General features: G+C 37.4%; 2 protein-coding genes across 2 annotated transcripts in view; both read left to right on the plus strand.

The window, feature by feature from the left end:
• The window catches only part of LOC145785339 (peptidyl-prolyl cis-trans isomerase FKBP1A-like), a 19,847-nt gene extending 2,133 nt beyond the window's left edge, over positions 1–17,714 (plus strand). Inside the window, exons 2-5 of the mRNA XM_082597000.1 lie at positions 8,501–8,589; positions 12,083–12,127; positions 12,502–12,614; positions 17,209–17,714. Of these exons, the coding sequence (XP_082453126.1) occupies positions 8,553–8,589; positions 12,083–12,127; positions 12,502–12,614; positions 17,209–17,337 (324 nt within the window). The 5' untranslated portion in view covers positions 8,501–8,552 and the 3' untranslated portion in view covers positions 17,338–17,714. The remainder of the gene's footprint in view (positions 1–8,500; positions 8,590–12,082; positions 12,128–12,501; positions 12,615–17,208) is intronic.
• A 31,219-nt stretch (positions 17,715–48,933) lies between these two features.
• LOC145785034 (hydroxysteroid 11-beta-dehydrogenase 1-like protein B) lies at positions 48,934–57,936 on the plus strand. The gene is made up of 8 exons (XM_082596738.1): positions 48,934–49,070; positions 49,978–50,108; positions 50,416–50,527; positions 50,940–51,033; positions 52,724–52,827; positions 53,214–53,382; positions 54,300–54,361; positions 56,327–57,936. The coding sequence occupies exons 1-8, from the start codon at positions 48,986–48,988 to the stop codon at positions 56,446–56,448; spliced, it is 879 nt and encodes a 292-aa protein (XP_082452864.1). The 5' UTR covers positions 48,934–48,985; the 3' UTR covers positions 56,449–57,936.
• Positions 57,937–70,483: the final 12,547 nt, after the last annotated feature.

Genomic DNA, 70,483 nt, shown 5'->3' on the forward strand with positions numbered 1-70,483 from the left:
CAGTCATACATGCCTTCAGAAGAAACACAAGTTGCTCAAATGGGCATTTAAACTCGGCAGTGGCTAGTTGACTGGCGCCGGTCTTTGAATCTGAAACACTATTTGACCGGTCGTGACGTCACTATATAGTCACTTTTTTTCTTTTTCTCTTTCAAAGCAAAAGACGAGAAGCACGTATATAATTTCTAAATTTGACTAATTTGTTTAACTTGATCCATGGCGCGTGCAATACTTTGTCGGCTCCTATTCTAGAGGGAATGAGTTCGATACTACCCGGAAGCGTTCTTTTTTTTTTAATAAATTTTAACCCAAATTTCAAGCCTTAAAACTCAGGTTTTTTTCCGGCAGCCATCGTGGCCTACCAAGAGCTCCTTCTCGGCGGCCAAATCTGCGTGCTTGGAGGCCAAAATACAATAACGATAGCACAAGTAAATAGCATTAAACTTGCAACAATGTTAAGATGATCACTTAGCGTTGTTGAAGTCTGGGCAGCGTCCTGCAATAGATAAATGCTTTATCGGGATTGTAATCCGGTATTGCGGGACCATCTAACGACCCTAAATTGTTTTAACTGCTTGCAGCTCAGTAAATTGTTTCAACTGCATACCGCCTTTCATAAAACCTGATCATTTATTCCGTTATGATGTCACCATTGAGGGTGTGAAGTCACTAACCCACAGTGTTTTTAACTATGAAGACACGTGTTTTACCCACAAATGTCAACTAACCTAGTTATTCTTTTTAACAACATTCTACATGGTTTTATACCCCACCTGGTGGCGCACCCCCCTGGTATGGACCTTCTTCGGCCAACTTGGGTCAAGCTCAACAGAATCCGAACCCGAGTTGGTCGCTTCCACTCCAACATGCACAAGTGGGGTCTGGCTCCCTCATCGGCCTGCGAAAGCGGCGCGGAGGAACAAACTGCTGACCATGTCGTTCTCGAATGTCCCATCTACAAGGCACCAAATGGAACGCATGGTATAGCAATGCTGGACCATGTACTTCTATACTACCTGTACTGGACACAGGTGACGTATTCATCACGTGACCATACCACAGTGGACCCAAACGAATTGCGCTTTTTCAAATCAGTTTTTCAAAAGCCAGACAGAACGAAGACAGAGAATTCAGTTCGTTTAAGATTTCTTATGAAAAAAATATATAGTTCAGTTTTAAACTTTGAAGGAAATTGTGTGCTTTGCAGAATGGTAGGCTACGGTACCTTTTTTTAATGTTTGGTGTGCCTGAATGTGATGTTAGCACAGCAGTAGATATGGAAAAGCTTACAGTGAGAATGGAACCTATGGTTGGCTACTGCTCAGTACAAAAGTAGCCTAAGTACAACATTACAAAGCATAAAACATTATCAAGAAATAGCACGTTTTTGATTGTTGACAGTGAATACAAGAAGGCTTGCATTGAGTAACATTGATAGCCTAACAGCACAGCACTAAGGTACCGTATGCAAGAAGTCAAGTTTTGGAAATAGCCTAGGCTACATAATAGTAGTAGGCTGCTGTAAGCAGTTAGCTATGGTATTTTGTAATTTCCGTAAAACTAAAGCATACAGAGTTGAAATCAGTTAGAAAGTGATGTTTCCAATTCATCTCTCTTATCACAGCAGTTACATGTTAGACTAATTTAGTCATTCAATTTACAAATAAAGACACCTGATGAATTGTTGCAGGTTGTGTAGCTTAGTAAAAATTTCGAAGTATGGGACGTTGCTCTGCTTATGGCTGTAAAAGTGGCTATGATAGCCAGGCATAAAACACCAAAAGGTGTGTCAATGCACAGTTTTCCTTTTCAAAATGATGAACTGTTAGAAAAATGGATCTGCAAACTTTCTCGAAAAGATTTTGTTTCAAGCAAAAGTTCTAAGGTGTGTTCTTTGCATTTTACTGATGATTGCTTTGTGAGTTTATCGGAAGATTCTAATGCAAGTCGAATTAAGAAGAAAGGAACTTCGGATCTCAAAAGAAAGTGAGCCTCAGATTGTATGGATACAGAAAAAAGCTAATGGTCTTTTTGTACTTTGAGATGTCTGTATTGAACATGGACGGCTTAAAGTACACAAGACCCAAAGCTTAGTTCAGTTCTGTTTATTGGTTTTGTTGATGAGAGAGAGGAAAAAAAACAAAACATAATTATTCAAAACACAAATAAATTCGAACAAATAAATAAATTCTAGTTAATTGTCTTTTAAGATTTATGTTGCTGTGCTACTTCATATCTTATTTCCTCCATATAGGCCTAGTAGGCTGTTAAAAGTAGTGTTAATCATGTTGGGCCTACCAATTATATGCAGCCCTAGGCTTATTGATTATGAAATTGAGACCTTCCATTGAATGTTTTGACTCGTAGAGTACCGGTATGTGTTGTTTATCATGAAACTCTAATCTTAAAAGAGATGCATAGCTTTTGTATTGTCACTTTTACAGAAAACTAAGGAATGATGCATTGCCAACACTATTTCCCAACTGCCCAACTTACATGTCCAGTGAGCCACCACCCAAACGATCCAAAACTACTTTTGCCAGTGCCAGACACAAACAAGATACTGAAAATGTAGAGAAAATGAGCAAATTATTTTTAGAAAAAGACCAGGTGAGATCAGTTGAAGACATATATGAGCGAATACAGACAGAACAAGCCATGCCATCTGAAATTACTGCGTTGTTGAAAGATGACATTTTATTTCTTTGTATTGTTGACATGACTGCTGAAATTCCATCTTTAAGCATGGGGTTGCAGATTTTTGTTGATTTGTCATACGAGTCCTTTTTGAGTAGTAAAAAAAGAAAGAACAATGTTAATATTGCAAATCGCACAATAACTCGTTTCAGTGAAGTTACAAACCTGCTTGCTGACCTAAAATGTCAATTACCGTCTTGTCACACAACTAGCTTTGATGATGTTCTTGATGATACGAATGAAATTAATCGAGGTGGATTTATTCCACGTAATGATATATCGTTTTCTTTGTGTCAACATTGCTACTGTATCTTCAATTCAATTCGCTCTGAACCTTTCCTGGAGCAAAAATTCTTAGCAATTGAAGAAAAAAAACATTTTTTTGTGGGACTTGTCACAGTTTCATTGACTGATCTTTGGCAAAATTATAAAGATATTTCAAAGTGCACCATGGGCCATGATATCATCAACAATATGATCTGCAAGTTTTATAATTGTTTTATGTCCAATTATGTTCGTGATCTATCACAAAGCGGTAGATCAACGTCGTGCCGTAAAATTACGAAGTTGCGTGGTGGATACTAACAACCGGAGATGTGACTTTATATTTTCGCTTAACTGCTTACAAATGTGCTATTGAATTGGTTCAATATTGGTAGTCTATGTCTATTATCTTTCACGTGCTCCTCTGCTATATCTAGGTAAATCTGAAATTGTGTTCAGACTCTGTAAAATATCTGGGTGTATTTATTGAGAGTTCTCTCTCAGATGAAAATGATATTTCAAGGCAAGTACGCTCTCAGGACTGTGCTGCAAACAATGCAAAATTTTATTTTGCTAAATGCTCACCCACCTAAAAAACAATTTATTTCGCTCTTACTGTATGTCGTTTTACGCATCCCAGTTGTGGAACAAGTTTAGATCTTCTAGAATAAAACGATTACGTGTTGCTTACAATGATTCTTTCAGAATATTGCACAATTTGCCTCGTTATGTCAGTGTCCGTGAATATCAAGTAATGAATAATATAACAACGTTTGATGCTTTATTGAGGAAAAACATGTTTTCGTTTATCAACCGTTGCATACACTCCTCAAATCGCTTTATATCAGACCTGATGTCATCTGATTGTTTTTATCGTTCTGAATACTTTCAACGCACCATGGCCGATCTTCATAGCAACTGTCCATACAAATCTTCAATATATCAGCTAAAGTTATGTAGGCTAATAAAGTTATAGCCTATAGGCTATATGTTTATTTGTTTTGTAACATTTTTTATTTTTTTAATTTTCCCTTTATATCTTAAATTTTTCTGAAGGTGTTGCGACCGTGCCAAATTTTTTTCAACTCAATAACTTACTTCGATCACAAGCACGTTTTAACGTTCGCGTTTTGTCGCTTCTACCTTTTTCTTGACCTTTGCTATGTTGATGTGTATTGTGTTGATATGATGGTCAGAAATAAAAAAACAACTGAACTGAACTCTTCCAACGCTCATTGTAGCCTATGTAAATTTGTAATAGTAGATATTTAGTGAACTCTTAAACTGACGACATCCAAAGTGGCTCTCTGTGACCTTTGCAGTGTGTGTATTATCTCGTTATTTTGGATATGGACAGCTTTGTCTGACGCAAATAAATAATAATAATTAATGGACAACCGATATTTTGGCGTCGTCGTCAGTGGAATCGTACCTCAAACATTGAGAAATTAATTAAAGCTATAGCCTACCAGCACAAAGTTTCAGCCAAGAATGCGATGAAAATAATTCAGTGATAACTTTCTTGGACATTGTTCCGCGTAGCCTACCTTGTTGTTTGTGTTGCATCAATGTCACACCTCTCCTTAAATTCACGTTGCATTACAACTTTCTGTGCTGCTTAATGTACTAGAATTAATAAACAAACATTTGCAGCTAACTCTTTGCTATATTCCACATAACTCACACCTAAAACAGTACTGCGGTGTTGTTTGTTCGGTAATTACGGTTTTCGTCGCATGGGGCCACTAGCGTATTCAATAAAAACCTGTGTCCAGTACAGGTAGTCTAGAAGTACATGGCTGGACGAAGCTACACTCACCTGGCTCTCCACTACCTGCCCTGAAATTTGATCTAGTCTCAAACGAAAGAAGAAGAACGATTCAATGTCTGACAACATTGAATCGATATAAAAACGACAATATTGCCAGCCGATGTAAATTAGCACTTTGGATTAACACTTTGTTAAAATAAACATCGGGAATTGCAAACAAGACGTACAGCGCTGGTGATCGCAGCTGGATATAATCAATACAACAGTAGTGACTATGATGCGCTGACCTAATTCTGTGTCACTCTTTGATACTACATATTTTTGACATTTAATCCATGATCATTGTATTGCGAAATTAAATAATTGGCTAGAAGAAACCGGCGGCCAAACTTGGCCGACGGAGGAGATAGCACAGGCGGTCAATCAAGCACTACTTAGCGGCCATGGCCATCGGCTGCTTTAAGGCTTGAATTTTTAATTTGAGTTGCATTACATTTACATACCATTACCATTTTTTTAAAAGAAGCATTGTATATATCGTAACTAACTTGTTGAGAGCAAAAATGTAATGCTTCGTTCGGCAAACACGGTCACATCAATCAATCATTTTATTTTTCGTCATTAACGCGTCCGGGACGAAAAAGATACTAACTACAAAAATCGATATAGACCTACCAGCACGTTAATGAACGGGAATAGGTGGCAAAACCTTGAAAGGTTTAAAACGTGCCCGAATGAAAAGTTATGTAGTAGGCTATATATCAGTAGTTAGCACGGCCACAAACGGAAAATTACCTAGAGAAATTCTCAAATTCCAGCAAATTAAAAAAACTCTAACTTTATTACTCACATTTGAAAAGACATAAAAAATTGGGTTGTAGGCAACTCAAATTAAAAATTGACTACAAAAATGCACTTTGGGTCAAAATTTAGTTAAAAAGAAAAAGAACGCTTCCGGGTGGTATCGAACTCATTCCCTCTAGAATAAGCCGACGAAGTATCGCACGCGCCACGGATCGAGTTAAACATAATTGTCGAATTTAGAACTTATATACGCGCTTCTCGTCTTTTGCTTTGAAAGAGAAAAAGAAAAAAGTGACTGTATAGTGACGTCATGACCAGTCAAATAGTGTTTCAGATTCAAAGACCGGCGCCGGTCAAATTGCCACTGCCTTTAAACTCTCATTTTAATTACGTGCAAGCGGCTGCACACAAACAATTTTTGCACGCAGCAGCACGTAGGTATGCTTTTAAATATCTTGTTTTGTGCATGTTGCCAAACAAACAATCGCACTTTGAAGTTTTGGTGCAAATCGGTGTTGCGATTGATCGGTGAAACTAACCATTGCATTTACAAGCTCGTCGCGCCAGTCAGCAAAGCAGTTCTTTTTTACATAGAATCAACCTATTTAGACATGAAATCAATGTAAATAAAAACAATAGGCCAACTGGATGATTCAATGTAGACTATTCAGACGTTGAATCAATGTAAAAATGAACTGTTAGGCTAATGGGTTCTTGGAACAAATCAAAGGGCTTCTGTGAATGTTTCTCAGTTTCAACGTATCCTAGTCAGCAAAAGTTCCCTTTTCTACACAATTTCAACGTTTAGCGACGATGGAAAAGTGGCAATTTCTGCTGGTCGGGATAACTAGGCTATGCTACCTGCTGATCCTAAACGACCACTAGCCTACAATCCCTACATCTAACGTCGCTAAACGTTGAAATAAGACCCTAAAACGGCAATGATAATTAGGCTACGGTACCCAATAATTTTAAAAAAATTTCAAAACATTGCCGAATAGGGAACTCGCCTAAGGGGGCTCTCGCCGAAACGGGCCATTCCGTAACAATACACCCTATTAAAATTTCAAGGCAGTTACCTTCCTCGGCTTTGCAGTTGCAAAGTCATAAAAAATAATGTAGTCTATACGCGCCGACTTCCGGGGGGCGGCGCCCCCCATAAATTTATGGATGAGGGGCAACAAAAATGGTGATGACAAGTGGTGTTTCAAAGACAAAACACTTCGCGAAAGAGATTTAGATAATTTAAACGGACTTAAAGAATGCCGAAAGCAAGAAAAGCCTACGTTGCTCTTGCCCGCAAAACAGCAGCTGATTGCATGGCTATCTCATACGGTATGGAAATTTCAAAGTAGATGGTAGAGTACTGCTGGAATAGTCACATAACTATTCACTGCAATATTAAGTAAACCAGCTAAATTAGACGCGCTATTTTCAACGAGGTCTTCCCGCTGTGAGACAATTATGATTCAACAGAACGCATTGTTTTCTTTGTAATGTGTGAGAATTAAATCGAAAAACGATAAAACAAAAGGTGTTTAATGGTCTTGGTCGCAGATATTGCCTGCATTAACGACGTCTCTTACCGCTATTATCAACTAGCTAACCTGACATCATTGTTTTATGCGGCCGCTAAGGTTTGACATCGACTTTAACAATCATGGAATGTTACGTAATAATAAGAACGATTATATCCTACACGCAAAAATAAAAAAATAATCTCCTCTTTCTGTTTTGTCTCGTGAGCTTTGCATATTGCTCAACAAGTGCATAAAGTTTAGAATTGACAAGAAATCATTGAATTTTAAAATTAAGTTGGAATCACTGCAAATAAACGTATTCAAAACTTTTACTTAGGCCAACACGATTTCACACTTCGTAATCTACGTCGACAATGATTTTTAGTGCGTTCATTTTGAAAATTGCTGAGCTGGAGACAACAGCTTGTCCCGTGTTAGTTGAACTTGTCTTTTTGAGGTGAAAATCACTTGCGAACATCTCGACCTTTACTCGAGTATAGCCTACTGTATTCAATAAAAGACTATAAAGACTTTCGATAAAAAGAAGAAGAGAAAACACTTCGCCGTTGTCAACGCTTTGAAAGTAAGTAATTAGCGAAACGAGGTTGATAAAACTGATACCGGGTTTTCACTCTGCTTGAGATCATGATTTTTTGCGTTTTATTTCGATAACTTCACTGTCTTGATCGTTGTTGTTCACTCGCACGAAAAGGAAATGAATCGGCTTGTTTTCCAACAGTTCCAATTATGAGCTAACAATATCAAAATTTTTACGACTAGGCGTACTGCATGCGCAAAACTAATCGTTTCAAGCAGCGATTCTAATAAATTCGGTTTGCGACCTATTTGTTAATATAAACAAGACACTAAGCTTAATCAAAGACTATTTTAATTGAGTAAAATAGCGCTATGGTTATGACGTCATCACCTTTCTCGCCCCCAAGGTTTTTTGAAAAGTCGGCGCCTATGATGTAGTCAACTTTTTTTCCTTTTTTTTTTTGGTTGGTCGAATTTTTGTGGGCCTAAAAATGCAGTTTTATGGATATTGCAACCCTGAATATACAACAAATTAGTACGGTATAAGTCGTGGTACAACATGTATCAAGGTTATAGGGGTGTATGACTTTCTAGGTCTGCTACTATTCGGTGAGTCTTATTCGGTGAGTTCCTAACCTCTAAACCCTAACCCTAAAACGGCAATGATAATTAGGCTACGGTACCCAATAATGTAAAAAAAAAAATTGAAAAAATCCCCCGTTAAGGGATCGCACTCACCGAAACGGGCCATTCCGGACTTTCTAGCATATACATGGCAGATTCATCGTCAAAATGATTAACTTGTCTGTGATTCTTCTTCATGGAAAGGGGCAAATACCTTCTTTAGTTACATCTGGGTGTTTACATTAGCCATGGTTATAACAAAAATGTTTTTTTGTCTTCATAGTGTGAAAACCTTGTTTTTGTTAACTACAAATTTCAAGAAGCTAAATTGGAAAATGGGTGTGGATATTGAGATCATTAAGGATGCAAATGGTAAGTGAATTTGTGCTGCAAGTAAATTTGTGAAGAAATAATTTAGTTATTTCCTTGTTTCAATGTGTTTATTCTGGTGTTTCTAAATGCCTATTGTCAGTGTTGCAGGATATTTTCAAGTAAAAATAGTAGTTATTTTATTGCAGTTTGTTCGAAATGGAAAGAAAGGTAAAGGAATCAACAATGCCACAACTGGCAAAAATTTCCCGCAACTGCGACTCAAAGCAAGTCCAGTAATTGCGGCAAAGAGTTAGCCCCCCCTAGAAAATTGTCAGGCCCTGTTGGCACTTTTAGGGATTGGCAAACATTTAATAAGTTATCGGATCATAATCTTTACCCTCACTCTGATCAAAACCAGAATTGGCAAAACTAGTCAGATGAGAACTGGCAGCTGAGCTGGTGTATTAGTCTCCAGCCGGGTGAAAATAGTATCACTCATCAATTGAAATCAATACAGTACAGTACCTTATGTTGTGAAGGTGCCATTCACACACTTCACCCTTTTTGTGCCCCATGGTGTCTTCTGCTTGAATGTAATCTTGTGTTGATGGCAGAATCAAGGGTGAACCTTGAGTACAATACAAAAAGAGGCAAAATTCCCTGAATGAATACATATGGTTTAAAAATATATAGTCTTGAGAAGGTGGTATACATAAACATTAGGGTGGTTCAAAAAAAATCAATTTTTGAAAATGATATGGGCTACCCTGCCAAAAGTTTCCATTTCCAGAAAAAATAACTTGTGTAAAATATTTTTGGAAAATATTAATGTTTAGGGGTGCCCCAAGCCCCCTAAAGTTTTGGCGATTTTGTCATAAAAGCCTAAACTTAAAATGGCTGTGCTTCGAAAACGGTTCATGCTAACATACAAGTGTTTGGGTTCATTTTAATCAGCAAAGTGAGCTCTATGATTTGGCAAAGAGTAATAGTACTATAAAGTGAATTTTCAAAATTCCGATTTTCATGTTAAATTTTGTTATGTGTTCTAAAGTTGTGTTATTGCTGTACAATAGTAAGCATATAAGTCTATTGGTTATTACCAAAGTCCACACAAGGTCTTAGGTCATATTGGGTCCCCCCACTATGACAAAATGGGTGTTAGCTGTTTAAAACAAGGATTTTATGGCGACCAACCACTCACTGTTGCCCAATTAAGGTGTTCTTTGATGCTTGAGGAAAGCGTTTGCGATGCTGATACACAAGCTGCAAAAGGAACTGCAACTGGTCTTCACCTTTGGTCAAATGTCCAGAAAATGTTTTTACAAGGGCAACATTTCTTTCAGCATAGTCATTAGTGACAATCAGTCATCTAAAGAAATCTTTGGTCATCTGATAATCACTGTTTCCATCCCATTCTGCAACTGGAAGGTGGAGAAAGGCATATGGGATTTTCAGTTTCTTGAACAGCAGTTGTGTGTTGGTTGTAGCGAATGTTGCCGATGTTTTGGTGTGTATGTTATCAAACAACACAGTAGCTCTTTTTTCTGGAGTTCTCGGTTTCCTCAGCGACCATTATTATCTAAGGAGACAGACCCACCTGTTTTCTGTTGCGACTTTGGAGATTGACTCATTGATGGTTGCATACTCCTTCAAGCTTTTCAGAAACTGCTGTTCAAGAAACTGAAAATCCCATATGCCTTTCTCCACCTTCCAGTTGCAGAATGGGATGGAAACAGTGATTACCAAATGGCCAAAGATTTCTTTAGATGACTGATTGTCACTAATGACTATGCTAAAAGAAGTGTTGCCCTTGTAAAAACATTTTCTGGACATTTGACCAAAGGTGAAGACCAGTTGCAGCTTGTGTCTCAGGCTCTCAGCATCGCAAACGCTTTCCTCAAGCATCAAAGAACACCTTAATTGGGCAACAGTGAGTGGTTGGTCGCCATAAAATCCTTGTTTTAAACAGCTAACACCCATTTTGTCATAGTGGGGGGACCCAATATGACCTAAGACCTTGTGTGGACTTTGGTAATAACCAATAGACTTATAGGCTTACTATTGTACAGCAATAATACAACTTTAGAACACATAACAAAATTTAACATGAAAATCGGAAATTTGAAAATTCACTTTATAGTACTATTACTCTTTGCCAAATCATAGAGCTCACTTTGCTGATCAAAATGAACCCAAACACTTGTATGTTAGCATGAACCGTTTTCGAAACACAGCCATTTTAAGTTTAGGCTTTTATAACGAAATCGCCAAAACTTCTGGGGGCTTGGGGCACCCCTAAACATTAATATTTTTCAAAAATAAGTTATTTTTTCTGGAAATGGAAACTTTTGGCAGGGTAGCCCATATCATTTTCAAAAATTGATTTTTTTTGAACCACCCTAATAAACATATGCGTCGATATTTATTGAAGTAAGCTAATTCTAGCAGAGTGACAATTCCTCATTAATTGTGAAAGGTATTACTTAAAGTTGCTAATTTTCAGCCTACATGCCGTATTTGCATGTCAGTCTGTCAATTTGTTAAGTCAACCAAGTGACAATACCACCACAAGAAAATAAAGAGAGCAAAAAGAGTGCGCAATTGCTTTTACTTGGTCTACAAGTGTATCATAAGCAAAAATGATAAACCTAGGTACTTTGAGAGTACAGTTAGCATGTCAAAATATTTTAAACCAAAAGTTGCATCTAAAGAATGCTTTGACCAAGAAGGAAATATTGAATGAGATATCGTTTAACAAGCATGTGCTACTAAAAACAAAAAGGACTGACATACTAGGCAGTGCTTTATTAATCCCTACAATTTAGCAATCAATCAGCATTATAAATGTAAACAAAAGGCAAAACAGAAGTTGGAAGTTAATAGATGAAGATGTTACGATAGATGGCTAAAGGTACGAGTTTCAATCATCATCATCATAATCCATCGTCGGTTTGTTCCCCACTAGTGGGGGTGGCCGATTGTTTCCGCGCAGCAATTGTCTTAATCCCTTTTCTCCATTTCACCCTGTCCCTTGCATCTTCCTCCTTCAGTCCGACTTTTTTAAAGTCATCCTTCACTTGTTGTTTCGACGTTCTTCTTGGACGACCACGTTTCCTCTTCCCATCCACCTTTAGATCTAGTGCCTTTCTAAGAAAACTTCCTTCCTCCCTCCTTATCGATAAAAGTGAAAAATGAAAAGAACTCTTAAAATAGTAGGAATGAACAGTGGTATTGTCCAGAGCAGGTATTGGTGGTTTGGGCAAGTTTTAAGAAAGAATAATGGTCACTTAAACGTAATAATACGAATCCCAGGTTGCTTAAATAACCAAACAAACTGGCATGTCATCGAAAGAGTTGGTACTCGACATTGCTACAGCTAAGCTGGAAGGAATAAGCTCACAAAAAAACAATAATAATCAAAATAGCACTTATGTAATTGCATAAAATGCGACAAAAACAATTCTCATAAAAAGTGAGAAATTTGAATTGCTAAATTAATGTTCATCCAGTTTCTGTAGTTTGTATTAATTTCAAGTGTTTTTTTTTCATTTAGGTGAAATCCCAAAGAAAGGACAAACTGTCTCTGTTCATTATACAGGTATATCTGCTGTCAATGTCATTAGGAAGCTTGACGTAGTAGACTATGTACTATTGTACTATGCTTTTTCTTAATAAGGTGTATGATAATACTTTTATAGGCTAGTTTTCCCTTGGGCTGTCTTAAATATGGTTAGTTGACCTTGAAATGTTTTGTTATTAAATGAGCTGATGAAATTTTTTCTGAAAAACACAATGCAAGTTTTAAGTTAAGCAAAAATAATTGCGATATAGCCTACACACAATTTAACAATAATTCATTCACAAGCAAAATATTCATCTACATGGTTAAGTGTAACGCAGTTGTTTATGTACGATTGTACGTGTATCTACATTTCAGTCTGTACATCAAGATAGTATCTCTGCTTCAATTAGGTACCCTCACTGATGGGAAAAAGTTTGATTCGTCACGTGATAGAGGAAAGCTGTTCCAATTCAGGCTGGGCCATGGTGAAGTTATCAAAGGTTGGGATGAAGGAGTTGCTCAGGTAGTTCAAATCGTTTTCTACTTTTATTCTGACTTTTGTCCAGGGGAAGCAAAGGGGGCAAGTTTATCAACAGAATATACATTTTTTTTGGATCAAATTTATGCAGCATTTAGCCATGCAACACTTTCTCTGCTAACAGTAGTCAGAGGCGGTGATATGCAATTTTGTTGTTTAACGTTTTGCTTGCTGGTAGTCGGTAGCTTGTGTCTGTTTACGACGTACACCTCAGATCTAATACGAACATTACATAACAACCGCAGGCCTTAACACTCGTGTTTTTTCCCGGCAGCCATCGTGGCCTACCGAGAGCTCCTTCTCTGCGGCCAAATCTGCGTGCTTGAAGGCCGCAGGCCTTAACACTCGTGTTTTTTTCCGGCAGCCATCGTGGCCTACCGGGAGCTCCTTGTCGGCGGCCAAATTTGCGCGCTTGGAGGCCAAAATACAAATAACGATAGCACAAGTAAATAGAATTAAACTTGCAACAATGCTAAAATGATCACTTTGCGTTGTTAAAGTTTGGGCGATGTTTTGCAATAGAATCGTTGTACCACGCAATAACTACTTTATCGGGATTGTAATCCAGTATTGCGGGACCATCTAACGACACTAAAATTGTTTCAACTGCACACCACCTTGAGTCATTCCATTATAATTCAACAAATTTTAAAGAAATTTTACACTACCACCTCTTAGATTTTCTTCATTTTTACATATTTAGTACATATTTTAGAATAATATTCATAACTGTTGGAATTTTTTTGATACCTTGTATCGTTTTCAAGTTATCGCAATTTAAAATTTCACATTTTTGCCACTAGTGGCGCCATTGTGCATGGGAACATTTTGGGAAAACGCTCTAAAGTCACCATTTCTTGTCCAATTATGATAAACAAAGTGTCTATTCCCATGTTCTCATGGGTGAGGAATTCAATGATGCTATTAAAATATCAAAAAAACAATTGCTTGATATGAAAATCTTCATGTTAATTTTAAAAAGTTCCTCAAACTTTAAGGCCCCCCCACTCCCCCATGATTGCATAATTTTTTTTCTGATTGGCTCCATTTTGTAAAGTGATTGTTTAGTTACCAAGAAACGGAAAATCTTTCACTGAACTTTTCTCTAAGTGCTTTTATCACATTAACTGTTAGCATACCCATTGCAAGCTAATAATTGTATTTAAGCTATTGTGAAGTTAAGGATAACGATTATGACCTCAGAGCAGAGCCATTATGACTTCACAAAGACATAAAAATGATGTGGTTAACCTCAATTTAAAATAAACAATATCACCCCACATCATAAAAATCAATTTATTAAAATATAGAGCTTTTGCCACACAAGTTTGGCTTCTTCAGTATAATCTTATTCAAATAGAAACTATTGAAAATATTCAAATATAATTCTATTTGAATAAGATTGAAGCGATTGAAAATATTCAAATATAATTCTATTTGAATAAGATTATACTGAAGAAGCCACACATGTGTGGCAAAAGCTCTATATTTTAATAAATTGATTTTTATGATGTTGTGTGATATTGTTTATTTTAAATTGAGGGTTTTTTTTCTTTCATTAATATTACTGAACATCAGCCTATCTTGTTTCAACGTAATTTGCCGATGCTTGACATTTGTCACATTAAGAACTGGGAAGCAGCTGACTCGATGACTGATATAGTCTTTCGCTGCTTCCTGTCTGTTGTGGTATTTAGATAGCTATGGTACTATTTTATTCGTATTGTTTATAATTGTACCGTACTATTGTCGCAACAGACGAAATAAAAGGTTTCTCTCTCTCTCTCTCTCTCTCTCTCTCTCTCTCTCTCTCTCTCTAACCACATCATTTTTATGTCTTTGTGAAGTCATAATGGCTCTGAAGTCATAATTGTTATCCTTAACTTCACAATAGCTTAAATACAATCATTAGCTTTCAATGGGTATGCTAACAGTCAATGTGATAAAAGCACTTAGAGAAAAGTTCAGTGAAAGATTTTCAGTTTCTTGGTAACTAAACAATCACTTTACAAAATGGAGCCAATCAGAAAAAAAATTATGCAATCATGGGGGAGTGGGGGGGCCTTAAAGTTTGAGGAACTTTTTAAAATTAACATGAAGATTTTCATATCAAGCAATTGTTATTTTGATATTTTAATAGCATCATTGAATTCCTCACTCATGAGAACATGGGAATAGACACTTTGTTCATCATAATTGGACAAGAAATGGTGACTTTAGAGCATTTTCCCAAAATGTTCCCACGCACAATGGCGCCACTAGTGGCAAAAATGTGAAATTTTAAATCGCGATAACTTGAAAACGATACAAGGTATCAAAAAAATTCCAACAGTTATGAATATTATTCTAAAATATGTACTAAATATGTAAAAATGAAGAAAATCTAAGAGGTGGTAGTGTTCACCATTTGTTGAATTATAATGGAATGACTCCCTTTCATAAAACCTGACCATTTATACCGATATGATGTCACCATTGAGGGTGTGAAGTCACTAGCCCATAGCGTGAACATTTCTCAACTATGAAGACACGTGTTTTCCCTTTCGATGTCAACTAACCTAGTTCCAGGGTTGGAAGTAACGACTCGTTGTCACTATTCGATAGCGTTATTCGTTGCTTTCTGAATATCGAATGCTTATACCCATTCCTTTTAAAAATAAATATCGAATGCGCGTTATTCAATGCTTTTTTATGCAAGCAACGAAATCATTATTCGTTTTTCACTAATCGATATTTAGGAGAACTGCTGAATCATTTTTTGTTGTTTACTTACTTTGTCGTCAAAACGAATTTACGAGATTTGGTTTTCGGATTACTATCCGACCTAGTCCCCTTCCGGTTTTCGAACTTTAAAGGATTAAGGAAAATTTTTCGACAACACAGTTCAGAAAAACCATGCCAGTGAGAGCCGTTAACAGTGTTGCAAACCTTGCGGTTTTCCCGCAAGTTTGGGATTGTTTTTTTTTTTTAGTTTTGGTACCTTTTTTGAGTTTGCGAGTTGCTTGTTTTTGGGCTTTTTTTGGCCAGTCAATTTTTAGTAATTGCTATTCGTTGCTTTTTTTAAGTATCGATAGCGGAAAGTCATTGCTTTTTTGGGCACTATCGAATAGTGAAATAGTCATTGCTTTTTGACTAACGACTTCCAACCCTGCCTAGTTCTCCTTTTTACCAACGATTCAATGTCCGACAACATTGAATCGACATAAAAACGACATATTGCCAGCCGATGTAAATTAGCACTTCGGATTAAGACTTTGTTAAAATAAACGTCGGAAATTACAAATAAGACGTACAGCGCTGGTGATCACAGCTGGATATTTCATACAATAGCAAATGTTCCCGCACAATACAACAGTGGTGATTACGACGTGCTGACCTAATTCTGCCTCACTCTTTGATACTACATATTTTCGACAGTTAATCCACGATCATTCTATTGCGAAATTAAATAATTGGCTAGAAGAAACCGGCGGCCAACATTGGCCGACCGAGGAGGTAGTACCGGCGGTCATTCAAGCACTACTTAGCGGCCATGGCCGCGATGGCCGCCGGCTGCTTTAAGGCTTGCAACTGTTAATCAACTGGTCAAGTTGTAACCGTGAAGCTTCAGCTTGATAAACATTTAAAATTAGGACGTGGTTCAATCGCTATTGCGTCATGGTAGATCGCAAGTAGGTTTTCCTGCACCTGAGTGCACTAAACGATCGCTTCGCCTCGCAGGTGGTGGAAAGCAACGGTAAGTATATTTTCACAATGCAGACCACGTTTAGAACCCCGTAACTCGGCGCCAGTGCTTTCAAGTAGCTGATACAAACCAAAATTTGTACTTCCTGACTAGAGCTACAACATTATGTTTCGCTGAGAAATGTTGTTTTTTCAAACATTTTGACCGAATTGACTATATTTTTTTCGAACATTTTTCTAAAAAATCGGTCAATGACCGCAAAAAAAAACCCAGCTCAGTACACCTCAGCTATCTTTTAGTCCTCCAGTGTTCTCCAGGAACATGGTGAATCTGAGGTGATTTAGGGTTGGACCCTCGGTCCAAAAGACTCACACGATAAAGAAGTATCTTTAAATAGAAAAAAACTTGACAAACTTTCTGTTAAAGGGCGGGGAAACCCAAATTAACTTTTTATGAGTTTTTTGTTGCATCATATATTGGTTCAGTTGCATCATCTTATATCTGATGCAGTATTTTGAAGTAATGCAAAAATCGTTATAAAACAAGTGTGGTCTTAAACTTTTGGACACAACTATATGTACCTTGTGACGTCACAGCGAACAGCATCACAGCTTGATGCGCAACGAGACCTCGCAAACGGGTATCAAACAAAAGCGGCCTTAGCGAGACGAGGGCAACAAAATTTGGATTTTTTTTTTGCTAAAACGCATGTTGCACACAATGACATCACGCTGAAACAAAAAACTCGCAAAGTTAATTTGGGTTTCCCCGCCCTTTAAGAGTAATGCAGAAGCCACGTTTATAGTGGTGATAGGTTTATTCATAAAAGTTTCCGAATCTAGATTCATTTTTTAATCATTGAAGAGAAAATATTGGATATGTTTAATTTTGCAGATGCGCAAAGGACAACGAGCAAAGTTAACCATTTCGTCTGACTATGCATATGGACCTGCGGGTATTTCAGGAGTTATTCCACCAAATGCAACACTCATTTTCGATGTGGAGCTTATTAGCTTTACATAAATAGTCCACCAAGACTCATGTGAAGTTTTCCATGGCAGCTGATCTGAACACAATCTTATGTAGCATCAGTTCATAATCTTTAATTTGCTGCAAGAAGCAAAATCAAGGACAGTTTTATGGTGAAAACCTCCCTTGGTTTTTTATGTTTTCATTTACTATATGCTGAAGATGTGTAAAACTAATTTTTTGGATTAGTCTGAATATTACCAAAGATCTTTTGTGTTTTTTCAGTTGCAAAATTTGATTGTGTGTTTTAGCACTATCGACAACAGCACATAAAATGATGTACTATCTTTAACAAAGAAAAACTTTTATCCAATAAATTTTGAACTGTGGAATACAACTGCCGTTGTATGAAACAGTAAAGTGAAGATAAAGGCGCATTTGAAGTTTCTCTTTAAAGTAGCCTACAGTGGAATTCGCCCATATCAACACCTCACGAGGATGGAGAAAAAAATGTCGGTAGACTTTAACCAGTGTTTCTTGATGCTTAAGCGTCCGGTTCGCCACCACAGTTTTACAACGCGTCCTGAAGTAAAAAAAAAATCATTCAAGAAAGAAGGTAGGTCAAGCAAGCAAAATTTCACATCAATTTTCCGAGCTGCAGGTGCTTCATTAGATTCTTGAGGGTTGCGATACATTGTCAGTCAAGATAACGGTACCCGGACATTTTGCTGCATGGGCATTTTGCCGAAACTCATTTTTGTGTTATATGTATCGATATTCTCCGCAATGTGTTTCAGTCTATCGTTCATAACCTTAGTCCTTTCGGCAATTTGTCCATTCGACAAATATCTTTCGGCAAAATGTCCGCGCACGAAGATAACGTGGGAAACTTGCACTTTAATGTTGCAATTGTTTTCTGGTGTAGTAGAAAAGCTACTTTTTAGTAAGCCACTTTATTTGGTTGCCCCAAATCATGCTTGACTTAAACTTTTATGTTTGGTCTTGAAATGGCCAGGTAAGTGGTAAGTACTGGCATAGCCGTACGAGCCAGGGAGGGCAGCTGCCCCCCCTGTTGTTTCAAAACGTCGCGAATTTTGGCAAAATCTTGCAATTGTTAGGGCAAAAATTGCTAGATATGAAAAGCTACAAAATTGCATGAATTAAGAAAAACTATAAATTAATATTTTTTACCTATCAAACTAAGTAGCCTACAGCCTCTTATTTACACATGAAATGTGTCACAAAATTTTCATTTGGCACACCCGTATTGATGCATTGTGTTGCATGGTGATAAAACTGTAGTACAAAATGCATTTAACCAACTGCATCATGCCAATTTGGCCAGCCACCAAAATATGTCTCTAATACTTTTGTGAAACTGCCCAAATCAAAACGCAACATTTGCAACCTATAGCTAATTTTATTAAATTTCACAAATGCATCGTATTGATTTGGGCAGCTGAAAAGATGAAATTATCTGATGAAACTGATTAGTCTGTTTATGCAACTGCCCAAATTAGCGTGAGGCAGTTTTCCCAAAAGGAACAAATTCATTAATTTTTCCCACTTACATAACTGTATCGTTTAGATTTGGTCAACAAAAAATATGAAATTATCTGATCATAGTCTATTTATAAAACTGCATAAATTGGCATGATGCAGTTGCCTCGGCATCAAAATGCACCGCATACATTACATTTGGGCAATTTGTATAAAAGCGTGCAAATTTACGTTTTGCCTCCCCCCCCCCAAAATGGTTTGGTCTCGTACGGCTATGAGTACTGGTGACCTAAAAGGTGCGTCTACACAACGACTGTTTTCCTGCTTAAGCTAGCTAAACTTCTTGTTTGCTTAAGATAATCGCATTTTGTGCCGCTTACTTTTAAAAAAATGAGCGAGTGCCCGAGAAAAAATACGCTCCAGAGCGAAAAACCGAGCGCTTAAAAACCTCAGGTCTACACTCAGTAGTCTGGCTGCTAGTCAAGCAACTCAAACTGGGAAGTTTGTGCTTGTTGTTTTGTATTTGATGCACCCAGTGTTCTCTTGCCACGCCTGTTTCTAACTTTTTAACTTAACTAAGGGAACGTAACGCTTTTTTTCCGAATTTTTGACCCCCCCCCCTCCCCCATGTAACGCCAACGTAACGCTTTTTTCAATCTCCCCCTTCCCCATGTAACGCTTTTTCAGTACGAATTCAGCACAAAAAACTCATTCCGTACTCGAAAGCGTTACGTAACGTTTTGCTTGAACCCCCTCCCCCCCGATGTGACGCTAACGTAACGCTTTGCATAACCCCCCCCCTCCCCCTCGAAGGTGTTACGTAATATTTGAACGTTCCCTAAGGTGTCTGAACACTTCTTTCTGAAGTAAATTGCGTGTTTGCAACCTTATCTTTTTGCAGCATTTTTTACACAAGTTGAGTTCAGTTGCTTTTATTTCTGACCATGGCCATCATAACAAAAATAACACACGTTAACATTTGAAAGCCATCATTGAATGACTGCAACAACTCAAAGTGCCAGCTCACTCCGACTAGTTATTAAAGAACAGTTGGTTTACTTCTTGGTTTTTCGCGAGCTTTTTGAAACGTGGCGTCATTGCGGTTGAAATACTCACGTGACCGCGCTTCAAGCAAGCAAAATCTTTTTTCGAGATTGTGAGTGTAGTAGACGAAACGAGCCACTAGCTTAAGCAAGAACACTTTCTCGTGTAGACAGACGCACCTTAATGCCTAACACCTGGCTGACCGAAGTCCAGGTCAGCAACAAGAAAATGCACACCGGCAGAATAGTTAAATATTTTAAATTTTGATGTTCTATAAAGTCGTACGAAGATTAGGCCTACAGTACACTGGTCCTCTTCCATGTTGACCCAACGTGCATCGACGTTGAATTAACGTAACAAGTGAGAGTAACTGTCTTGCTCTATAACGGGGTTCTTAAACTTTTTTTTAACGCGGACCCCTTAAAAAAAAATTTGGTTTGCGTGGACCCCCTTAGTGGCCTAGTCAGAGAAACTTTTTTGATCAGCATGAATTGGACATGACGCATTAAAATGGATTGGTAACAAAATAGCGAATGCAGATTGTTTTTCAATATCTTCGAATTATTTCATTAATGTGAACTATGATGTGAAGGATTCTGCTGTTTGTCTACAACAAGAACATGAAATTGTGACTTCGTCTTTGACAGGACAACACGCATGTCATCCTTTGCATCCAACCGGTTTCGACTCTTTGTTTTGATAGTTACCAAGGATGAAAATCCTGACTCACATAAATATGTACCGTAGTTGCAAAAAGGATTGAACCAGCCATTTTTCTTTACAAAAAGAGGATATGCTTGCGTCAACGAACTCCAAAATTCGCCAATAATTTTCGAATTAAAAGACATTCTCAATGATTTCACTGCCCTTAGTTTAATGAACTCTTCTTTTGCAAGACACTGATAGATTCCAGTTCAACGAGGAAAGGGCAGGGATGGAGGAACCATTTTAAAAGTAGGTGGGCCCAAAGGCGTAGCAGTCAAAGTTAATCAAACTTCTGGAGGGCTTCGCCCCCCAGACCCCCCATAACATTGCTGCATACTTAATACTTCAGATCGTTTATACATTGTGTTTTCATGTTGGCCTTTTGTGCCAACCAGCGAAAAATTTCAGTTTTTGAGCCCGATTTGGCCAAACAAATTACAAAATTGTTAAATTGCTCTATAGCTCGGTACAAAATATGGCGATTTACACACAAATAAAAAGGCAAAAATACACACAAAGTTATAATACCAACCTGGGAGAAGTAATCTGCAGCATTATACAGTAGGCCTACATGCACTGCATAATATGTAATGATATCATTGTTTTAACATTAGAGAGCAATTAGATTGATTTATACTTTATAGCTTACTCCACCAACCACACGCAGCCACACCCGCACGTGCTGCCCATCAACAGTGGGCTCAACCGAAAAGTTTGAAGATTAGATTTCATCATTGAGCTATCAAAGATAACACAGGCAAACAAAATTTTAGGGTATTTCGATTTATTTTAGGGCATTTCGAGGCCCTGATTCCGAAAATGCACTTGTTTTTTCGAATTGGCTCTAATTTTTGAGATACAGCAAAAACATTTTTTTGCAATTTTGAGCCCCTATAGAATAGATTTAACGTCATGTCGTTTATTACATAGACAAAACTGAAAGTAATCCCAGGCACATTTTTGAGTTGTATAAACGCTTTAGGGAACCAATCACGTTGATTACAACCCAAACAAACGGCTATTTAACGTTTACTGGCCTAGTAACAGTCAAAATACGACGTGAAGCAAGCCTAAGGATACAAGATGTAGAATAAACAACTTGTGCTTTGCCTTAATGTATTTGTTGACTTCAACAATATCAGACTTACTAACTAAGCTAAGTACAAATAAAATACCGTACATACATTATTGTTTTGCTTAACAAACTAGACGAATAAGCAAAACAAAGCCATCGATGAATAAACGCAACTCTTTATTATGGACGGTAAGCTTACTATACTGAGCAACACCCATCAAGGCACGAAGGCCATTTATACGTATAATTACAGAATACAACGTTGTATTCTTCAATTAAGTAGCTGCTTAAAATTTTATCCTTGTTACGCAAGAACGTAATCTTGTAGTCCAGTCGTTGAAGGGTTTTACCTTGACTTAATTGGTGTAAAGCTGAAATTTTGCACATTGGTTCTGTTCATTGTGTACAATGACCAAAAAAAAATCCCCGTGAAAATTTTTTGGTGAAAAAAAGTTATCCGCTATTTTCGAAATTTCGCCATTTTTTTCAAAATGACGGATGTACAAATACTGAAATATTCAATTTTTATGAAATTATTGTTAGTGTTGGTGCTCATTTAAAAGTAAATTTCATACTGCAATTATTTCACATTGGCAAAGTTTTGGTCCACCGTGATTGCCGGAGGAAGTTTACGGATACACGGAAAAGGGTTCAGGGAAAATGCCTGCAAAGAAATTACGATCTGTGACAAGGAATTTCAAGCTTCTGAAGCCTACAGTATACTGTGTCAAAAGGGTGCTGATGGGATTAATGCTGCCAGTACTAATAGAGGGGACAACACTATTGCGACAGCTGGTCGATAAGTACACATAGACTGTCGTAGGCCTAAACGTTACACTAACCCTATCGATATACAGCTTAAGAAGAACAGAGAGGAAAGTGGGTCCTGCGTCACGAGCAAACGAAGTGTTCGAATTCTGGATGGCAATTTCGGCAGTAAGACTCATTGTTTTTTTTGTGGCCATGTGGGACTCGAGTTCTCACGGACAGACCTGGCTTTAGTTTTGTTAAAACAGATGTTTTTGCAAGGACTATATTAGAGTGTTGTGAGAGACGTTCTGTCGATTGGTCATTCGCCACGAAAGGTCGTATTGAATAATACGGTGGCGATTTGCATGCTGCACTGTGTTTATACCATCATTCTTGTAGTGTTAATTTTATATATGGATTTAACGTAACCTTGTAATGCGGCAGAGTATTGAGGCAAAACGTCGAAAATCTGGGCGACCGAAGGATGAGGAACAGGATCAGGCATCTCTAAAGATGTGTTCACATCTTGAACAGAATGATGAAGAACAGTTAACGATATCAGACCTCAGATCTAAAATGAAGAAGTTTTTAGCAAATGATGATTGCCTTCCTTATGGATCAAAATATCTGAAGACTCAATCGATGAATCTATTTATATAACTGAAGGTCAGGGCCTTCATGACATTGTCACTATGAGAGAGAAGACATCCGAATTCCTCCGATCTCATTACCTAAAAGCAAAACATGAGGATGACGGAGAGTCACAAAAGAGAGAAATAGTTATAACTGCGGCAAGGCTCATCTAAAATGATGTTCCATCTGGTAATGATCACTATCCAAGCACAGACGTACTCAATAATAATAGCAATCGTGTTTTATGTGCGCCCATTGCGATACATAACATATAGTAACACTGCGATCGCAGATGCGATACAACAGACGACAGGAAGCAGTGAAGTGACATATAGTCTTCGAGTCAGCTGCTCCCCTTATTTTGGCTTGCCATTACTTTATTTGTAGGAAAAGACACAAAGCAAAAGGTTGCTAGTATTGGCCAAGCTGTCGTTTTCACCACTCGACCGACCAGATCGTCAGACCACGAGCGGTGATTGCACCATTGCAAATTGGTCTTGTTGTTCAAGGACATCATTTGTACAGGTCGAGATTTCTTGTTGATACTTTACACAATATGGGATATTGTTCTTCTTACGCTGAAGTCCTGAGGTTTGAAAAGAATGCAGCTGATTGTGTAGCGTCAGAATCTATTGTTCTGAAGAACATAGACCTACTCGAAAGTACAATGTTATTTGCAGCTGACAATGTTGATCATAATATTATCACCTTGGATGGGAAGGGGACTTTCCACGGGATGGGAATGATTGCTGCCTTGACACCGGGTCATAAAGCAAACCGTATGATTCCAAGGCACAACATATCACAACTCAACATCACAGAGAAGACTAGGATTGAAATCATGCACCTCCGCTTTGCCAATGAAGCGCAGAAGACATCACTGGCTGGTTATGTACCTTTTTCTCAAGATCAAACCCTGAGGAATATTGTGAATGGTGTTGTGGCCGAGGATAACGTTAATGTACATGAACATGAATAAAAAAAAAAAGATAGACCTATTCGATCAGTAAAACACTTCGGGGTAGCCTAAAGGCTGCGAAGTGATCAATGCCCCAGGGGATGCTGATGTTCCGATTGTGAAGGCTGCTGTTCTTAGTGCAGTGTCACACTCGACAACGTTGACTGGAGAAGACACAGCTCTGTTGGTCCTGCTTCTTCATTATGCGCAACAAGTAAACAGAGATCTATATTTCCGTTCCGACAAGGAAAATGCTGACAAAGTGTATCATATAAACGAACTGAAAATGGTGATGGGTGAAGAATTATGTTCCCAGTTACTTTTTCTACATGCCTGCACTGGATGTGACACAACATCAAGAATCTGTGGTGTGGGTAAGAAAATCTGTCTTTCACAAGCTGGTAAAGGGTGATGCTATTCTGAAAGACTGATGTGCCAATTACCTCCTTCTTCCATACCAGACAGCAGCATCCATTGTGAACAAAGATTGTCAAGCGATGGCTGTGATTTTTGGGGGCACGCGGACGGATTCGCTCTCGTCATTGCACTACAGAGTACTGACGTGTTATTGCTTTAAGTTGCATTGTAATTTACGTTGTTGCTGATTGCTTCGTTGCTGATTACTTTGTTACGTTGCCTTAAGTTCCTTTGTCGTTTTTACTGGTGTTTATTTTCAGTCTCAATTCAGTTTGCAGTTTATGTCGTCAGAACAACCTAGTTGCATTTTAGCGTAATAAACTTCTTAATAGAGGAATTGTAGATGGTTTCACTGCATTTTATTACGCTAATAAAGTATGGATCTAAAAGACTTGCGCCCTAGACTCTTAGCTGCGGACCCGCAAAGTAAAGACGCTAAACGACAATGGGTGCATTGGTACAAGTCTTTTACAATTTATCTAGAAAAGCTCGGAGAAGTTTCAGCTGAAGACAAGTTGAATTTGCTTATAAATCATATAGACGCTTCAATATATGAACTGGTGTGTGAGACAACAAATTATGATGAAGCTATTGAACAACTGAAGCGCCTTTTTGAAAAGGTTTCTAACCCCATGTTTTCTCGATTTGTTTTAAAAACTAGGAAGCAGAAGCCAGATGAATCACTAGACGAGTACATGCAGACCTTAAAGCGATTGAGCCTCTCCTGTGACTTTCGGGCCGTATCGGCAGTTGCGCATAAAGAGGAAGCTATACGTGACTCGTTTATCGCTGGGATTTCGTCAAATCACATTAAACAACGCTTGCTAGAGGACAAAAATGCTTCGCTACAACAAACTTTTGATAAAGCTCGATCTTTAGATGATGCCCAAACGTTTTGCAATCGTGTCGAAATGACTGCGAGCCAGACTCCGTCTTCACTTGATTGTGGCGCAACAGCTTTTGAAACACGTCCTACCTTTAAAATTGAAGATTCTTCAGATAAGGAAGAAAGCTCAGATGTTAGCGCCGCGTTGGTTGAAAAGTGTAACTATTGTGGAAATAGGCGACATAGTAGAAGATATTGCCCTGCTCGTGAAGTTATTTGTTTCAAATGTTCTAAAAAAGGTCATTTCTCAAAAGTTTGTCGTCTTTCCAGGGTAAATCGAAAACCTATTTATTCATCTGCTTCTACTCCACGAGATGTTATTATGAATATGACAACCGAATCTTTCGACACCCACGCAAAGGTCAACGTCCCTGTTACAGTTAACGGAGTTCAAGCCAATGCTCTCATCGACACTGGCTCTACCCTTTGTCACATGAGCGACCGTTTAAGAAAGCGTCTAAATCTAAATCTTGAAGAAAGTGAATGCCGCATTGGTTTAGCCGTGAAAGGATGTTCATCGCAAAGTTTAGGAATCTGTAACGTAAAAGTTGCGCTTTTTGGACAAGAGTATGATAATGTAGGAGTCACTGTTTTGAAAAATTTGCTCACCGACCTAATTATCGGACAAACTTTTATGAAACAGCACAAAAGCGTGAACATTCAATTTGGAGGGCCTATGCCAACGTTACAGATCGGAGCATTAGAAGCTATTAAAACGTCTACTTCAATACAGCTTTTCAAACACTTAAGGAAGGAGTGCCATCCGATTGCTACAAAGCCTAGAAAGTATTCTCAAGCCGATAGAAGTTTTATCTCTTCAGAGGTGCAGCGACTTTATAAGGAAGGTTTAATTGAGCCGAGTCGTTCGCCATGGCGAGCACAACCTCTTGTGGTCACTCAAGAAAATCACAAAAAGCGTATGGTCATCGATTTTAGCCAAACCATAAACAAATTCACTTGTTTGGACGCGTATCCTTTACCTCTTATGTCAGACGTAGTGAACAATGTTGCTAGGAACAGCATCTATACAACGCTAGATTTAAAAAGTGCGTACCACCAGGTAGAAGTTCCTCTGCAAGATCGAAATTACACTGCTTTCGAAGCCGATGGAAGCTTGTGGCAATGGAAGAGAACGCCGTTTGGTCTAACGAATGCAGTACCTGGTTTTCAACGGATAATGGACAACATTATCAAAGACTACGAGTGCAAAGGTACGTACGCTTATCTTGACAATATTACCATTTGCGGGAAAACCCAAGAAGAGCACGATCAAAATTTATCAAAATTTCTTGCAGTAGCTCGAGAATGCAATCTAACTTTCAATGAAGCAAAAAGTACTTATTCGGCAGATACAATCGACTTGCTTGGATATAGAATCTCTAAAGGTACTTTAAGTCCTAACCCCAAAAGAGTGGAATCTTTACTAAAAATCCCGCCTCCAAAAAGTAGTAAACAACAGCAGAGGATTGTCGGTTTATTTGCGTATTATGCGCAATGGATTTCGCGTTATTCTGACAAGATTCAGCCTCTAATTCGAAACACTACCTTTCCTCTGAATGATGCAGCCCTAAACTCTTTCGCGACGTTGAAAGCTGAATTGGCTCAAGTTACGCTTGGGGTGATAGATGAAGAAATTTCATTTACAGTAGAAACTGACGCATCTGACATTGCCATTTCAGCCACTTTAAATCAGAACGGGCGACCCGTTGCTTTTTTTTCCAGGACACTCAACAAAAGTGAAAAAGTTCATATCGAAGCCATTCGAAAATGGAGTCATTTTCTAGCGGGACGCCGATTCAAACTTGTCACAGATCAAAAATCGGTGGCATTCATGTACAACAGCAACAACCATGGCAAGGTAAAAAACGCAAAAATTTTGAGATGGCGACTGGAACTATCACAGTACGATTATGAAATTGTTTATCGAGCAGGGAAATATAATACTGCTCCCGACACTTTATCTAGAGTGTATTGTGCAACTATGATGGACAATTCGTTGTATGAAATTCATGCGGCCTTATGCCACCCTGGAGTAACTCGCATGCATCATTATGTTAAAACAAAGAATTTGCCTTATTCTATTGATGACATCCGTAAAATGACATCCGCTTGTGAAATTTGTGCTGAGTTGAAACCTAAGTTCTACAAGCCAATTGAAATTCCATTGATAAAAGCTACGCAACCTATGGAGCGCTTAAGCGTCGATTTCAAAGGACCTTTACCTTCTGCTACGAATAACAAATACATTCTGACTGTAGTAGATGAGTACTCTCGATTTCCTTTCGCCTTTCCTTGTAGTAAAGTAGACACTGAAACTGTAATCTCGTGCATGTCTAGTCTTTTTGCAATGTTTGGTAAATGTGGTTATGTGCATTCGGATAGAGGTGCATCGTTTATGTCTAAGGATTTTGTGTCTTACATGTACAGTTTGCGTATTCTTACCAGCAGAACCTCTATATACAATCCACGGGCTAATGGCCAATGCGAAAGATACAACGACGTAATTTGGACTTCTGTAAAACTTGCTTTGAAAACTCGAGATCTTCCTATTTCTAAATGGGAGTGTGTTCTACCTGATGTTTTACATTCTATGCGCTCTTTATTATGTACTGCAACAAACGTGACGCCACACGAGCGATTTTTTAATTTTCAGCGTCGTTCAAGTCTAGGTCTTTCCATACCTACTTGGGTTAAATGTCCTCAAAAGGTTTTATTGAGACGACACGTTCGTGCTAGCAAGTATGAACCGCTTGTCGAAGAAGTGGAAATGACTCATGCAACTCCGAACTACGCGCACGTTCGTTTCGCGAACGGACGCGAAACCACAGTGTCAATTCGTGACATCGCTCCAACTGCTCGTGGTGGCCTTGACGAGTCGACTCTTAGTTTGCCGGATCCCGGGAGTCCAAACGAAGGGATAAACAATCCATCTGTGGAATTTCCCGAACAAATAACAACTAATAATGAGTCTGTCAATGAAGATGCACCTGCCCCGTCATCGGAAACTCATATACCGACTGATTCCAGCGAGCGCCCCATGCCCCGGCGCTCATCTCGTTCAAGGCGACCGCCAAACAGATTTGTAAATTAATTAAATGTATTTAATGTATTAGCGCCTTTAATTTTTGTTGATCCCTATTGATAATCTATGGAAGGGGTGAATGACGTGTTATTGCTTTAAGTTGCATTGTAATTTACGTTGTTGCTGATTGCTTCGTTGCTGATTACTTTGTTACGTTGCCTTAAGTTCCTTTGTCGTTTTTACTGGTGTTTATTTTCAGTCTCAATTCAGTTTGCAGTTTATGTCGTCAGAACAACCTAGTTGCATTTTAGCGTAATAAACTTCTTAATAGAGGAATTGTAGATGGTTTCACTGCAAGTACAGAGTAGGCTACTAAGAAAAAAAGTAGTCTCTTCCCAATCATTTGTACCACCTACTGAGTCATCAACAAAATTTCACTGTCTAAGGGTTTACTACCAAATAATGGTCTGGCTAGGACAGGAGAGTGATATGGAAACTTGCGGGTGGGGTTGGAAACTGGAAGGCAGTCAGTTTGTGACAACAGAGTCGGACATGAATGCGGACCCAGTTTCCGTCTTACAGATTATCCACTGCAACTGTAGTGTACAACTGCCTGTAGCACTGCCAGGTGTAGGCAGAATAATCTACCCTGTACCTCAGCATGTGGACAGTGCAACTTGATACCTGTGACAATACGTACAATCAGTCATTACTGGATGAAGATGATGACCAGGACTTATTAAGCAACTGAATGTAAATAACTTAATAAGTGGTCTGCGATTCTTGTACTGTCAGTCTTTCACTATTAGTTTTGTTTCATATAGGCCTAAGTCTTTCCATTAAACTAATTAGTTAATTTCATTTTGAATTGTTTTAATGAATTCCTTACCACCTTAAACCTAGGGATAGACGCCAGAATTAGAGCTCTAGCATGAATATTAAGTGAATTATTGTCATTATACTGTTTTTGCGGCCATCTTGAAAATGACAACTTTCCGGTGCTCTGATTCTCCTAGATTTTTAATACATTAATCTTGATGGTAAATACTAGAAAATAACCGTTGGAAAACCTTTTGTAGGAATCAAACCATATATTGACCTGACTATAAGTGAACAAATTTATCGTCTTTTGAACTATTATACATTAGCGTAGGCTATTATATAATATTTTGTTAATGTCACTTTGTTTAAAGTCAAAATATAGTTGTTATTGAGTACCTACTTGCTAATTAATTGTGACAAATATTATATCATATTTTAAAGAAGCCGTAGTATGACGATACTTCGGAAAAATATTCGAATTTTGTTTATCCGCCAATTTGAGAAAAAAAATGGCGGATTTCGAAAAAGGCGGATAACATTTTTTCACCAAAAGATTTTCACGGGGATTTTTTTTGGTCAATGTACATAATCAACAGCAACAATGTGCAAAGTTTCAGCTTTACACCAATTAAGTCAAGGTTCTGCCCTTTTTTTCGCTTCAACGACTGGACTATTGGTTCGAAATTCAACTCTTGGTAGTTTCGAAAATTCGAAAAAACTAAGTGCTATTTTGGAATCAGGGGCCCTGAAATACTCTAAAATGACTCTCACCTTTTGTCCCAAAATTTTTTTTGTTGGCCTGTGTAATCAAACTAGTGCGTATCAAATAAGTGAAGAGCGTTTTTTTGGAACTCCTTTTCTAATTTGCCATTTTCGGTACCTTTTCAAAGGAATTAGGCTTTCAAAAGTGAGTGGGCCAGGCCCACCCAGAAAATAAAGTAGGTGGGCCTGGCCCACGTGGTTCCTCCATCCCTGGGAAAGGGTACCGTATCCATGCTGTATTTTAATATCTTCTGCGGCTAAGCAGTAACCTCTGAAGAGTTTTGCAATGCTTCTAAATGTCTGCACATGTCTGTGTGCAGAGAAGATGGTAGAGCACGTCCAGCTTAGCTGCAACTGATAAAATTTTACGATGTTCAAATAGCGGCAAAAATAAGAATGTGGAAAGTGATGTAATAAACGTACGTAACAAAAAACAGTAGGCCTATTAGCCTACAATACGATAACAATTCTCTGGAAACGCCAAACTAGAAATCATCAGCGTTGTTTCAACTTAATCTCTTTTCTTTTAAAAAATTTATTTCATTTTTGAAATGACTAAGATTTCCATTGGGCCTTCATGGACCCCCTACAACTAGTCCGCGGACCCCAGTTTAAGAACCCCTGCTCTATGATGAAATGTGAGAACAAAGTCCAGTCAGAAAATCGAAGACAGGTTTGAAAATTAGCCTTAGGTTATCACTTATCAGAGCACATTATGAAAAGGACTGTCCAAAGAGAGATATCTATGCATATGATTAAAGTTTCCAAAGTTTAAAATAATTAGCGATTACGATTTATCAGCCAATTTTTTTAAACATGTGAGCTTCAATGACGCCAATATTACGTAGAAAATGTGCAGAAAACAATGGAGAATTAGCAATGGATCTCCAGAATGTAAAACCAAACAAATAACATCCACTTCCAGATTTCAAACTACAATTCAAATCTGGATTGTAAGCATTGTTATAGCCAAGTCCTGTTAAATCTGACAATAAATTAACATTACAGCCTACGGTACCGTAAGTCTAAAACTAAAGTGTGAAACTTACAGTATCTTTGTAAACATGAGGAAACAGGTGCGGATCCAGCAGGTAGCTATGGAGGGGACGACTTCAACAACACACAATGATCTGTAGGTCTACACACTCTACAGTAATCCTATCTTGAAGATATCTACAGCACGTATGCGAAACTACCAGGAATAACCTATCAAGGCTTTGTCGATCCGAGAATAAAGATTCAAAACCAAACCAATAAAATTACTTTTCTGTATTTTAGGCATTAGTTGTCACTCTCTTAGATCAAGGCTGGGTGAGTTTGCTGATCGCAGGTTCTCTAAAACCGAGCCGCAGACAACAGCAGTGGCCGAGTGGTTAGCGCGTTGGGCTCGCAGTCGAGAGCCTGCATGTTCGACTCCAGCCACCCGCACTTGCTGTTGTTTCTCTGGGCAAGAAACTTTACGATAATTGCCTCTACCCAGTTATCGATTTCGAGTAATGGGTAGTACCAAATTTAAGTCATAAGTAGAGTAAACAACCGGAAACAGACATTGCCGTCGGCTGCAGCGTGGGTGGGTCAGGTGTAGCCTACGTCGGAAGGCGTACACCCAGGGGCGCCGGAACGATTTTTGACTGGAGGGGCAAAATTACGAAAAAAGGGCACTTTTTTTTTATTAAAAAGCAAATTTTTTGTCAAGTTTTAAGATAAGATATAGCGATAATGCTAATCTATCAGCTCACTATGTATTGAGTAATGATAGCCCACAAGTGTCCAGTATACAAAGAAGGGCATCATGCTATGTCATAATGATGTAACCTGCTGTCAAGCCTTAAAGCAGCCTGCGGCCATGGCCGCTAAGTAGTGCTTGAATGACCGCCGGTGCTACCTCCTCAATCGGCCAAGTTTGGCCGCCGGTCTCTTCTAACCAATTATTTAATTTCGCAATAGAATGATCGTGGATTAACTGTCGAAAATATGTAGTATAAAAGAGTGACGCAAAATTAGGTCAGCGAGTCATAATCGCCACTGTTGCATTGTGCGGGGATATTTGTTATTGATGGAATATATCCATCTGCGATCACCAGCGCTGTAAGTCTTGTTTGTAATTCTCGACGTTTATTTTAACAAAGTCTTAATCCAAAGTGCTAATTTACATCGGCTGGCAATATTGTCGTTTTTATGTCGATTCGATGTTGTCGAACATTGAATCGTTGTTAAAAAGGAGAACTAGGTTAGTTGACGTCCAAGGGGAAAACATTTTTTGATCATATTTTGCAAAAATTTTGCTTCTTTTAGTAATGTCCTTCACATCATTGAAATACTTATTTTATTACCTTGCCGTCATCGTCAACATAATCATGTCGAGCGTTGTTTTTCGTTGCTAAAAAGAATTCTAGGGGAGTGGAGAACTTCTTTAAAATCAGCCACATTGGAGACACTCGTGCGAGTGTCGTTAGATGGTCCCGCAGTACTGGATTACAATCCCGATAAAGCAGTTATTACGTGGTGCAACGATTCTATTGTAGGACGTCGCCCAGGTCCAGACTTCAACAACACTAAGTGATCATTTTAGCATTGTTGCAAGTTTAATTCTATTTACTTGTGCTATCGTTATTTTTATTTTGTATTTTGGCCTCAAAGCACACAGATTTGGCCGCCGAAAAGGAGCTCCCGAAAACAAACGAGTTTTAAGGCCTGTAGGCTACTGTGTTGCAAAATTTTCTGCCGTAAATATTATTTTGAGGCAAAAATGAAAGATTATTATTAGGCTAAAAGCGAATAGCAGAAATTGTTATATTGCAAAATGTGCAGTTGCTTACATGACTTTAAAAGGGCACCATTGCCCCCCCTGCCCCTCCATCTGCAGAAAAATTGAGGGCAGGGGGGGCATCCGCCCCCCCTGCCCCCCCCCCCCCGCTTCCGGCGCCCCTGCGTACACCGATGCATAGCGCTCGAGTCCGCTTTCCCGCAATGCAGGATAAAGATAAACAAACAAACAAAATACAGTATAAACAAAACCTATTTTCACAAATGTTTTGATCATTTTGTGGGAAATGTGGGGAAATGTTGTAGCCTATGGCAGAAAATTTTCACTAAGAATGAAAGGGAAAGTATATCGGAGCTGTGTGCGGCCTGCAATGCTATATGGCAGTGGTCTCCAACCTTTTTAAGAAGCGACCCCAAATTACATGAAAATGATTTTCAACATTTACATGCGACCCCATTTTGTTTTTCCCAAAATCGTAAGAAAAATTTGACTTTGCACTGTCTGTAACGACACTCTGGACTGAAAAGGTGCTTTTCAATCCAGAGTGTCGTTACGGTTGTAGTGCAATGTCAAATTTATCTTACAATTTTTCATTTACATATATTGCAAATTGAATCCCTGATGAGGACACACCTACGTGTCGAAAACGTGAGTTATGATGTTATATATTTTGTTTTGTGTTTAATACATTATGTTAAACCCGCTAAACTTTAAGACAGATTACACACTTTGGTTTGCCATTAAATTCAGTGAAACCAAGTTTTAAAAAAGCCTCGTCATATGATATTTTTCTGGTATTTTTTTGCTGCCATTTTTGCATAATATTTAGCTATACTTACTAGCTACAAATTACCATTACTAGCTGCAAAGCAAACCATAAACAGCCGATGAAATGTTGCACACTACACTTGCAAAAATAACTATTCGCTCGTTCTGGAGTCACCTTGAATAATAAAAAGTTAGTCTAAACTAGCATCGCAAATGCTTTTGCTCTGTCCTACTTGTCGCAACTATTCCGTTTTTTATTATTGCACCACAATGGTTTATTTGTGACACGAGGTAGCAAGATGTACTCCAAAACACAGGCAAAGGTTGCGAACTAGAACAAAAAAGTATCAGTCTTTTTTTCGGTAATGAATTGAAACGGTAACAAATTGAATAGCCTATGGTGAGTTGTGGCGACCCCAGGAAAAGTTAAGGCGACCCCACTTGGGGTCGCGACCCACAGGTTGGAGACCACTGCTATATGGTAGCGAGACAAGGATATTGAGAGAGAGTGAACTGGCAATCCTGAGAAGAACGGAAAGGTCAATGGTGAGAGCACTGTGTGGGGTGAAAACGAGAAGGGAAAAAAGGACTGAAGAATTGTTGGATATGCTAGAGATGAGAGAGACCATAGACCAACTGGCAAGGGCAAATGGAGTAAGATGGTATGCAGTGATGGGCATTATCGGCGATAATTTATCGGCGATAATTATCGGCGATAAATTTTTATCGCTTATCGTTATCGCTCAATTATTTTTTCAGTTATCGTTTATCGTTATCGCCAAAGGCAATATTTGATTATCGCCGATAATTAATCGCCGATAAATTTTATTTTGGATCAACACACAAGTGAAAAGGCCATGAAAAGTAATACTTTGACTAGCCACCTAGTTAATGTAACTAAAATTAAAACCTCTTCTTCTTCAGTGCCTGAAGTGTGTGTGCACAGGTCGTTGTCAGGGGAGGGGTCACGCCCAGTGCTGTGTTAAGCCCTTGGTGGGCCCCGGGGCCAAAATAATTTTGGGCCCCTTATCGGCAAGCAGACTTATGATAATAGGCTATAGTGTGTATGTTAACTGCACTGATATGGAAAGGTGGTTCACTTCACTAGACTTTCTCACCAGTTGAGAAAACAATACAAATGTAAATAAGAGCAAACGCAAGTCTATCAAGTCATAGCTACAGTGCTACACCTTTGCTTGCAATTGAAAGCCAAAATTGTTAACGATTTCTAAACATACTGGCAACGGTCATGAAGCGTAGGGGTCATTCAACCCAGATCTTATATCACATAGTAGAAGTTAGCATAAAAATTTGACATGCTTAATTGCTTATCACATTGAGTTCATACAATTTTTTACATCAAACAAGAATGACAAAATTATGAGAATTTTAAATTGGTTAGTTACATTTGAAAGCAATTTTTTCCGAAAGTTACAATTGGCATTTGAAATTTCACTAACCTATTATTTTTAAATGTATAGCCATAACATAGCAAAACAGTTTAGAACTGCAAAAAAAAAGTGAATTCACAAATGCTTTAACAAACAACATTTTAACACTTTCACCAAGTGGTAATTATGTTTTGCCTTATAGGATCACTGGGGTGGAGGCTGACTTGGTGACCTCATAAGGTCTTTCGCTTCCTTCCTCTCTTACTTTTATGTAGTGTACCAGTGCATTTGATGTAATATTTTGTAAAAAAACATAAACCAGTGATTGATTGAACCACTCACCATTACAATACTTTCAAAAAGCTACCCAAGTAGCCTACCCATTCAAAATGCTAATATGAAAACTCAAGTGTACTCAAAACTCAAATGTGCATAATCAGGAACTTTAGTATGATAAAAACAGTAATTACCAATCTAGTGATACGTATACTTTCAATTCACAACAGAACAGTGTTAAATTATAACAGCACAGAATGGCGTACATGGTTTATTAACTAGGCCTACTCACACAAGATACACTATTATTAGAAACCTGTTGTTAATCGTGCTATATTTCACTAAAACATTTTTTTTTATTAATTGCTTTATTTTTGGAACATTGTGGTTGTTGAATTTAAGAAGCACAATTATTATGAGCAGCAGTTGCTGTAATCTAACTGTTGAATTAACTTTACTACATGTAATTATTTTTTTCATATGCAAACACCATTGGTCATGCTAAAAACAGCTGTTATTGGAATGGTGCATGGGCATGAATGCTGACTTATGTAGATGAAGTTTAATAACTTTATCACATGTTGCAACTACTTCACAGGAATCACAGCATACATACATCAGAAAACTACTATGAACTTTAACAAAACGGAGCAATATTTACAGTGCAACACTAGTTAAGAGGTTTCTAGGTAAGATCTATCAGCTTCATTACTCACTGACAACTTTGCAGTACTCAGAAAGCCTTCATAGGTTACTAGTGCTTAATGAAATGTTGTAATGCTTACTGTACAATAACTACTACCTAGTTAAACTTTTATAACTTCATAAACAACGATCAACCCAGCAGTGTACAGAACACAGCAGAAATATAACTTATAGTAAACACAGGTCTATCAAGTTATAGCTTCATCTTTGCTTGGATTGGAATGAAAGAAATGAAATATAAAGCAGCAACGATTTGAAATCACAAACAAAATCCTGGCAACTGTCATAAGATACTTATTATACTGGTATCTAAATGTATGCTGGTTACACTTGCTGATAGCTACCTCTGTAAAGTCAGGGATATTTATAATTACGGGATTGTAAATGCTAAAAATGAAATGCGAATTAATCTATGAGAAATGCTATTTTGTTTACTGTTTACAATTTTTTAGCAGTAAACAAAATATGACTGCAGAAATGGAATAGGCTACAAATAAGACAAACATTTTTATGGCCTACTCAATGTCCGCTGTCCGCTTATTACTTGCTGACCTTTGAGGTCAGTTTTTAAATTGTTTGCCTTACTTTTGGTGGTCGCTCTTCAGCTTGTGGCCTGCTGGTCACTTTATCTGGTTCTTACCACAGCATTTAAAGACATGAGTAAAGATCGCATTATATGCTTCATGGTTTCTGGTACATTCAAGGTTTAACATTTGGCTCAACATAACTTTTGAAATAAAAAACTATGCAAAGAGCTTTGAGAAAAACATTCCCTTGTTTGGAACATCTGCAAAACTTTTGCAGCACGTCTGCACCATTGGTAATCATAGTAAACGAATGTACTTCAATGGCAAAGCAAAGTTTGCTTGGTTCTGACAAACCTCCATGGTCAGCCATTTCAAAGAATTCCTCTTTGAGAGTTTTGTTTATAAATCTGAAATGTTCAAAGCAAGAATGTCGCTAGTTCAAACAAGACATCTTCTTTATGAAATGCTGAATGAAATCTTGGTACATAGCAAGGTTACACCATTCTAGAACTAGACTACCAGTTGTAAACCAGTAACATTCACTTTGAAGTTAAGCTTAAGAAAAGAAAACACCCTGTAAAACCAAAACGTTAAGCTAAAAGTGCAACAGCTTTAATGCAGCTTATGACACTTCAAAAAAGACTTTTACCTTGCAAGTTATACCAGTAGATGTAGAAAAATACTTTATTGTTAAAAGGGATATCAATAGACCAACCAAACTTTCAGCTAGTCCAGTATTACAAAAAGTATTTTATGTGTCTTGTTTAGTTATTGGCAGACTTCAAAATCAATCGTACCTCACTCTTAAAGTTTATGCATAAGAGAAGCTAACCTACAAAACATGAACGCTTTCACCTTACCCGGTATGCTAAAAAAAGGTTTCAATCTATGCTTTTGCAAAATTTAGACAAGGCATTGCAATTAAGTTAGGCAAATGTCTTTAATCTTTAAATGTCTTAATCGTAAATGTAAATAAAGTAATAGCAAATGTCTTTAAATGTCTTAATCAAAAAATAAACAACCAAAATAATTAAAACACATTTATCTTAAACACACCTTTGTGGGAATTGGGCCCGTCTTGACTTCAAGTATTCAATTGCAACCAACCTGTTTTATTTAAAATACAGGTAATTTCAAGCTACTAATGTTGTCGGATTTTAACTTTTCCTTAAGATAATGTGGTGTTTTTAGAGATGTTTTGGTATAAGGGCCCAGCATCTCATTGGTAGGCCTACCGGCCTAAATTATCTTCTTAATGGACAAGTAGGCTACACGCAGTAAACTTTAACAACTAAAAAACACATTGTTACTGAAACGCAAAAGTCTATTACCTGTGGGCCCCCTGAAATTCCATCACAAAATAACTACAACACATTTATTTTAAACACACCTTTGTGGGAATTGGGCCCTTCTTGATTTCAAGTATTCAATTGCAACCAACCTGTTTTGTTTCAAATACAAATGATTTTACTAATGTTGTCGCAGCCTATTTTAACTCTGATTCAAGATAATATGGTGATTTTTGAGATATTTTGGTATAAGGGCCCAGGCCCGGCATCTCATTGGTACCGGACCTAAATTATCTTCTCAATGGAATTACACGCAGTAAACTTTAGCAGCTAAAAAACATGCCACTGACGCGCAAAAGTATATTACCTGTGGGCCCCCTGAGATGGTGGGCCCGGGGGCCGGGCCCCCCTTGGCCCCCCCCTTGACACAGCACTGGACTCACGCCCCCCCTGCAGCGACGGCCCTGACAACACAATAATTTTTAGAGTTGCAAATTGCAATGCAATGAAATGCATGCAACAAGTCTCTTGTTGTTTTGCTGCAATCGGCAATCGCGAGTGAATTTTACAATTAAAATGTAAGCGCACAGGGGGTACAGATTCCTTTGAAGCGAAGCGAAAGAAATTGGCAAGTGGTTTGTGAAAGTGTCGCAATACGAGGCCGCCTGTGCATCGGAAACATGGTCTTTCGCGCCACCTCGCGATCAACTATTTTATTCTTGTGTTTTCTTTTTTTGTTGGAAGTGTTAGTTTTTAGTAATTGTCGTAAAAAAATAAAATCTCTCTCGTCAAAACATGAAACTTACTGTTTTAAGCGCATTAAATCTTTAGATGAGTAGATTAACTAAAATTGCAAGAACTTGCCTTGAGACGTGCGGTTACGTCACAAACTCAGTTTAAAAGACAAAATTCACACACAATAACAACACAAGATCGGTTATAGACTGTAAGATCGATTTTTTTCTAGCTTGGCGATATAACTTTAATCCAAAAATAATAACCAAATGCGTAAGTAACCTTTCTCATTTACCTATGCAACATAGCCTACCTCAATCAAATATTTTTATTCCCACTAATACAGTGCCTATATTGTAATTCTTATCTCAACAACTCAGCATTCTACCATTGCTTTAATGATAGTGTTCACAAAGGGAAAAAAAAAAATTATCTGAAATTATCTGTAAATTACCGGTACGATAATTATTAAACACGACTAATTTGACAAGCTTGATGGATTTCACAGTATGCACACTTTTACTGCCAATAACGCTTAAGATTAGTGATAAATTTTCAAGCATTTTGCGTTTTTTGGAATTTTTTCAATTATTGCTGACTTTGCTGTAAACAGAAAGCGATACAGCCTACAAAGTTTGGAATTTTTTATGGTATTTTCATTTGATTTAATTATTTTGCCTACTGCACGTAAGCGGCAGTGTAACTCAATTGATAAAAGCATCCAAATGGTATCTGAAGGTATAATTATACGCACGGCGGTTACCTCAGTGGTTTGATTCTGGATCAAGAGGTTGAAGATTCGATACCTACTGCCGCTGTTGCGATTCTATTCATGCTTAATTTACAAAAAGTTTTGTCCCTTTACAGTATATTATGTTCGATTTTTCGTCATGTTGATGAAAACAGTTCGTGCTGCATGGGATGGGGCAGCGCTAATCAAGAAAAAAAATTATCGTTATCGGACATTATCGGCGATAATTTATCGTTTATCGTTATCGCTTAACTTTTTTTTGATTTATCGTTTATCGTTATCGCTTTAGGCATTTTTCGTTTATCGATTATCGTTATCGCTTAACTGAAAAATGAGTTATCGTGCCCAACACTGATGGTATGGACATGTGATAAGGAGGGAGGAAGGAAAAGAGGAAACGCGGTCGTCCAAGAAGAACGTGGAAACAACAAGTGAAGGATGAATTTAAAAAAGTCGGACTGAAGGAGAAAGATGCAAGGGATAGAGTGAAATGGAGAAAAGGGATTAAAACAATTGATGCGAGGAAACAATCGGCCACCCCCACTAGTGGGGAACAAACCGACGATGGATTATGATGATGATGATTTTAAGTGTAGGTAAAATACAGGGATATCTGTAACAACGGGATTGCTGACTCTGTTTTGAAGTGGACAATAGGAGGGTTAGGCTACTGCATCATTACTGCACAAACTAAAATGTGGATTTCTCAACATACAACCCATTTCTTGTTCTTAAAATAATGCTTGAAGATGAAATAATTTAAAAAAGCAAAAAAAAATTTGAAAATGCGGCCGTTTTTCCCCAAACCGCCACCAAATGGTTAAAAATAAACAAATTTTAAACACAAATATTTTTAATACCACTTACTGGATTTGAATCAAATTTTAACAGAATGTTTATAAGTATCAAGACTGAAGCTTTGTGGAAGGAAATAAAGATATTTTGAGAAAATAAAAAGTTATTCAAATTGTTGCATTTTTTCAAAAGTTTTTGATCCTCGGACATGAAACAAATGAGTGCCCAGTGTTGGGCGCGATAACTCATTTTTCAGTTAAGCGATAACGATAATCCATAAACGAAAAATGCCTAAAGCGATAACGATAAACGATAAATCAAAAAAAAGTTAAGCGATAACGATAAACGATAAATTATCGCCGATAATGTCCGATAACGATAATTTTTTTTTTGATTAGCGCTGCCCCATCCCATGCAGCACGAATTGTTTTCATCAACATGCCGAAAAATCGAACATAATATACTGTAAAGGGACAAAACTTTTTGTAAGTTATGCATACACAGAATCGCAATAGCGGCAGTGGGTATCGAATCTTCAACCTCTTGATCCAGAATCAAACCACTGATGTAACCGTTGTGCTTATAATTATAGCCTACCTTCAGATACCAGTTGGATGCTTTTATCAATTGAGTTACACTGCCGCTTACGTGCAGTTGGCAAAATAATTAAATCAAATGAAAATACCATAAAAAATTCCAAACTTTGTATTTTGCTTTCTGCTTAAAGGGCTGTTTACAGCAAAGTCAGCAATAATTGGTGTCACTGCGCAAGAAACTGACATCCCGCGCTGCATTACTGAAGCGCCTGGCAGGCTCTAGCTGGGGGGCGAGGGCTGACACTTTGCGAATAGCAGCCTTAGCCCTTGCCTACTCTTCAGCAGAGTACTGTGCACCTGTCTGGTGCCGCAGTGCTCACTGCCACAACATCGACACTGCCATAAACAGCGCCCTGCGCACAGTGACCGGATGCCTGCGTCCCACACCATTGGACAATCTCCCCATTCTCGCTGGCATCCAACCTGCTGAGTTTCGTCGCGAAGAAGCCACTCTGTCCCTCGGTCGACGGGCACTGGAGCCTAATCATCTTCTCCACCACAAGATCTCTGCCTTCCCAAACGGGCACCCCCGCCGACTGAAATCAAGACACCCATTCGTGCCAGCCGCTCGGCTTCTGATCAACGAAGCTGACGAACATCTCTGCGGCTACTTGGGCGGACCATAAATGGCATTCTGAATGGAGGTCAAGCACCACCAGACTCCATTCATTCATCCCCGACGCCGACACACGCCCCATCGGCCTGACACTACAGAGACAGGCATGGGTGCGCCTCAACCGCCTCCGTACGGGCGTCGGGCTTTTCCGCTCAACCATGCACCAATGGGGAATGGCTTCTTCCTCCTCCTGTGAATGTGGTGCCGAGGAACAGACCGCAGACCACATCATCAATGACTGTACCATCTTCAAGCCACCTAACGGAGTGGAAGGTCTGCGCGTCATGGATGATGAAACTAAAGACTGGCTGCTCTCTAGCAGCCTTCCAGTGTAGTCCGGAAACATCGTGAATCTGGGGCGGTAAAAGGATAGACCCTCGGCCCCAGAAGCTCAGACGACGACGAGCAATAATTGAAAGAATTCCCAAAAACGCAAAATGCTTGAAAATTTATCAGTAATCTTAAGCGTTATTGGTAGTAAAAATGTGCATACTGTGAAATCCATCACGCTTGTCAAATTAATCGTGTTTGTTTAAGAACAATAACATAATTATCGTAACTTACTGATAATTTCAGATAATTTGTTTTTGTTTTTTTTGTGAACACCATCATTAAAGCAATGGCAGAACGCTGAGTTGTTGAGATAAGAATTACAATGTAGGCACTGTATTAGTGGGAATAAAAATATTTGATTGAGGTAGGCTATGTCGCATAGGTAGGCTACAGTAAATGAGAAAGGTTATACTGTATTTAGCATAATTTTATCACGTAACTCGATCCGCCTATTGTCATGCAAAAACTACTACAAGATGCAAAAAATGTGATGTCGGTCTGCATGTTAAGTGCTTCAAGCAATATCATATTCCGCAATGACTTGTTTTAGTGATGTTGTGTTACTTTGCTAATTTTCATCTTCATATTTTTGAACTTTCATTTCAATAAAATGCTCGATGACAATAATGACATGAACAAGACATTTCCCATTTATCACTTTGAGCGATAAGTAAAATGTAATAACGCTTAAGCATTACGCACAAGAAACTTGTAAAATTTGATAACGGATTTGTCTAGCGTCTTATATATAGGACGACTTTTTTCTCAAAAAGTACAAACACAATTAGAAAACAAATAATTGTGATATGTTTTTTAGGTCATAATTATGCAATATTTAAATTTTCCGAAAATGTTTTTAAGTACTTTCACTTTTGGCACAAATGGGTTAACTTTTTAAGTTAAATGGCACTTACGCATTCGGTTATTATTTTTGGATTAAAGTTATATCGCCAAGCTAGAAAAAAAGGGATCTTACAGTCTATAACCGATCTTGTGTTGTTATTGTGTGTGAATTTTGTCTTTTAATCTGAGTTTGTGACGTAACCGCACGTCTCAAGGCAAGTTCTTGCAATTTTAGTTAATCTACTCATCTAAAGATTTAATGCGCTTAAAACAGTAAGTTTCATGTTTTGACTAGAGAGATATTTTTGACGAGATTATTTTTTTACGACAATTACTAAAAACTAACACTTCCAACGAAAAAAGAAAAAAACAAGAATAAAATAGTTGATCGTGAGGTGGCGCGAAAGACCATGTTTTCGATGTAAAAGCGGCCTCGCATTGCGACACTTTCACAATCCACTTGCCAATTTCTTTCGCTTTGCTTCAAAGGAAGTTTTGCCGCCTGTGCGCTTACATTTTAATTGTATAATTCACTCGCGATTGCCCATTGCAGCAAAACAACAAGAGACTTGTTGCATGCATTTCATTGCGTTGCAACTCTAAAAATTATTGTGTTTTCAGGGCCGTCGCTGCAGGGGGGCGTGCCCCCTCCCCTGATAACGACCTGTGCACACACACTTCAGGCACTGAAGAAGAACTGGTTTTAATTTTAGTTTCATTAACTATGTGGCTAGTAAAAATATTACTTTTCATGATCTTTCCACTTGTGTGTTGATCCAAAATAAAATTTATCGGCGATTAATTATCGGCGATAATCAAATATTGCCTTTGGCGATAACGATAAACGATAAATGAAAAAATAATTGAGCGATAACGATAAGCGATAAAAATTTATCGCCGATAGTTATCGCCGATGAATTATCGCCGATAATGCCCATCACTGTGAGTGCCGACAGCATCATGGACAAAATTTCCAAAATTCTTTGACCAGAGGCTTTGCATGTTGGAAATTGGAAAATAAATGAAAGAGATATTTGGGATTAAAATTTGGTACTTGGTCAAAAATCACATTTTACGAAAAACAACAATAAACATTTTCAACACCTTAAAGCCTCCTTTATCATAAGTAGACTTGTACCGACTGCTGTCTTTTATTCGTCACCAGCCAATATTCTGCAGTGCAGTTATCTTAATTCAATTGCTTAGCCTACCGTACTCTCAACTGTTTCAAGTTTTAATTAGTTAGCATTGCGTCTGGCAGCACTCGCCAAGGGTGACTGATTTCGCCTATAATAATAATTTATTTATACCAAAGACAGGCAAGACACAACAATAACACAGGGTTGAGCATTACAACAGTATATTACATATTTACAAATAGTCTATAGTCCTGTTGCTCAACACAACAAACAGTGTACCAGCCTCATTTTTTTAATCAAAAATCGATTTCGCTTTTAAAGCATCTTCAGTTTGATATTGTCAAGAGAAAAATAATAATAAAAAATTCTTCAAAGGTTAAAAGTTTAGATATTATGACGTAACAATGCATGTTGCGCCACCATGGAAACAATGAAACAAATTATATGATCTATTACTACGTAATTACTAATGAAGAAAACGTAACAAGTAAAATTAAATAGCATGAAAACCAAAAGAGTCTACAAGTTTTATCAAATGAAGTAAAAGATAATTAATAAGTTTCTACACTGTCGATTCGATAATCAAGAAATTGACAAAATTAATGGATGTTCTAAAACAATTACGCAGGCAAATAACAATAAAACAATTAACTAATCAATGAAATCAAAAGTAATGACTGTCTATGCATAGTGATATTATTGAGATTTTGCTAAAAAACTTAACCAGAGCAATTGCATGAAGTGCACAGCAAACAAATGTGCTATAGTAGGCCCACAAGTGTTTTTCATTTAAATTTAGGCAAAAACATTTTTTGAACATTTATTTTGGCATCTAACAATTGATACCACAATTCTTCTTTGTGGTCAAGTTTGATTGGGTTTGGTTCTTCTACAAACGTGACTTCAAAGCAGTCTGATAATTGAAGATTTCCCAGTGAAGCATCAGTATGTATTTTTTGGTAATGTTGTAACAGTGCCGTTCTGTCGGTTTTGTCGGAGGAGTTGCCGCAGTTACCCGAATTCCAAATGGAGCGATGTTTGTTCCAACGTGCAGAAAATGAATTTTTTGTTTGTCCAACGTACTGCTCTTTGCAAATTTTGCAGGTAGCTACGTAAATTCCAAAGTTCTTACATGTCAAATTCTGTTTAAGACGAAAAAGTTTTCCTGATTGCGATGTAAGACTGTGTGTGTCACTGACCATACAAGAAAAGTTTTTTCTACCGCCACACAATGCACAATTTCCGCACCTTTTTGAAGATCCAATGTTTTTAATTTTTTTATTTGAAAAAGCCAAATCCTTGTAAGTCGTGACATAAGATGCAATAGTTGGTGGTCTTTTGAAGACAATACTGGCTGAAGATTTTAATTTCTTTTCTTTGTCTGAAAGCGTCAAAATGTTCGTAAAAGAGGAAGCCCAAATGATTCTTTTTTTGTCTGCGTTGGTTTTCTTCTCCGGTGCAAGTCTAGATTTCCAAGTTTTTGCCAAGTCAATAATGCTTTTGGTCATTTTTTTATTAAAGCCAGAGGCTATGCATTTATTGTACAAGCGAGTTAAACTCTTCAAGTAATATGGTTCAGTTTCATTTAATCGACGCATTCGAATGCATTCTCCATACACAATTGATCTGAACACACTCTGTGGATGATGTGAATTTCCATGAAGAAATTTTGCGTCCACAGCTGTTGGTTTCACAAAATCAGAAGTGAAAAACCCCATGTTGTTTTGGCTTGAAATGATGTGAAACACGTCAAGAAACTCAACTCCTTTTCCTTCATCTTCGGTGGAAATATTTCTAAATTTTAGTTTTAGATCCCAAGATGCAAATGCTTCGATCAAGTGCAATTGTATGTTTTCTGTGTTTTGGGACCCAAATGATAGCCACATGATGTCATCGATGAATCTTTTGAATAGTTCCGTTTTGTGTAATACATGCGATATGCTTTGAACAACATAATGCATGGAAATGTTGGCAATCGATACGGAGTTGTTGTCACCGGTTACCAAACCTTGCTTTTGTTTATAAAATTTGTCCTGGTATTGAATAATTACATTGTCCAAGCAAAGCATGACTAAATTAATAAACAAAGTTTGTGTTGTTTTGCTCCATGTCGTTTGTTGATTCAAAGCAAATGCCATTGCTGTTTGTACTAGTCGACGGTTCAGGTTAGGATAGAGTCCTTCTACATCAGCTGCTACGAGGTGCAGTTTGTTATCATTGTTGTTGAGAAATGTTTTTGGACTTGACTTCCAACTAATGAGTTTTGTAATGTAATCCTTGCTGTCCCTGCAGTATTCATCAATTTCTGTCTTACAGAAGTTAACACTAATTGGTTAGAGCATATGTTCGAGGAAAGCAGTAATTCTGGAAGTGGTGATGTTGCCGGCAGATTGTAATAATCTGGTCGGAATTTCAGAGATTGTTGTTGTTTTTAAGACTTCTTCGTTTAGTTTGTGAGTTTTAAACAAAGGGTATGCATAAGCTGCGGAGTTATTGCAAAAGTATTTAGCTGTAGGTCCAGGTTTTCTATGGTATCCTGATGGTGAATGTTGAATCCCTACGGTATGCAATAAAAGTTTGTCATCCAAAATACCTGCTGCATGTAATTTCTTCATCAAATTTTCACCATCTTCTCTAACTTCATTCATATGCTTATTGATGTTGTTTTTATTCAACGTTTTTTTCTCGTGAAATTTCTGTAGCTCCTTTTTCATTATTTGTTCATAATCCGAATAGTTAACGATGATTGTTTTTCCGTCTTTGTCTGCACGACAAATGACAATTTCTCTGTCTCTGACTAAAGTTTTAAGGTGGCATAGGGCATTTCTTTGTGACTGCGTTAGATTATTTTTAGTGAAATAGTTTTTTTGAATTTGTTTTTCTGCATTGCGTAGTTTAGACGTGACCATTTCAGTGTAGGTGGTGGTTTCTTCGTCCAAAACTTCTCGGTTGGGTCTAGATGTTTTAGGAATTTTTAGTTTGTCTGGTAGTCCATTTTTAAAGCTTTCGTCATCATCGTTATCAGATTTAAAAACATTTTCCCACTCAATTCTACGGATGTGTTGTTGCATGTTGTACCATTCTGATTGCTTGATTGTTTCATTCCATTTAGGTGTTGGCGCAAATTTCAAACCATACGTTAATACTATCTTTTCATCCTCAGTAAGTGCATAGTTGGATTTATTTAGAATTATAGCGTCTGCGTCTCTAATCTTGTTCTGTTTCTTTCTTTGGATTTTTCTTTGGCGATATCGAGATGTGCTTTTTTTGTTTTTACGATAATGGTAGTTGCTTTGACATTGCATATTTATCCGGGTTTGTTCTTGTTTATTCCTAAGCCAGTTAAATTTTTTAATGAAGTTATTTTTCTGTGCTGTTCTGTATTTCTGTAGACTTCTTTTCTCATTGACATTGATTTTCGGCCAGGTAACTTTTAAGAAATTGTTAATCTTAGCTTGCAAATCTTTAATCTGAAGTTTAAGAGTTCTTTTTTGTTGGAGTAAAAGTAAATCAAAGTCAATGCCGAACTTATTCAGAGATGGGAGCAGTACATTACATTTTATACACCTTTGAAGAAATTTTACCTTTTCCTGCAGCTTGACGTTCTTGATGGAATAGCTTTCAATTTGCATGACTGAGGGTTCTACAGTTGATTATCAAATTGACTAATAAAACTTATCTGTTTTTAGTGAACCACCCAGCAAACTGTCCACTTGAACAAATGAAAAAATTTACAAATAGTTCAACATTCAAACGTTTTCGACTTAACTTAAGTCCTCATCAGGAATCTGTAAATAATTATAAACTACAATAAATTTCACTTCTTGACAGTGACTACCGTAACTAACTGAGTCAAAACTTGTCGAGTATTTGGCAGATTTCTGAATATGCAGAGATTTTGCCACTGTTTTGTTTTCCTAATTTTTTTTTGCTGAAGTCGAAGGTTGGCAAAAAGGGCTTTGATCTTCTGTTGTTGGATGGCTTTCTAGTGTTACAGAAAAGGTTACACTTGTGTTACAGTAACAATTCATCAAGCCTACCACCATTGTTAGACTTACAACCAACCTTGTCCAACTTTCTTAGTTTAGCAATAGTGTAGCGATCCATTATTTCAACATATAAGTTTTCCTGCCTTTTACTAAAGTTTCTGTAATTTTCCATGCAACTGCTCCCAAAGAAAATAGAAAAAAGGGCGCACACAATAAAATGATTTGTTCGTCCTTTGACGAGAGCTCACACGAAACCAGCTCACATCAAACCAGCTCAATTTTGGAAAAAAGCTCAGTTGGACCAGTTCAGCTCTGAGAAAACATTAAATTGATTGTTTAGTTAAAAATGTAATGATTTGTAATAATGTTTCCCTGTTCCGTAATTACAATAATGTTTCCCTGTTCTGTAATTTCACTATTCTGTAATGTATAAATTCAAATTGTGTTAGAGACCTACAATATTATATGAACACCTTCTGATAACTTAAAATTATAATTCGAATAACAATTGTGTGGAAATCAGTTCATGGAGTCAGATAGCTAAATTAGATAAAGAACTTTCATCAGGCAGTCAGACAGCCTTAATATTAATTCAAGACATAAACAAACATTAGACCTTAAATAACAATAGACCTAAATATATATTACCACAATAGGCCTATCACGAAATTGAATTTTCTTACTTCTTTTCATGTTTTTTTTTTATTTCTAATTTTTGATGACTAAAACTTGCCCAAAAGTGATGCAATAATCAATTAAATATGAAAACTAAAGCTGTGTTCAATACTCAATAGTCTTGGATGACTAACAGCAAAAGTTTGCTTTAAAATGATGATCTTAAGTTATAGACAAGGCCAGCCATTATAGTTGTTGCTATGGGCGTTGCTAGGGAAGATGCCTAGGAGTGCCCACTTTCAAGACCTTATTTTAGCTTCACAGCAGGGATATCTAGAAAAGGCGACTTCTCAACAGCGTAATTGACACGCGCTTTCGCCTTTTTCATTTTCGGGCGTGAAAGCGCTGACCATTCTAGTGTCCATCGCTTTATCGAAATTTGCAAAGTCAGCAATCCCGTTGGTCTAGATATCCCTGGTAAAATGCCTATACGTTATAAATTATTTTTGAGCTAGCCTACTTGCAAAAAATTGGCTTATTTTTGCAATGATTGCTTCTACCTCTTTGTAGACCTTTGCTATGCTTATGATATATTGTTTTTTCGTTGTGATGGTCAGAAAGAAAAACAAACAGAAATAAAAACAAAGGGAACGATCACAAGCACGTATTAACGTTCGTGTTTTGTCGCTTCTAACTTTTTCTCGACCTTTGCTATGTTGACGTGTATTGTTTTGATATGATGGTCAGAAATAAAAACAACTGAACTGAACTGAATGCTTAGCTGGAAAAATCTGTATGCTCTGGCAACTTTGGTTTTCATGAAAATAACAAATTCATCAAGTTTGAAATAAAGTTCAACTTCAATTCCTGAGAAATAAGTGGCTGCTCTTGATAGACTAGTATACCGTAACATACCGTAGTTTTGTTATCAGAACGTTTAGGATTTTTTAGCTGGCATATTGGACCATTCTTACCTTGGTAGAATACATTAAAATGTCAACACTTTTTCAAATGCTTGTTGTTACTTCTTTATCATCCTTAATTTATTTCTTGGGATTTTATGAACCATATGATTCAGGTAAATCACTTAGCTATTGTGGATAGTAACGATCTAACCTATCTTTTAAGACTAAATAGAATATAATACCCTCACCTTGTCTATGCATAGAGCATTTAACCACTTACTGTAGGTGGGATGCAACTTAGTTCGTACCCTGAAAAGATCGAGAGAAAAAAGTAAAAAAAGCGGAAGTCGCAACATTTTAAAAATTTTTCCCTGAAAAGATCGAGAGAAAGATAGCACAAAGCCGAAGTCGCTGATTGCAGTTTCCGCTAACCCTTAACCCTCGCTCATTGCAGTTTCTGCAAACATTTTTCTGTAGTTTCCACTAACCGCAGTTTCTGCTAACCCTTACCCTAACCATAGAGTAATCTATGCTCTAACCCTAACCCTCGCTGATCGCATTTTCCGCAAACATTTTTCCGCAGTTTCCGCTAACCTTTACCCTAACTCTAACCATAGAGTAATCTATGCTCTAACCCTCATTGATCGCAGTTTCCCCAAACATTTTTCCGCAGTTTTGCAGTTTCCGCTTACCCTAACTCTAACCATTGAGTAATCTGTGCTCTTTAACCCTAACCCTTGTTGATCGCAGTTTCCCCAAATATTTTTTTGCAGTTTCCGCTAACTCTAACCCTCGAGTTTGTTTGCGGAAACTCCGATCAGCGACTTCGGCTTTGTGCTACAGTACCGTATTAAACTGCAATCAGCGACTTCGGCTTTTTTTTTATTTTTTTCTCTTGATCTTTTCAGGGTAACCTACGGTATGAACTGAGGGTACGAACTATATTGCACCCCTGTAGGTGTTTTGTTAACCACGGTAACAATAGACACGTATGCATGTGCTTGTACAATAAGCCTTGTTATTTCTTTATAGGCTTTTACTAGTGTAAGGTCAAACTTAAACAAACTTATTGGTTTTCAGAAATTATCAAAGGCAATCGTGTTCTCGTTACTGGTGCTAGTCAAAATATTGGGAAACATCTTGCCTTCAAATATGCTAAATTAGGAGCAAAAATTGTCATCACTGCAAGAAGAGAAGATAAGCTACAAGAGGTTTGTTTTTATAAATCAGTTACAACTCCATCGTTTATTCTTAATGTGGTGGATATGTGATGGTTAACAATCTTAATTTCAAACTGTTTTATTTTTATGAAAACTCTGATTGACGCCTCTCAACTTTTTTGCTTGATTGAATTAGGGTAAAAGTTAGATGACATTCTACCTCATCTAAATAGACATTTTTTAAAGCAGAAGCTAAAGGTTGTTGGACGTGTTCATACCAAATGTTAAAACTGAAATAAAAATGTTGTTACTCAAATTTATTGGCTTTGCACGATTTCAATAAATATTCTTCCTTCAGGTTGTGAAAGAGTGCAAACAGCTTGGTGCAGAGTATGCAGACTACATTGTAGCAGATATGAATGATTTAGATCAAACTAAACTGCTTGTAGATAAAGCTGCAGAAATGCTGGGTATGGGAACATAATTTAATGTCGATTTAAACTTTAAAAATCTTAACTTTTATTTCTTAGCTGATTATTTCATAGCTTACACAGCTGTCATGTTACAAAGTTCGGAAATTAACTTGTAGTAGTTTGGTTAAAATATTGAAGTTGTCTCATGGGGACATGCTTGCAAATTGTTAACTGGAAGTGCTCATTTTGCAAATCTCAAAAAGTTTGTTTCAACATTTTTATTAATTGTGTATTGTGCATAATATGTTTGACAGTGCAGTTTTATCACATTTCCAGCGCATTTGCATCATTGAAATCAACATTTGTTCTGTACATTCATAGTAAATACAAGCACAACATTTTTACTTAGGTATTCAAAAAGATAATAACGTTATGACATGTTCTCTTCATTATGTTGTCATATATGTAGGAGGCTTGGATTACCTGGTTCTGAATCACCTTGTTGGAGTCCCTAACCCTGGATTGTGGAACGCAAGTAGTTATAATTTGAACTATGCAAGCAAGTATGTGTATTTGCGTTTGCTTCCAACAAGCTTCTGACAAAATAGATGTTGAATTGATGTTTTTTTCAACCTGATGCAAAAAAGATGGAATAAATATCTTGATATCTTTTCCTTTGTCCACATATTTCTGCTTGAGCTTTCTGCTACTGCAAAAACTTGTATTGAAAGGGTTTGCTTTTGATTTCATGTTAATTTCATAGAAACTACTGATTTAATGACAGGTTTTTTTGTTCATCTATGAGTTTTTTTTGTAACTCAAGAATAAAAGTCGTACTACGGTAAGCATATAGATTAGGCTCTCTGATATTAACAAAATCCTACTAAGTCCAAAGAAGCTGCCCAGAATGGCCCGTTTCGGTGAGTTCCCTATTCGGTGATTTTTTTTTTAATTATTGGGTACCATAGCCTAATTATCATTGCCGTTATAGGGTTAGGGGTTAAGGGTTAGGAGATAAGGGTTAGAGGATAAGGGTTAGTGGTTAAGGTTTAGGGTTGTGGTTAGGAGTCAAGGGTTAGTGGTTAAGGGTTAGAGGTTAGGGTCTTATTTCAACGTTTAGCGACGTTAAAACGATGTAAAAGCGGCAATGATAATTAGGCTACGGTACCCGATAATTTTCAAAAAAAATTCAAAAAAATCACCAAATAGGGCTCTCACCGAATCGGACTCACCGAATAGTAGCAGACCCGAAGCTGCCTGTGGATATAAATCAATCAAAGCAATAGTATTTGAAGTTGCTGTGTTCCTTCCAATCATGTAGCTTGAAAAATACTGCAAAGTCAAACAATGTAAATATTATGAATAAAACAAAGTAGCTTATTGTGAATTAGTTCTGAATGCACTGAGTTTTGCTGGACGAACAAGAGAGAAATACGGTAACAAAATAAAGTATTTCGCATTGCGTTTTTGAATTAATGCTTTCTTCACTACTTCTGAATCTTTAACTACTGGGCTTAAGCCTGGATATGAAAATCAAAACAAGTATCGTTTGTAAAAATATTATTAGAGCTCTATTATCTGAGAATAAGTCAAAATTAACGAATTTGCGAGACACTTTAACCAACTCTTACAACCAGGACGTCGTGAATTTATTGAAATTAATACAATGTGATGAAAATTGCTCTGAAAATTAACACAAAATTACCTTGATGATGAAACGCGTTTTATTGCACCTCGACTTTTATATTATTAAAGGGTTGCCAAGTTGGCATATTTTATGCCAAATTCCACAAATTTGGCCTTATTTAAAGTGGTTTGGCATCGAAAAATGCTGTTTGGCATAATGTCATAGTTTGGCATATTTTTGGCCTTTTTATTGTTGTTGGCATCAGGGATGCCAGGTTGGCATTTTTAACGCCAAATTTCACAAATTTGGCATTTTTTATGTTGTTTGGCATGAAAAATCCTGTTTGGCATTTTTTTAAATTCTTTTTTCTGAAGAATACTCTCAAGAATGAAGATAGCTAGGTTGTGCAATTGCAGCAAGTGTAGGCTGAGCTTTGTTGCAGTTTTATCCATTTTCACGGTCCATTTTTTACCGAATCCATTACTTATTAATGAAGAAACCTTCGATTTTGCAGCGTTTTGCCTATTTGGCATTTTTTTAGGTCATTTGGCATTTTTTGACCAGTTGTTTGGCATTTTTTCCATAAGTGGACCTGGCAAGCCTAATTACTATGAATATTTTTTCAGGTCTTTAAATGTGAACTTCCTCAGCTACATTTATCTATCCAGTTATGCCGCGCCATACTTAACAGCATCTGATGGGCATCTTGTTGTGATTTCATCTTTGGCAGGTATTTTATTCCTTGTTGTAAGTTGTGACGTCATCACTGATGTGTTTTCTTGGGGTATCACCCCACTCAACTAGTAGAAGGTTGAGAAGGGCATGATACAAATACGCTGCCACCCGGTCAGTTTAAGAGGAAAAAACTGAACTCACTCTCTCCATCCAGTGGGTTAAGAGAAAAATGTGATTGGCAACATTTTAAACGCATTTATATGCTACTTCTGGTTACTCGACATTGAGCATGCATTGATGGTGCGAAAGCGCCACTGGTATTTAACACTGTCAGGACAGAAAAGTGGTCTCAGACTAAAAATTACTTTAATCGAATCACCTATTTTTTATTACTTTTTTGTAGAAATGAATTCTAACTTAAAACATATTCTTTGCTCATAGGCCATATAAACGTGATTAACACTGCTATATATGGAGCAACCAAGGCGGCCATCAATCACTTTTATGGCAACTTGAGGCTTGAACTGGCCTTGCAGGATAAGCGGCCATATTCCATAACTGTGTGCCTGCTGGGACCCATTGCTACTGAGAAGAACAGATGGGAAAAATAGTACGTTGGTGTAGACCAGTCATCGGCAAACTGTTTCTGTCTTGACCCATCACGGCTTTTGTGTGAGATGCCGTTACCCCGAAATTGTATAAATGTTTTCTAATGCTTTCACGCTTTGATACACCTATTTATTTAATTAATATCTTTGAAAATTGAAAAAAGTTTGCAGTTGCACCAGCACTTATATTGTGTTTCCATTGTTTAAAGAAAATGTATGGCATTTAGTCCAATTTCAAATTCCAGGCAATGTATCTTTTGATCTGTAATTGGGCTTCTCTCTTGCACCAGCTTAACTGGGCGTGTAGCTGTTTTCTAATACCTTACATTGCCTACACCAGTTTTTGCATATCTTTCCAAAACGTTTTTTTTAGTGTGAGCTTAGAAAATCTACACGAACTCCCAGAATTACACCTAGAAATTCCATTTTACCTCTTCGATGGGTAATTTAACCCGGTTTGCCGACCACTGGTGTAGACTGTCTTAAAGTTTATCTTGCTTTGAGCAATATTTGTATTCGAAATAGCTGCATAATGAATGGAAAGACATAATGTACAGTATAGGCTGCTAAGTAACTAATTGTGCTGTAGCTTGATTGATTGTGCCGCCCTGGAAAAGTTACACATCCATTACTTGCCAGTTCTACCGGTTACTTCAAACTTGTAATGAAAACGAATAAACCTTCATGGGCTTCAACCATGGGCTTCAAACCTTGTTCGAACGTCTTGTTATGTTAATCGTATAGCCTACTTTTCTCAGCCAACATACCATCATCCATTAATAATTGAAATTTTGTTTTTGTATGTCTATTTTCCTCTACTTTTTTCTGTATACAATCTATGAGAGCAGCCTTTCTATTGTAGCTTTATTTGCATTTCCGGTATTTTTGTTTGTTATTAACATCTCCCTTTTATGTTCAGTCCTAACAAGTTGGCTATGCAAGGAACTCCAATGGTTGACGCAGTTGATGAAGTGGTTGAAGGTAATCACAGGGAATATAATGGCCGACCAACTTTTAATTATTTTTGTTTATAAGTGGTAGAAAAATTCTACACACAACGCCGCTCCCTTTAAATTACTGTCGGCCGAGTGGTGAGGAGGTCTTTGCGACGTACTCGAAAGGACGTAGGTTCGATACCGGTCCAAAGCACGCGGCTGCGTCCCGGCAGCGAAATTTTTTTTCCCACGAGATTTCTGTCTCATTGATTCTAGTCACTTTAAAAGTAAGATTTTCCGAAAGTGTTTGAGAGATTGGTTGATTCAGATTGCGAAATAACTATTTGGCAATGAAATTCTGCAATGATAATAAAATATAAGCTTTCCCTAACCCTACTTTTTTTGAAAAGCTCTTGTGCATCGCAAAAATTAATTTAAAGATAAAAAAAAGTTTGACTTCGACGGGCGTCGAACCCTCGTTCTCACAAACGCTAGGCAGAGGATGAAACCACTGAACCAACCGTGCCAACGAGAAAATGTTGCATTCACACGGTTTTAATACAAACTTTTACCAAAATATGCAAATGAGACAGAAATCTCGTGGGGAAAAAAATTTCGCGACCCGTCAAGACACTTAACTTAATGCCACTTGATGCTATGGAAAATAATGGAAGCAGCCCACTCGATGACATGTCGCTTTGCTGCTTTATGTTATGTTGCATCGTTGATTGAAGCGAATTGCGCATTGTCGCAATAGGCGCAAAATAAAACGTATTACAGTAGCCCCTGCCTCAGTACCGGAAGATTTTGGGCTTATTACGCGGGGAACGATTTTCTGCCACTCCTATACATTCAGTAGTTTTGGACCGGGCGAAATTAGGCTTAAGCGGGTGGGCGTATTAGGGGTGGTTAAAAACGTTTTCTTAATCGTTTTTTTTATCCGTTTTATTTGTATTTCCGATCGTTTCATACATTTTGTCAAATAACAACTTTTTTATTTATCATAAGTTCATAACAAAGAACTGCAAAGAAAGTGTTTAATTACAGCTGCTGAATAACTTAGTTAAAACTGCAGTAAACTAATTTATAATAAGTTATTCAGCAGCTTTAATTCGATAAGTCAGAAGTGTGGTCGCATGCTCAGCAAGTGGTACCAATGAACCATCCAACTTCAAGTGCTGCCAATGATGAAGATGAGGACTTTTCGGTCCCAGTGGTGACCATGTTATCAATCAAGCCTCTTTGCTACTTGCCTTAATTTCTTTTTTCAGTTTGTTTTTCCATTCCTGTCAGTTCTTGCATCGCATGTATGCCTATTATGATGAGTACTGAGTAGCCCTATTGTATGGAATATTATGATGTTCTTTAAAGTCTAACTGGTGAATTTGCTGTCTAGTCGACTGATACAAGTTAACTTATCGACAAAAAAGTGGAGAGTACTGCACTAAATTGGCCAATTCAAGTTCTTTTAATTTGAATTTAATAAACTTCAATTTGTCGATTTAGTGCTGTATCTCTACTTTTTTTTGATTATTTTATCACACTACTCATCCTCATGAATCATTGGTGAAGTCAAAAGAAGATTTTAATGAAAAGTTTAGTGACGAATTTTTATTTTGGCAACTTATCGATGTCTTAGTTATTTCAGAAAAAATATTCACTGAAGCAAAAGTACGAATTTTGTTCAAACATTTAAATTTTAGATAAATTGCTAGTGCAATAAAACGAATAAAAAAAAAACGAGCACGAAAAACGACTCACATTTTTAGGACCTATTAACCATGGGCTCAAAAAGTGGGGACTATTTTATAATTATTATTATAGTGTTCCGGCTCATGCTCAAGTCAAAACCTTTATTATTTGTGTTTGTGGCCCCTTTCAACAAACGTGCTATTGTGATATGTGTGTTCTTTTGCTTAAACTCTGCGCCACTTACCTCGCAGCATACCCTTTAACGGTATCATCTTCTGGGGTTCCAAAAGCGTTTTTAAACAATTTTATTTTGTTGTAGCTGCAGCGTTGAGGAGAGCTTATATGTTTGTCCCGAGGTGGTCTGTCCTATCCGGATTCTATCGGCTGTTTGCAACCGATCTCTTCGACCGGCTCTACCTAAAACTGATCTACAAGGAATAGATAGCTTACGAAGATCTGAACTGTTCGACTTGATTTTTCGTACTGTTTGACAAATGCAAAGTTGTACAAGTCGATATCCAGAAAGCATAATCCGTTATTTTACATTGATTTAACGTCTGCAGACGGTTTTGCCGTCTGGGTAGCCTATGCAATGCATTTTGTCATTATCGTTTATAAATTTATTTCACACACTAATCATCTCAATTTCTCACTGTATGATTGCGATTGGTTTGTAAGCTGCTAGCTTATGTTGAAACATTAAAGTTAATGAAGTGATGATGATTATTTGCCTGATTTGATACAGACTTTGGCGATCATGGTCTTCCAAACTTCTCTGTCATACGACATTTGCGTAAAATCGTTAGTGTTGTTTGTTGTGTTTGTGGTCCATTGATTTAAGCTGTTTAAATGCCGACTTCTGCTTCTTTTTCATTGTATCATGCCCAATGGTGCTATTTTTTTCCAAATCTTCATGTCTGTGAATATGACTTACAAATTGCATCTGGTGCTTTTTAACTATTGTTGTTAACCTACGTTCTGTTTTTGCGAATTTCAGAAATTTCTGTTATTACTTTTAGTTTAAGAGATCCTCAATATTCTTCTGAGAAACCACATCGCGGCAACCTCTTTCTTTTCGTTTTCTTTCTCAGCAACCTCTTTTTTATTTCGTTACTTATTGTCCAGCGTTCGCATCCGTTGGTTAGATTTGATTCATCCCTGATTGGATTCTACGTATGATTTTAAAACTTTAATTTTGTTTTTTTATTGTCAGGTTGCGACTTTTGAAAGATTTCAATGACCTTAAAGTCAGTTAAGAAACTGAAACTTACATACTACACAGAAACAGATTTATAGCTTTAAAATTTAAACATAAAAACATTTTGGGGCCAGAGCACAAAGAATTTTATCATTATTTTTGGAATGCAGGCAGGCATCTCTTCCCCGGGAAAAATCTAGGCTTCGGACCTTGGTAGTTGGTAGGCTACTTATGTACTTAGCCTAGTCTGCTTTTGTCTTATGTGCAATGATAATTTCTAACAAACTGTTGCCACACATGTTCATTACATTCACATGTTATTACAATCATTGTTTTAGAATATCGATCTACACCATTGAAGCCTATGTGCAAAATCAATGAAGCTGCAATTTTGAGTTTGTGTTAAATCTATGCAGTTGATTAGTCAAAATGTGTTCTTGAGTGCTCTTATTTGACAAAATTGGTTTTGACGCACCAACCTTAACAAGGTACCGCTCGATGCGTGATTTGCTGTGATTTTGTGAAATGTAACAGCGTTTTTGTTAAAATTGTACCCAGTCAGCAAATAAGTTCTTTTTGACACTGATTTATTGTCTACAAACGTTGAATCAAGTACTGTTGTGCTGCTTGTGTGGTTTTTGACTTGAATTATTTTCGCAATCTGTTTATCAATTTGTAATGTCATTGTAAAAGTTGTTATTACGTAATAAAAACCGTAATCTTTACGGCAAAGATTATTGTCGAATGCATTGCCGAGTAGTGAGAGCCCTAGTTCGACGTTGGAAGGGCGCTGATTCGACACCGCTTCAGAGCATGCGACTGTGTCTCATGACACAGACATAGTTCGAAGATTGACTTCCTTCCCTTTCCGTCCACGTAATCTAAATCTTTAACTTACGGGCGTAAGCTTGGTAGGCTACGACTATAAAAATAAACATCATTGAGGTGTGCCTTGTGGTATTCACAGAGGTCTATCCGGTTGGCAGAAGTTACTTTTTTACATCTCTTCGACGTCCATGGACGATGTCGCATGAAACTACTTAAACTGGCAACTTATTTTGATCTTGTCCAGTGTCCAGCCCAGTGGTTTCTAACAGGGGAGTTATTAGGAGGTCAATGAATGCATTAATTACAGAGAAAAATTCCATCAAATATTGGAGTAACTTTACAGAGCTTTCTGGATCTCTTTTACATGTTTCGATGTTCGTAGTCTCGATATTTTTTTTGAAAATGCTAGTGCATTACCAAAAGATTGGGACCACTATTCGAGCCGTTGAAGCTAGCCTACCTTTTGAAACACTTGTTAAAAAAGACTTTTTAGTCTTGAGAATCCAACCAAAAGGCAAATAGTCCGCCCGTTAGCTCAATGGTTACTTGTCCGACTCAAGATCACGCGGCGCTGGTTCGACTCTCCGGGTGTCTGCTTGAGCAACGCATTCCAGGACTACTCTCCATTTAGCGGCACCTAGTAGCCTAAATGGAATAATTCCCCGGCAACAACACTTCAACAATCGGAAAACTTCACTCTGCTATCTCGGTTACCGGCCCTGCGTCAAGAGCCTCTACAACAAGTAAGTTATGCAAAACTACCAGGAATAACCTATGGGAACGTTCAAATATTACGTAACGCCTTCGAGGGGGAGGGGGGGTTTATGCAAAGCGTTACGTTAGCGTCACATCGGGGGGGAGGGGGTTCAAGCAAAACGTTGGTAGTTTTTTGTGCTGAATTCGTAGTGAAAAAGCGTTACATGGGGGAGGGGGGGATTGAAAAAAGCGTTACGTTGGCGTTACATGGGGAGGGGGGGTCAAAAATTCGGAAAAAAAAACGTTACGTAATATTTGAACGTTTCCAGCTAGAAATTACACGTAGATTCTACGTACCTTGGGTCGTGTATTATACGTTGATTTTCACGTATAATACACGCATATGTGTCGACACTATTTCACGTGTATTACACGTATATTTGGTGGTGGATTTTACGTGTTTTACGCCCGCATTACACCTAATTTCCTCGTATCTGACAACACTAATACACGTGTTTTCCACGTATATTTGGTGGTGGATTTTACGTGTTTTACACCCGCATTACACCTAATTTCCTCGTATCTGACACGTAGATTCTATGTACCTCGGGGCGTGTATTATACGTTAATTTTCACGTATAATACACGCATATGTGTCGACACTATTTCACGTGTATTACACGTATATTTGGTGGTGGATTTTACGTGTTTTACATCCGCATTACACCTAATTTCCTCGTATCTGACACGTAGATTCTACGTTCCTTGGGTCGTGTATTATAGGTTAATTTTCACGTATAATACACGTATAAGTGTCGACACTGTTTCACGTGTATTACACGTATATTTGGTGGTGGATTTTACGTGTTTTTACACCCACATTCTACCTAATTTCCGCGTACTGTATCTGAAATCAACAATTTAACACATTTGTATTTATTTAACACATTTGTATAACACATATTGTTATAAGAGGCTACTGTCCAATTGTGACCCTTCTAGCACTCATTCGGAGAGTTAATGCTTGTTTTGAACTTTATTTGGAATTAGAGAAGAAAAAGAGCAATAGCAGGGGTGGGAATCGAACCCGCGTCAATGAAATGACTACTTTCTAACCCTAACCTTAACCCCTAAGCCAACCAGCTGACAAAAAATCCATCACTTAATTTGCTTTGTATCATCTTCTTTTCGCCATTTTTACGTCACTTAAACCGGAGCTTATGATTGGTTGGCGGTTTCATTCTAGTCATTTTTAGTGGCAGAATTTCGACTTGTTAAAGTGGCTACCGTACCAAACCTTAGTAAGTAATTGTTTAATATCAGTAAGCGAGACCACTTAAATTTACACTAAGAACTATCGTTAAAAGATCACATTAATTTGCGACTAAAAAATGTCATGAAGTTTTCTTTTTACATAACGTAATAAAAACGTGTAAAGACACCTACAAAAACACATAATCTAACTTATATCCTAAAAAATGCGGAGGAGCGTGGTTGACACCAATCCACTTGAGTGGAGAATTCTTTCTGTTTATACCGTCCTTGGGAGGTAGTTTTACCTAACACAGATTAAAAATTGCCCAAATGAACAAAAGAACTTCAACACGTTTAATATACGTGGAAAACACGTGTTACTTTTCAACAGATGGAAACGTGCAATACACGTGGAAACAACATATAATCAACATACAAAAAATTCTGGTAAAACATCCTTCTGCTCAGGTAAACATTTTTTCTCTTTTGTATACCCTCTTCTGGGTGTGATTTTACCTTATATACCTTAAAAATTAGTCAAATAATCATAGGATTTTGAACACGTGTAATATACGTGGAAAACACGTGTTATTTTTGCAAGAGTCATATTCACAAAATAATCCCTGATAAAACTTCTAGAATCATATTTACACACTAGTCATACCAAATGATAGCTAAAATATGTCTCTAAAAAAATGTTTTTTAACCCTTAAACGCCTATGTGTTTCACCAACCGTTATTACCTATCTGGGTCTCAAATGACCCGGCCTGTTAAAGGGTATTGCTTTATCTTTCAACTTGTACATCTTTCTTAAATATGGTCATGAAACAAATCACTGTGTTGCAATTTCACTATTATACACTCCAAAGCATGCTACTTCGAAAAAAACTAACAAAATTTGCAATAATTGCAAATGTAACATTTTTTTTTGTGCAAAAGTAACCGAATTTAAGATCAACACTGCAAACTGTTAACAACAGAAAAGAATTGAAATAATGTAACTTTAAATATTATAACTTATAACTTCAAAACTCAACAAATGCTAAAGTTAGTAAAAGAACAGCAATTGATTGCAACTTTCTACTAGGCTACTAGGTGCTCTAATGTGGTAGCCTAGCCATGATGACGCTAAGCACAAGAATCATGCTGCACAATAGGGGCATAAAACCGTGACTTGTAGGTGATCGATGCAACACGGCTCATTACATTCCTCGCACACATGAGGTGTTTTACGATCCAGAGAAGATGGACAGATGTGGCAACGCCGTCTTTTACGCTTTCCACCCCCATGTGTAGCTGATGATTGAGAAGGGTCGATATCAATTTTGTATCCACATTTTTGCAGCGATAGTTTAGCAGCTCTTGGAAGCTGTGTTACTTGCACTCGACGTTGTAGCCATGGATGAAGCAAACTCATTCCTAAGTTTGCCAGAAATATTCGGGGTCGATGACTTACTTCTTTTTCCCTTCCTGAAAATTTAGCTCGGAAGACCACCATGCTATTGATACCCGCAATATTGAGGCAGCAGTAGGCAAGTGGCCAGCGATTTGTCCTTTTCTGCACAGTGCACACTGTAGTTGTTACAAAGTTGGTCAACTTTGTCAACAGCTGCTTTAGTAGCATTATAGTCTTGTATCATGTCAGGTAAACCTTTATCTGCATTAACTTTGCTATCATCAAGCCCGGATTTAGGGGGGCAGAGGGTGCAGGTGCCCCGGGCCCCTCGACTTTTGAAAGGCCCCCCTACGTGGAAAAAATGTGATTTTATGTTATTTTTCTTTTTTTTCTTTCAGCCTTTGAAGTTTCTTCAAAATTCTGTGCAGTGCAGTGCTGGATTAATGCTACTGTAGACGTAGAGGTGTTTTGTTTTGCGCGGGGGCCCCCCGATCTAAAAGTACCCTGGGCCCCCCATCAGCTAAATCCGGCTCTGGCTATCATTATGCATAGTTGATAGTAAAACTACTACTTTGTTTTTCCTTGGCACATACGATAGTAACGTTTGCCTGTCACTAAAACCAAACAAGCTTGATCCAACCCTTTTCGTCTTTCTTGTTGCAAATTCAACGGGAAGTTCTCGCCTATTTTCAACTATACAAAACTTTCACCAATCATTGAAAAAATAGGAAGTTGCTTTATGGTTTATTTATTATACGAATTAAGTTTAATGTTTGTGGTAGCCTACTTTAAAGAGTTACTGCTGGCAAAATAAACTGTTATTCAAAAAAAGTTGCGCTATTACGTAACATGGGTCTCTAGAGACCCTATAAGTTTTTTCTTCTAAAACAGCAGTAACTATTTTACCAGTGGAATATTTTTAAAATTATAAATGTGAAATGGGAAAAGAATAAATGCTTTGAGAATACTGAAAGTCACAGAGAATATGGCTAGACGTCCCAAGAGATATGGAGGAAGTAATGACAGCTCGGGTCACTAGAGACCCACATAGGCGTTTAATGGTTAAACAAGTGAACTTTTGTTGGTGTTCACAAACTCCTTAATAACACCTGAATTCTACCTAAGATACCATACTACCTAAAATCAACCAAAAATCAACGTGTAATATACGTAGCTTTCTAGCTGTCCCTATCAAGTCAGTCCGAGGACAAAGATTCAAAAACCAAACCAGTTTGTCTTGAAGCGGTGAATCATTTCTCAAGATTCGAAAGACATATCTACACCAAAAAAAGGTTATTTAAAATAACTTCACTTGAGAATTAATCATTAATTTGAAGCAGGGCCTTTGAGAGGATAATTTGGGCCCGGTAGGCTACCAATGATGTACCTATATCTGAAGCATACGTGGTGGTTTCTTCAAACTCCCGCCGTCTCCCGGATCGAATAGTACCTTCTAAACCTCCCTGTTAACGGTAGTGATTTGAAAGAAGGGTAAGCTTGACTCCATTAGCCTAGTATTTTTTTACCAATCGTGGTTTTCAGCGTTTTGAAATATAGAAAACACGTGCAAATAGACCAAACTTATTGTCAATCTTCAGGTTATTGGTTTACTTTACTAGGTTAGGCTACGTAGCGTAACCGTAAATTCTGAACAATAAAAATATTATTATAGCAGCCTACTGACAGGAATAGCCAGGCTTCCACTGTAGCTTGCTTTGGCAACAAAGAGGCATAAAAAAGCCTTGGCAACAAAGAAGCATATGTTTATGCATACCGAAGCAGAAGTGGATTAATTTCCTTATCAAATGGCAACAGGTTGTTGGCGTGCATATTGTCACGGCATAAAGGTGAGAAAAATGACAGAGCTTAAACGAAACGCATATGGTTCACGGCTCCAACAATTGTAAGCTGTAGATTGTAGAAAAATACCTGTTACCTATGATTAATTTATTAGCTTTTCATGAATTGAATAAGAAATCACAAGTTTCTGCTGTTTGCGATAGTTTCTTTTTAACCAAGTTAAAGGTTTGCAATTTCGCATGGAAACATCATCAAAGGAGTAAAAATAACCATGGTCTGCAATTTTTGATCGAACAGGTAGGCCTATTTCCAAATCTGCGCTCTGCAATTTAGGCTAATGATTGAGTTTGCGCTTGGAGAAATTCTTGCGTTCTGAAAAGAATGATAGGCTTCTGTAGGCCATGGTACGATTTTTGGAATCATTTAGTTTTAGGCTTGCTGCTGCAGGCTATTACTAATAGCCTGCTAATAATTGTCAATAGTATTAAACTATTATTAGCAGATAGCAGTATATTAAAGTTAATAGTATTAGCACGAAACCAATGATTGACTTCGCTCTGGTTCAGTATTGTTCAAGTTGCAGTGGTGCCAGTAACAGTGCCTCAAAGAAAAACGTCAAGGTTCGAAAGTAAATAAACAAGTTGCAGTTTTTAAATACATGACATAGACCCAGACTTACACTGTAAAACCAGAAGAATATGTCATGCTTTTAAGGTACGGACCTCATATCATTTCACTTTTTTTTTAGAGCTACGTCATCGTCAGGCAGATCTATTAAGTCAGGAGATACACCACGTTTTCTCTGAAAATTAAGCCGACAGATAAATCCTCAACTAAGAGATTTACTGTTTGCATTCCACAAACACTATTCTTTGTTATTGGTTGTTGAATAATTTCCAATCTTACCAGTTAATGTCTTTCTACTGTCAGAGTTCTGATTTGAAGCATTGACTTACACTTGCATGAAAAGTTTCTAGAGTTTTTTATTATTTGTACTAAGTTATGAGATATGTAGATCAGATGATGCAGCTGGTGAGTTGTTTTAAATATGTCAATTTTTTTACTGTCTTGAGACAAGTTTTACCATGCTTTTTTTCGGTTCAGTTCTTAGAAAGTGATGCATTTTTACTTAGAATCGACAAACGTGTTGTATAGAAACCCTGATAACGTTTGTCCCCGCTGTTACCTTAATTGCTACACTGGCCAAATATTTTCGTTGATGTTGTTGCCTGTGTTGTTTGATGAGCAATGGCTTCCGCCGACAGGCTTAAAATACAACCAGTGGAGCTCATATCAAAAAACAGCTGTTTTGCAACGTTGAGAAATGTTTAGGTTGGTAGATAACTACAAATTCAGTTTTGACTAGTCTACTTTGGACAGGGCTGATCAAGAACTTTAGTTTTCCCATAGGCCTATTTAGCTATAGTTTGGGGTAAGCATTGCGCTGTTGTCAGTAGCGCACCCAGCATGGGGCTAAGGGGGCTCAAGCCCCCCCCAAACCCGCCACAAAAAATGAAGTTTTTCTATGTTCCCCATTTAAGCTATACCATTTGCTTACAGGTTAGATATGAATAAGACACAACAATACAACAGGGTTGAGCATTATAGCAATATATTTTACATATTCACAAATAGTTTTAACAGTCGAACGTTTACGGCTTAACTTTAAGCCTTCATCAGGAATCTAAAAATAAGTTAATTAAAAAATGCAATAAATTTCAACTTCTTGAAGGTAAATTTACATTAGGAAAAGGCAACAACATACTGTAGGCTAAATAACTACAAAAAAATATGCACCACAGGGAACGTGATATATCAAGTAAATGTTAAGGAGAATGGACGCGCCTCCAGCAAATAATTGTTTGTTTGAATTTGGGTTGTAGCGTTAACAGTGCTTCTTGAATTTTGGTGTCAAATTGGGATTTGCCTTTGCGTAAAATTTTAAATGAGTCAGCAGAGAATTTTTGATCTATGCAAAAAGGACACTCCATGGCATGGTCTTTGATGGTAGCCTACCTTTTTTCAACCCTATCTTAATACGAGCTGTTTTCGAACGCGGAAAGCACGTCACGGGCTATTTTAGCCCCCGGGCTAATTAATCGCTAATAACGGGAGCTATGAAAATCAGAGAGCCAAAATATTTTACAAGATAATAGCAATGTGTATTGTGCGTATAGAATTTAATTTTTACCCAACAAATCTATTGAAATAAAGTGTTTGAGATGAAAAGACGTCAGAAAGTCGGTTTTTATTCTGTTTTCCCAAAAATAGCTTCAAAATTGAAAGTTTTGAATTATAGCATAAAGTAATGCTAAACTAAACAAAAAATTACTTTTGCTCATAAATATAAGGCATTTTTGGGCGTTTTTACATTTCAAAGTAATTGCAGCAGTAACATTTATATTGCATTTACATTAAATTAAACATAGTTATTACTATATTTGATTTAATTCGCTCTGCTGCTTTGCTTGGCATTGAGCACTTTTTGTAGTATTAACAGTTTTCATTGTTTTACATTAAATTATATATACCTAGCATTGCACGAAAATGTTTAGCCACCTGAGACGAAATGCTTTATTGTGAAGGGCAGGAAGGTAAAAAAATGACCAGTGTAGGTTTAAAAAATTCGAAAAGAACAAAACCTAAAAGTTAAGAAATTCCAGCATATTTCCTTTTGAGAAATATTTCACTACTAAAGTGGGGCGTCCTCATTAAACCCCATGTCGCTACAATAGGGTTAACTCTCTAAAATTCAGATGCTCCCGTAATGGTGTAAAACTGTAGGCCTATACGACGTTTGAGCAGAGAGACGAAAGCGTCTGGGACTTTAATTGAAAATACGAACTAATTTTGAATGTTTTTTAAGTAGGAAAAATGTCCACATTAAATTTACTGTTTACAAAATTAGTGTTTTGTTTCAAACTGTTTTCGTGCTAGTTGTTGTTTTCGCACTTATTTGTGTTGGCAAACGGAAAGCTAATTCTATTTTGTCATACAAGACGAAAAAGTCGAGATCTATAGAAGGTTGCGAGAGTGGATGTAGGGATGAGGATGCTGATGGTGCTAGTAGCATTGGGTTCACTAGGCCAACTTCTAATCTGATTGAGAGAACGAATCTTGATGTATCGGCAGCCGGTGGGTTGTGAGCCGTGAGTGCCTTTAAATGGTAATCAAAGGGATAGGCATTGCCCTATTGTCACTGTTACGGTACCATTGTCGCAAATCACTCGGCCGACATTTCTGAATTAGCCCCCCCCTAAAAAAATTTCTGGGTGCGCTACTGGCTGTTGTACTATAGTTACTGCGAGAATCGCGTGAAGAAACTAGACCACACAGTTTCGGCGACTTTTCCACGACATTTTGCTTATATTATAAAAAAATCAATAAAATAAAAAAAATGCAAAAAAATTCACCAGAACATAATTTAATATTCTGTCAAATAGTTTCCAAAATATTGTCAGGTTGTGAGTGAGTGAGTTTATTTGATTGGCAATTTTGTTATTTTAATTCAAATTTTATTTTGTGGGGTCATTATTTTTTAAGGTTTGCTTTCAGTTCAAAAATATAAAACCGCTACTAAAACTGCCGCAATCGCTGTAGGCCTACTGAACAGTTAACTGATATAATATACCAATCAATCTAATTGGCAAACAAAGCAACCCCAAATATACAAGATCTACGAAATTTTGACTAAATTTCCTTTTTAAATAAGCTTGTAGGCCTATCTTTACAATGATGGTCTTTGAACATGTGGAATGCTTATACCGCACCATGTTGGGTTAAAATGAGTTTAACTCCAAGAGTTTGCTTCGGTAAGACCAGGCTTGACTAAAAAAGTTATGTCTTTAAGAAATACAAGTTTTCACACCAAACGTAAGGATTAATGTCATTTAATTTTTTGTGTTGCTGAATGCTGCTTCGTGGGCTTGAGCAGGCAATTGTGCTTTTCAGCAGAAACGTCATTATGTTCCATTGTTTTGTGACAGAGCCTGGTATTATGCAATGGATGTCAATTTGTCACGCTGTAACTGGTCTGCTTCCCGAATCGCGAACTGATTTCCTCATTCAATGATTCAGTAGGCTGTTTGTTGTGAAATCTCAGCCCAGTTTACAAAATCTGTTCTTTATACATTGCATGACCACACATCGATTCAACGTTAAAAGAACTGATTTTTTTGCTGGGATGCGTCTTTACCCTCCTGACAGTGTTTTTATTTCTTTTTTAAAACTATGTTTCGTCCACTCACTTAGCCAGGCTTATGAGCTTTTACATTATCTTTTCTCAGCTTACAATATTCTCTCTTTTTATCTTTATTCAACATCTCCGGACGTCGAATTTATGTAGAAATGATGGATTTCGTTAGCTGGGTTGTTTTCAGATGTCTGTAGCATCTTTTCATTAATCCTATATCAGGTAACAAAACTTTAATCTTAAGAAAATGGTGTCCCAGAAATATTTGAATGCTCCCTATGAAATCACATCATTTTTCTGCAATAGGAAAAAAATACGTATTAGCAATGTCTACATTTATTGCTTAAAGCTACTCTCTTGTGGTATGCAACGCAGGAAGCAAACTTTCTATGTCTTTTTGATGAAGAATTTTGTTTCAAACAAAGATGAAGTACTGTAACTAGAGTTTTATGATGCAACTCTTGAGCTTCAAGATGATTTGATTTCTCCACTCTCAATCGTAGAACCTAAAGTAAAGTTGTCTGAGAAATCTCCTTTAGCGTCATTGTTTTGATATACAAGGATACTGGGTAGTACAAGTAGGCTGTAAAAAAGAGTTGCTAGCTCCACAGCTTTAAGAAATATTACTTACGGGTCAAGGTCATATTTCGGTTTACTGACTGCAAGCGACTGTACAACATTGTAGCTTATCTTTCGCCGAATTATCGTAAATCTAATCCTCACTTTGTAAGTTTTCTGTTGCACTAAGCTTAAGCATAAAAGTCGGCATAGATTTAAATCTACTGTACTTTGGCTATCCTTACCAGTGTAAGGACGTTGGCCTATCTTATCATGTAAAGGATGTTTGCAATGGAAAATATCTTGTTGGATCTTCTCAGATCTTTTATTGAATAAACAAACAGTCGCTCGAAAAGATATTTTAGTGAGACCCCAAAGAAAAGTTTACATCAAAACGTCGAAGTAGTGTCATTGAATAGACGTAATGAGTCGGAAACTCATTATCTCAGCAGTGAACATACATTCAGTCTAAATGAGGGGTTCTTGAACTTTTTTCACGGCCCACCATTGTTCGGTTTTGAATGCAGCTTGCGATGCTGCATGAATTATTTTGGTTTGCGTGAATTATGGAAAATTTAGGTTTAATTTGTCAAGTTAAAAAGCTTAGCACAATAATCAGCATACGTATCATTAGAAGTTTGCTTCTACAGTGAAAATAGGTTAGGCAAGCCAAGAGTGGCATCTGCCGTCGGTAATCGGTAAAACATCATGCAGAAAATATCTCTCAAATGCTTCAACTACCAGAGTGGGTATTTTTCGAGAGAGTGGATAGTTACGGAATGGGTATTTTCCTGTCGGGATATTTTCCGTACGGATATTTTCTGTTTGGATTTTTTCCGTACAGATTTTTACCATTTGATGCCACGTGGTTTTATTCACTTTTTTGTTCCAGACCTGAGTCTCAAAATAAAAATGTACAAATGGACACAATATCTTAAGATTTCGTTTGATTGTTATTGAAACTGAAAATCTTTCTTGCGACGCCACCAATGGTCTGTGTGTAAGGTATCATTTCTTTGTAGACTAACTTTTAATCAAGGAATAGTTGACTAGACAAAAACATACTAGACAACTTGAATAATATGTTAAAAATGTTATCGTGATAGTGTTGGTTTTAGTCACCGCCAGACATATTTTCTGAATAAAAAACTCATCTAACGATTCACTTAGAATTTAGCAAAACGTTGTTTTGAGTGGCTATTTTTGATTTGACAGTCTGTCGTAGTTGAGTGAACATTAAAACTGAAAAAGATACAGTCGAAAGGAAACTATTTAGCAAAGTTGTAAGGATGGACGACAAATGTGCAGACAGAAACTGTGGGCTAGTATTTTGAAATATCAAGGCTGCTTTTTATTTTTCGCTAAATTGTTCTTTGAAATAGGACAAGAAATAGAATCTTGCAGGTTCTGTCATGTTTTGTGTATTTATTGACAGCTACCTGCATGTTCTATCGAAATTTCCTGCCCCTTTTCAAAACGTATCACTTCCCAGACAGCAAAATCCGTCATTTTTACATTGATTCAACGTTATCGTTAGCCTCAGAAATCGCCATGTGTCAATCGTAGGCTACATCTCAATAGGCAAAAGATAATTGTATCAAGCTGTGGTCGAAATTAATATTTGTTTACCCATTTGGTAGGTTTGAGGTTTCTATCCTAACGTCGTACCTGAATTACAGCGTTATTTCTATCTAACGTAATTTCTGCCACCACACTTTCATTCCAGCCAACGAAAGTCGCATTTTTACATCTTTTCAACGTCGCTCAATGTGAAATCGATTAAAAAAATTGTTGTTGGCTGAGAATGAAAGCTGGCTGAAAATTTTGTAATATCTAAAACGTGCACTTGCAGTGAAGAGGTAAATTATACAGTTTTTGACTTAGATTAAAGCTGGTGTCAGATAATTTCACAGAAACAGCCTAAGCTGCAGTTATATAACTTCGTTTCAATCGTAGAAAGGTTAGCAGATTAAATCTTAAGATTTCTTTGCGTTCGGATATTGGTTGTTGTCTACAAGAAACTAGAGTTAAATGCGACTGTTTGTTATAAGCTGTGGAGTACCGATGCTGTATTGAGGAGTGGCAAGGGCTGCAATTAGTTGCACGACCAGCAGCATTGACAAAGGCTTCTATTGTACGCGGCTCGGGATGATTTGAGGGGTACATAATCTATTCAAAGAGCCCTAAACTCGAAAAAAACACCCCGTATTCTTTGGGTATAGGCTAGTGCGATTTTCTAAGAAGTGTCTTGATTTGGGCACTGGGATCTCATTAGCATCGGGCCTAAATTATACTCTCATCGGCCCTGGGCAAAACTTTTCATGAAGACACAGCGCACAGTGTCACAGTGAAATTAAGTGAAACGACAGCTTGACAAATTATACATTCTACCACTGGAGACTGGACTTGGTAGGTTTGTGGAGGTGTCATACATCAAATGGTTCATTCAGTTCGAAGTGAGATTTTTTTCATTTTGTAGCAATTTTAATGCACTTTCAAGATGTGCAGGTTTAATTTTGCATTGTCGCTTGTTGCCACAGAATGGCTATTGTT

The sequence above is a fragment of the Aplidium turbinatum genome, chromosome 16, assembly GCF_918807975.1.
Source record: "Aplidium turbinatum chromosome 16, kaAplTurb1.1, whole genome shotgun sequence".
Taxonomy (NCBI): Eukaryota; Metazoa; Chordata; class Ascidiacea; order Aplousobranchia; family Polyclinidae; genus Aplidium; species Aplidium turbinatum.

Coding starts and splice junctions, on each gene's coding strand:
- LOC145785034 (XM_082596738.1), top strand. CDS start 48,986: ATGTCAACACTTTTTCAAATGCTTGTTGTTACTTCTTTATCATCCTTA. Junction 50,528..50,939: donor TAAAGCTGCAGAAATGCTGG/GTATGGGAACAT, acceptor TCATATATGTAG/GAGGCTTGGATTACCTGGTT. Junction 53,383..54,299: donor AAGAACAGATGGGAAAAATA/GTACGTTGGTGT, acceptor TTTTATGTTCAG/TCCTAACAAGTTGGCTATGC.